Source organism: Macrotis lagotis, chromosome 2, assembly GCF_037893015.1.
Source record: "Macrotis lagotis isolate mMagLag1 chromosome 2, bilby.v1.9.chrom.fasta, whole genome shotgun sequence".
Taxonomy (NCBI): domain Eukaryota; kingdom Metazoa; phylum Chordata; class Mammalia; order Peramelemorphia; family Peramelidae; genus Macrotis; species Macrotis lagotis.
Genome location: NC_133659.1, coordinates 75,561,214 through 75,633,302, shown reverse-complemented (window position 1 = coordinate 75,633,302; position 72,089 = coordinate 75,561,214). Strand labels below are relative to the sequence as shown.

The following is a 72,089-nucleotide window of genomic DNA, read 5'->3' as shown; positions in this document are numbered from 1 at the left end:
CTGTCCTAATGTCATGAAAGCAGACAGCTTCAGTCCAATAAACATTATCACAACTCAGATTATTTCAGACTCTTCAGTGAATTTGTGGAGTAGTCCTTATGATCCTCGTGGATTTTTGGACTCCTTGGCCATAGCGGAAAGTTCCTGAACTAGGAGTTAGGAATACAAATATGAAAACAAAATAGCCCTCACTTTCCAGGAGCTTGTGATCTCAGGAAAATATAGCCTGGGCACAAATTATGAGACCATGGAGAAAGATCCAAAAAAAACTCCATGAGGAAAATGTGAGGGAGAAAGGATCATGTTCAGTTGATGGGAAGAAGACAGATCTAATGCATGATGGTTTTGTGACCTTGGACGAGTCACATAATGTTTTATAAATTGCTTCAAACAGGTGATAATGTGAATTGGTAGGAGTTCTCTTAGGAACTCTCTATAATGGTGAATTCATAATTCTAATAGCTTCTCTATATGAGTTCTACAAAGAAGCCTCTGAATTCAGTATTAATAATGGAAAATTTAGGGGAAAAAATGGCAAGTCACTCTTAGGGTCTTATAGTTTTATAGGCAAACTCTTGAACCCTAATGAAGTCTAGTGAATGGATATGTGTCATTATAAGACACAAGTTACCTTATCCTCAAAAGCTAATTTTCGGTGGTGTCAAGTTTTCTATTTCAATTTCTTGCCTGCTGGGATCAGATTTTTTTTATCTTTGACCATTTTGGTCAAGTCATTTTTTTGTCATTATGATGAATAAATCAGTCAATAATATATAATAAAATAAAAATTCCATCCATATTTCCAAGTAGAAAAAAAAAAGAATAGGGAAGACTCTAACTATAACCACTCTTGTGCCTCCAATCTCTGTTATCTACTATATGAATGCTTTCATGTATACTTCAATTTATTGTGATATTAGTGTTTGGTGTTTGTTTTATTGCTTGTCCTTTGGTCTTGAAGAGGATCATGACATCAAGGAAAGTGCTTCCATGACTTACAATGACTTGGATTTATGTGAGGGAGGGGCGTGCAAAGTAACCAGTCTCACTTCCTTCAACAGAACTATCTGGATCCAGTGGTCAAATATAGATCAGGACCACTAGAGATGGTCTGCTACATAGAGAGGTCTTGGTCTTTTTAAGATAAGGTCTTTCCCAGTTTCAGTCATTGATGAGTCATCAAAGTCCACTAGCAAGACAAAATTCAAGACAAGTGCAATGACCTTAGCTTGCATGGCTTAGTGTCTTCAACGTCTGCCTGTGGTCTAAGCCTCCCATATCTCCTACTTCAATCATCTTCAATCATCTTCATGGTCCTTGGAACATACTCAGTACCCTGAAGAAAGTCTTCACATGCTATAGATAGATATCTCCCTAACTCACCAACAGTATTTGTTGCACTGAAGGGATGAGCAAGTCCATCGAGGTTGATCATCACCCCCATGCTGCTGTTAGGGTGTACAGTGTTTTTCTGGTCTACTCATCTTACTCAGCATCAGTTCATGCAGATCCCTCCAGGCCTCCCTGAATTTCTATCTCTCCTAGTTTTTAATAGAATAGTGTTACATAACATACATATACTACAATTTGTTCAGCCACTCTCCAATTGATGGACATTCACTCGATTTCCAATTCTTTGCCACCACAAACAGGGCTGCTATAAATATTTTTGTAGGAGTGATGTTTTTAACCTTTTTTTCATGATCTCTTTAGGGTAGGGATCCAGTAGTGGTATTGCTGGATCAAAGGATATGCACATTTTTATTGCCCTTTTTCTCAGGCTCAGCTTCCTCATCTGCAAAATGGAAGTAATAATAGTGGTTGTGAGCATCAATTGAGATACAATGTACACAGAGTACTTTGAAAGCCTTAAAGAACTATAGAAATGCTTTTTGTAGTATAGTTACTATATAGTATACTATATATTAGTAGTTACTATTATAACATAGCTTTAATATTGTATCTAGTATTCAGACTGTCCATTTTCCAAGGACTAGACCAACTAATTGAATTAAAGATTAGAGAATAGGTTATAAAGTCCCCTATGCACTTTAGATTCCAGAACTGGCTTAGTTCCTGTTCTTCTTATACCCTATTACTTCTCCTTTCTCTATATCCTATGTCTAGAATGGTCTCCCTCTTCACTTTCTACCTCCTTTCCAGCCTTAATTCAAATGCCATCCCCTTTCTTTCCTGATTCCCTCGCATCTCCCATTCATTTCATATTTTTCTTGTATTAATCTGTGAGTATATAATTTCCTTGAAGTAGAATCTTTTTTAGAGCTGGGACTGTTTAATCTTGGTCTTTGTAGTTATATAACTAATGCAGTGTCTGACATATTGTTAGGTCCCCTGATCTAAGAGTTTAGTGACCTTGAAAGAAAAAGAATAAAGTTAGTTTGGCAGGCCCTTGTCAAGACACTAGGAGACACTCTATTTTCCAGAACTTAAGGCCCAGCAAGCAAACAGTAGCCTGAGCTTGGCATGACAACGATCCTTTGTACTCATCCCCTGGATGATCTCACCCTCTGGCAAAATCACATAATTATTGTATTGCTTTGACCAGCACCAGGTGTTCTCTGAACTCAGACAAGTTCTGGTTATGAAGATCTGCTATGAATCAAACTTGTAACATTATTGCTGTCACCCCTCATTGTCAGAGCTGCAGCTCATGGGGTACCTCTGAGACCTCCCACAATGCCTCGGGGTGCCCACTTAGGTCAGGGTTTCTGGCACATGTCCTCGTTTGAAAACCCATATCCTTCATTTTGAAATTAAATTTCTTTTGATTCCTGGCTCTCCTCTGTCTAGCCTGCTCTGATCTGCTCTGGTCACCCACAGGTTAGAGTCTGGTTCTGTCCAGTTGATACCCTCTACTTGATGGGGTTTTGCTGAATCTCTGTGATCAGCCACAGCTTCCAGGAATGCTCCACCTTTTCATCAGATCTCATCTGGAGTACTGTCTTCAGTTCTGGGTCTCATGGTTTAAAGACATTAATAAGCTGGAGGGTATTTAGAGGAGGGTAGAGAGTGAAAGACCATAAGTCTCTGGCAGATAAGAATCATTTGAAGGAATTAGACATGTTCAGTTTTGAGAAGGAAAGATCAAGGGGGACAGAATAGTTGTTTTTCATTGTATAGCCTAACAGCAATATGGGGGTGATGATCAACTTTGATGGACTTGCTTATTCTATCAGTGCAACAATCAGGGACAATTTGGGGCTATCTGCAATGGACAATACCATCTGTATCCAGAGAAAGAACTGTGGAGTTTGAACAAAGACCAAAGACTATTACTATTACCTTCAATTTCGGGGAAAAAACCCATTATCTTATTATGTAATTTTGCTATTTCTTATACTTTATTTTTCTTCCTTAAGGATATGATTTCTCTCTCATCACATTCAGCTTAGATCAATGTATACCATGGAAACAATGTAAAGACTAACAGACTACCTCCTGTGGGGGGTGGGGAAGGGAATCAAGAATAGGGGAAAAACTGTAAAACTCAAAATAAAATCTTTCTTAAAAAAAAGAATAGTTGTCTTCAAGTATTTGAAGTATTGTTGTAATGCTTGCCTCATTGGGTCATTTGTGTGGAATTCTCTTCATATAGGTAGAGATTGATTAGTTAGAGTGAGATGAGTAGAGTTCTTGAGATCCAGGAAAGAAGAGACATCTTTTCTGTTCTATCTTCCAAAGTCCTCAGAGAGGAGAGGAGATATAAAATTTCAACCTGTTTTCAGGTTGGAGAAGGAAGAAAGACTCTGGGAAGATGCTCACATATAAAACTTCAACCATGTCCCTATTCCAAGACTGTTATGCTAGAGGCTTTGGGGAATTTCCTCTGGTGAGAGATCTAGAACTCTCTCTTGGTTGAGCTGAATTATCTCACTCCCAATGGGAAAAGCCCTTTCACTCTGTATTGTTTGGTATATATTCTCCTATGCACACCTTCTCTGTTTTCCCAAATTGGGATATATGAATTTCTTGGCTATTTATCATTTATGCTGATGGTGCAACTTGTGACTGATGAAGAAGGTATCAAGCCTTGGATATTAGAGCTTGGAATATTCCATTCCTATTAAGGAATAGTGATCAGTTTGAACTCAAAACTACTTCCCCTAGACTAATAATTTTTTTTTAGTTTTTGCAAGGCAATGGGGTTAAGTGGCTTGCCCAAGGCCACACAGCTAGGTAATTATTAAGTGTCTGAGGCCAGATTTGAACTCAGGTACTCCTGACTCCAGGGCTGGTGCTCTATCCACTGTCCCACCTAGCCATCCCCAACTAATAATCTTTTAAATGTTAATTTTATTTTATTTTTTCAATTACATGCAAAGATAGTTTTCAACATTCATCATTTTGTAAATTTTTGAGTTATTTTTCCACCCCCTCCTTTCCCACCTCTCTCCCCATGACAATGAGTAATCTGATATAGATTATAGATGTTTAACATATTTCTAGACTCATAATATTTAAGCAAAAAGATAGATATGATTCTAGTCTAGTACTACCTTTCTCTCAGGAAAGCAGACTGGTCAGAATGTGGCCTCCAACCCCCTACTTCCTCTCCTGGAAGAAATCAAAGTCTTCATCAGAGAAGGGTGGAGGAAGAAGACACTCAAGAAATGTCTATTCTTGCCTACCTGTCAGCTCCATCTGGACAGACTCTTGTGGATATACATAATCTGCATGGGCAAAAGCATCAATCACCCAAACACCTCCTATATTTTTCTGTGGAGAAGCAGCAATTAGATATATATTGGATGTGTATCAGGAATGTGTTAAAAATGTTTAATAAGTGGATGGGGAAGATGTTACAGTTAATCTGCATTATTTACATTTTCCCCCATCATTTTCTTAAGTCAAGACAATCAACAAAACAATACATCAAGGCTTGATTTATAGCTTACTGATATCTGAGGTGTGAATGCTGAAATGAAATTTTAATGAAATGAAATGAAAATTTAACCACTGTGAACTGGTTCCAGCAGCCAATGGTTAATCCTGCCCCTAAGTTAATTTAGTGGATTCCTAGACTGATAGGATGGATGCTAACAACTTTTTGGAGTATAAAAGATAAGGGAATTTTGAGTTACCAGTTTAATACAGTGTAAAAATGTTCTACTGGAACATTTCAATACAGTTGCTCAAATTACTAAGTGGTAACTAAATCTCAAACAGGTTGGGAGCTGAGTGTGTATGTATGTATGTATGTATGTGTGTGTGTGTGTATGAAGGGAGATGTACGACATTTTTCTGAACTTCCACTTATTCCTGATGAACGACAGGTTACTCAAAAGCTATCAATATGGGTGTGGCTATAGGAAGAGTTCTGTATTCTTAGGTAGCAGGCTGCCCTTCCAAAGAAGTTTGCCTCAGGGTAATAGATATTGAAGAAGCTCCTACAATGTCTGTCCACATACAAGTTGGCAGAGAAGAAGGGAGAAGTATACCAAATGGCAATTGGCCTCTGATCTATAGGTCAATCCCCCAATCTGTCAAGATATTGAGATATGATAATAGGGAATGTTATTTATATAATTATATTTTTAATTTATGTAATCATCGAAAATAATAACAGAATTCAAAATTTGGTGGTAGTCTACAGGAAGTTTGGAGGGAGTACAGTTCACTTTAGTTCAACAAGAATTTAAGTTTTATTAAGATTCTACCATGTGCTGGGTACATTAGTGCTGAAAGTGTAAACACAAAAAGGAAAAGCTGATTAACAACAACATTGTGAGATGATCATCTATGAAGTATGCAGTTCATCTCAGCAGTTCAGTGATTAAGGAAAATTGGAAAAGACTTGTGATGGAAAATGCCATCCACATCCATAAAAAAAACTATGGAGTTTGAATACAAAGCAAAGCATACTATGTTTATTTTTCAAAACTTTTGTTTTTTTAATTCTCACGTTTTTTTTCTCCCTTTCTTATTCTTCTTTCACAACATGACTAATATGAAATATGTTAAACAGGCTTGTACATGTGCAACTTTTATCAGATTGTTTGTTGCCATTGGGAGGGTGGAAGGAAGGGAAGTTGGTAGAAAAAAAATGTGGAACTCAAAAGCTTGCAAAACAATGAGTGTTGAAAACTTTCATTGTGTGTAATGGAAAAAATAAAATAAAAAGACAAAAACGTTGGTACAAGGAATTTACATTCTACTAGTAGAAAACAACATTGACATAGATAAGCAAATACACAGCATACATCAATAATAGCTGTTTATGAGCACTTTACAAATATTATCCCATTTTATCCTCACAACTCTGGGAGGGAGATGCTATCATTATAGCCATTAGGTAATTGGTTAAAAGACTTGCCCAGGACCACACAGGTGTTAAGTGTTCGAGGCAGAATTTGAACTCAGATATTTTCTGATTCCAGGCCCAGTGCTCTACATACATATACCACCTAGCTGCCTATGCCACATTATTTTGAAAGGGATCACTAGGGGCTGAGGGGAGTCTGGAAAGGAATCTTCTAAGAGGTGGCATTTGAAGTGAGCCTTAAAACCAGGGGTTCTGAGAGAGAGAGATAGACTGCTGTATATGAGGACACCACTTAAGCTAGAATGCAGAATGTGTGAGGGGCAGTAATATATAATCATCCTGAAAAGAGAGGCAAAAACCAGATGGAAAAGACTATAAAGAACCACCAGGGGATAGAGCACCAGTCCTGGAGTCGGGAGGACCTGAGTTCAAATCTCACCCCAGACACTTAATATTGCCTAGTTGTGTGACCTTGGGCAAGTCACTTTTAACCCCATTGCCTTAAGTTTATTTTTTTAGGTTTTTGCAAGGCAAACGGGGTTAAGTGGCTTGCCCAAGGCCACACAGGTAATTATTAAGTGTCTGAGACCGGATTTGAACCCAGGTACTCCTGACTCCAGGGCCGGTGCTTTATCCACTATGCCACCTAGCTGCCCTTGCCTTAAGTTTAAAAAAGTTTTTTAAAGAACTACCAGGGGAGTTTGTAATTTATCCTAGAGTTAATAGGGATCCAGGGGCAGTCAAGGTGTAGAAGAGAGCACTGACCTTGGAGTCAGGAGGATGGGAGTTCAATCCAGTCTCAGACAACTGACACTTACTAATTCTGTGGTTGCCTCCCATCCAAGGCCATCTCCAGTTGTCCTGATTCATATCTGACCACTGGACCCAGATGACTCTAGAAATGAAAGTGAGGTTCATGTTTTAGCACAGCATCCCCTCACTTAAATCCAATTCATGTGCTTGATTTGGCATCACCTCCCTGATGTCTTCCTCAAGAACAAAAGACAAGCATCATCAATAGGGAGCCAGTGATTTTTTTTTTGTGAGCAAGGGAATGATGTAGGGATATCAGTTTGATTTCTGTGTAGAAGGCAGACTGAAAAAGAGACTAGATTTAGAGAGACACTGTAAGAAATTATTGCAGTGATCTTAGGGGTGATGAAGACCTAAGGAAGTAAAAAACAAAAATAGGAGGTTGTAATGTGAGAGGAGAAAAGGCAATGGCAGAATTGATAAAAGTTAAGGCAAGAAAATCTAATATTTAGGGGAGCTATGAATTTGCTATGGCATTCAGATTCATGTTTTAAGAATATTAATTTGGCACAAGGATAATGAATTGGAAAGAGGAAGAGAAGAAACTGGAAACAGAGAATCAATTAGGAGGCTATTGCAATGGTCTAGAGGAGAGATTGATGAATGTCTGAATAGGAAGAGTGACTATATGAGTGGAGAAAATGGCATGGGATTAGAAAAGCATTAATGAAAGTTTGACCACTAAGACTTAGTAATTTATTAGAAATGGGGAATGAAAGGAAGAAGGAAGAGTCAAGGATGTCTCTATGACACACCAAGGTTGTAGACCTGATTGAGAGTCTTCAGCAGTTTAGAAGACTATACTTGCAGTGAACACAATCGGAAGAGGTGTGTAACTTTCCAGACACTTTTCGGGAACATAAAAATTGGAAGAGAGAAAGGGAGTCCCCTAGAGTTATAATATGATGATAGATTAAGAGGACAAGGAATTTGAGGGTCATTGTTCTCATTTTTTCTCTTCAGTGTCTGTATTAACATGAAAATATGAAAGAGTTTAGAATTCCTAACCTGTGCTATGGGGAAAAAAAACTGGTTATAGAAAACTTGTTCAGTCAAAAATAAGTAAAGCAACACCATTCAACACCAAAATGATTTGTATTTTGACCTGAAGACAACCTGAGAAGCATTTGGGTAAAATTAACTGTTTCATGATATCTTTGGATATTTTTGGAGAAATGCTGTGTCCTATTTTTAATGAGATAGGATTAAGTTTAATCATATATGATAATTCTTTAGATCCCTTCCCTACTCTGGGTATTGGGGAAATCATATACCTACTTAGTTAAGTGGTGATGTAGGAACATGGATGAAACTCTACACTCTCATTTTCTCATACACTCAAAAATCTTCATGATTAGTTGAATTGACACTGGGAAAATAATAGGACTGATGAATAAGTCCAGCTGAAGTGCTCAGGTAAATGAATATCCAATTAGTGGGGTTGTCTATGGAAAAGAGACAGAAGATGCTGGACAAGGTCAATTAGTTAAGGGGACTGGACAGAAGATTGAGAAAAGGTGATTACAGATGAAACACTACAGATTTCTGAGCACAAGAAGCCAGTTCATCTTGGAGATAAGGAAATGATCAATAGGCAGGATAGCTCAAATTATTTTAGGAAAACTCTAAGGCCAAAGTCTCCTAACTGGTTCCAAAAGGAAACTCTCCTAACTTTGAAGCTAATATAGACTAGAGAAGTGTAAGTCTTAGGATGCAGAATCCTTTACAGGTTTCCCAAAGGTAGCAACATCATCAAATTGACCTTATTGCCACTTAAGAATAATTATTCCCTTGGAAATTGAGGGGATTCCCATCATTTGGGGAATGACTGAACAAGTTATGGTATATGAAAGTTACGGAGTACTATGGTAATATAAGAAACAATAAATTGTAGGACTCTAGAGAAGCATGGAAAGAATTACATGAACTGATGCTGAGAGAAGCGAGCAGAACCAAGAGAGTATTGTACACATGAACAACATTGTGAGTTAATCAACTTATGATAGATGCAGCTCCTCTCTGTAGTTCAGAGAGCTGGGATAACCCTGGGAGACCTGTTATGGACAACACCATCCACCTACAGATGAAAAAAAAGATAAAGAAAAGTAAAAGCCCCACATAATCTGAATGAATACTATGTTCACTTTTTAAAATTTTCTCTTATGCATTTCCTTCCTATCTCATGGTTTTCTTTCATTTCCCTCGGTCCTAATTCCTCATACACAAAATGATTAATATGAAAACATATTGAGCACAACTGTACATGTACAACATTCACTAGACTGCTCACTGCTGAGGGGAGAGGGGGAGAAAATTGTGCAACTGCTAGATACACAAGTGGAAGAATGTAGAAAAACTTTCATAACACGTAATTGGAAAAATAACAAAAATAATAATTATTCTTGAAAATTTTTTTCCAAAAAGCTATGATAATAGATGCTCTAATTCTAGTAGATTATAAATTACTTGGGGGTAGAATAGCATTTTTTTATCTTTATATCTCAGTGCCTAGCTTGAGGCTTTAATAAATACTTGTTGGATAAATGTTTATAGGTTTAGCAACTGTGAAAAGTAGTTACTGCATTCTGGCATAAATACCTGGTTGGCAAGTTCTAAGAATTCCTTTGAAGGGGTTAGTTTCTATGTTCCTCTTATTGAATTGAATTCTTTGCAAAGCTGTAAGCAATGAGAAAGACATCCACGGACTAGCTTCAGTATGTCCCACTCTTGCAATATTAAACTGCACAGCCATTCCCACAGGTCTCCTACTTGAATGGTCACAATTGATATGATCATTGGATTGTCCTAATGGTGGGCTTGTTCTGTGAAGATCAATCAAGCCCCCCAAATGCATGTTTATATTCTCTGCCCAAATTTCAGCAAGATGGAGCTCCAAGGAATAGAGTAATCCTGATCTGAAAATAGATCCCTTACAAAGACAGTAATTAATAAACCACTCTCTGATTTACTGACATTGTCTTTGACCTGCTCTTTTACACCCAGGTTAGATACTGCTCAGTAAAAACTCTCTACATTAAAACTCTACATTAATGTGCATGCTCATGCCAATATAATAAAAATGATAGTACTAAATTAACTTGCAACTTCAGTGATATATTGTTCAAACTACCAAAATATTTACTAGAAAAATAATGATTTTCATCTGAAGAAACAAAGGACCAAGAATTTCAAACTACATTGTAATGTAATCATGATACAAAAAGAAATGGTCATAGTCTGATAAACCCAAAGACCACAAATAAAGGACAAGGGCTCATTAACAGATAAAACTCCCAAGAAAACTGGAAAGCAGTCTGGCAGAAATTAAATCTAGACTGTCTCTAAAATTAGTCTTGGATTATTATCTTATTCTATATACCCTAATAAGCTCTGAATAAGTACATGACCTCAACATAAAAAGTCATACAATAAACAAAGTAGAGGAATAGAATTAGAGCTACTTTTCAAAACTATAGATGGGAAGGATTCTTTTTTATTGTTTTTTTTTATTAAAGATATTATTTGAGTTTTACAATCCCCCCCATCTTACTTCCCTCCCCCACCCCACCCCCATGGAAAGCAATCTGTCAGTCTTTATTTTGTTTCCCAGTTGTACATTGATCCAAATTGAGTGTGATGAGAGAGAAGTTCATATCCTTAAGGAAGAGACAAAAAGTCTAAGAGATGGCAAGATCAGACAATAAGATATCAGGTTTTTTCTAAATTAAAGGGAATAGTCCTTGAACTTTGTTCAAACTCCACAGCTCCTTATCTGGATACAGATGGCACCCTCCTTTTCAGACAGCCCAAAATTGTTCCTGATTGTTGCACTGATGGAATGAGCGAGTCCTTCAAGGTTGACCATCACTCCCATGTTACTGTTAGGGTGTATAGTGTTTTTCTGGTTCTGCTCATCTCACTCAGCATCAGTTCATGCAAATCCTTCCAGGCTTCCCTGAAATCCCATCCCTCCTGGTTTCTAATAGAACAATAATGTTCCATGGCATACATATACCACAGTTTGCTAAGCCATTCCCCAATTGAAGGACATTTACTTGATTTCCAATTCTTTGCCACCACAAACAGGGCTGCTATAAATATTTTTGTACAAGTGATGTTTGTACCCTTTTTCACCATCTCTTCAGGGTATAGACCCTGGGTCAAAGGGTATGCACTTTTTTTGCCCTTTAAGTGAAGTTCCAAATAGCTCTCCAGAAAGGTTGGATGAGTTCACAGCTCCACGGACAGTGTAATAGTGTCCCAGATTTCCATGGGAAGGATTCTTGACCAAACTAGGGATTAAGAAGACCACAGAATAGAAAATAGATAATTTTGATAACATAAAATTAAAAACTTTTGTGAAAACAAAATTAATTTGCTAAAATTAGAAGGGAAACAAGTTAACTAGGAAAAATATTTACAGCAAAAGTTTTTATGAAAAAAATTTCTAATCAAAGATACACAGAGTTTGTTTTTTCCCAATAGATGAATGGGCAAAGGAGGTGAAAGGATGGTTCACAAATGAAAAATTCAAGCTGTTGACAATCATATTTTTAAAATGCTTCAAATCAAAAATAATAAAATGCAGATTTAAAAATCCTCAGGGGATGGCTAGGTGGCACAGTGAATAGAGCACTAGCCCTGGAGTCAGGGGTACCTGAGTTCAAATCCTGCCTCAGACACTTAATAATTACCTAATTGTGTGGCCTTGGGCAAGTCATTTAACCCCATTACCTTGCAAAAAACCTAAAAAAATCCTCTAAACTTGTATTTTACATTCATAAGATTGACAAAGATGACAAAAAAACTCAACAAAAACTCAACAAAAGAAATGGCAGTTATTGGAAGGGATGTGGGAAGATAGTTATCTAATACTTTGATTTGTGGAATTCCAAAATTGATCCAGACATCATAGAAAGCAGTTGGGAGCTATGTCCCCAAAGATATGAAATTGTACTTACCCTTTGACTGTGGTACCATAGCTAAGATTATATTCTAAAGAGATCAAAAGGGGATAGAAAGGACAGACACATTCATATTCATAGTAGCAATTTCTTTTAAAACAAAGAACTAGAAACTAAAAGGTGCCCAACAATGGGGGAACAGTTGCCCTCCTGTTTCTTCCTTTTTCTACAATGCCCCAGAAACCTCATTTCACTACTGGAATTACCTTTTACCCCTTAGGGCTCTCTCTCAGATTTGCTAGTTTCTTCCAGAACTTCCATTTTCCCCATGTATAAAAAACACTATTTTTCAAAAAATTGGGGGTCTAAAAACTGGGAGTGTCTTATACAGTGATTGTAGATTTTTTTAACTTACTTTTCCCACTTGTTGTCTTTGCACTCATTGTTTCACATTTGTTACCAGTATATTAGGTTACATTTTGCCATGTTCTGCCCAGATATAGCTCAGAAAAGATTTTCATCCAGTGCTGATTTCAAGTTCAAAGTGATCCAGTTTGTAAAAGTGAATGGAAACCATGTTGCTGAATGTCAATTTGGTCTTCCTCCAACTGAGACAACAATCTGAGACCAGCTATGGGAAGAAGAAAGCCTACTGAAAAACACCCCAGCAGAAGAAGGCCATGAGAGGCAAGTCAGCCAAATGGCCAGCTTTAGAGAGGGAATTGAAGAGATGGATTGAAGAGCAAAGGGCCATTGGAATTCCTGTGTACATAAAGATGGTTCAGCAGGAGGCCAGAAGAATTGGTGATGAAAAAGAAGTGACTGATTTTCAAGGAAGACACAATTGGTGCTTCACAATGGACTAAGAATGGACTAAGCATGCCCCAGACTTGCCCAAAAGATGCTTGAAAGCTATGAGCAGAAGGTCCTTGAATTTCATGATAAATAAGATTTGAGTTCAATAACTTTATGTAATACATTTTTTTAAAATTTCAGGCCCCCAAATTAATGTGCATCTTATACATAGGGAAATACAGTAAGTATCTTGAGTGCAGGAAATACCAAGAGAAGTAAGCTAATACAACCTAAAAAAATAGAAAAACTACAAATTAGGGCTTAATATAGTGTTTTGTTGATTGTCCAGCTAAGAGGTGTCAAAAGGCAGCCACACCACTCCCTGATTTAACTATATTAAAATGTAATTGGGAAATATTTTTAAAATAAATTAAAATACAACAAAACATAGATAACATTACATTTTAAAGTTAAGTCAGTATTGGTCCCTTTGGGATCCTTATTACAGATAGTGGATCCTGTTTCTATTTGAGTTCCTATGGCCTAGAAGAAGCAGGACTACAAGGTTGTAAAGAAAAAACAACTTTTAAGATTTGAGAATACTGACCAATCAGGGCCCCCAGGGGTAAAGCATCCTTTCCTCTCACTGACACAAAGGGTGATAGATTCTGATGAGACAACAAGCATTTATTAAACAAATACTATATTCCAAGCATTGTGCAAATTACAGATGTAAGTGGAAAGGCTGTGTGTGTGTGTGTGTGTGTGGTGTGTGTGCATGGGCTCACCCACACTGAGAGGCTACAGAGCAAGGGTACTTTTAGGGTGTCATTCCAGAGTATTATTCCAGGACAAAGAAAACCCACAGTATCGTCAGCAAAGAAATGAGACTCCAGATGCACACTGAGACATTTCTCTCCAAGATGATTAATTTAGGAATTGATTTTGGCTTTATTTAAGTATTCTTTTTTTTTCTTTTGGCTTTAACTATATTTATTTGAAGGTTTGGGAGTTTTTCTTGAGAAATGGAGGGTGAAAGGGAAGAAGATTAATGACAGAAAAAGAAAAGGGAAAGAAGCATCCAAAAAGAATTTATGAAGAGGACAAAAGGTGATTACATTTGGAAAGAATAGGTTGACTTGGTCATTTATTTTTTTAAACTAAGTTTATTTATTTATTTTTCCAACTACATGCAAAGGTAGTTTGCAACAATCATTTTTTGTAAGGTTTTAAGGGCTCCCTCCCCTCTTTGACAGGCTATAACCTAATATAGTTAACACCCACTTTAATCAAATTGTTTTTAGATTTTTGCAAGGCAATGGGGTTTAAGTAGCTTGCCCAAGGCCACACAGCTAGGTAATTAAGTGTCTGAGGCTGGATTCGAACTCAGGTCCTCCTGACTCCAGGGCCGGTGCTCTATCCAAGGTGCCACCTAGCCGCCCCAATCATGATGTTAAAGAAGAATTAGAACCAAAAAAAAAGGAGAAAAATCTCGAGAGGGAAAGAAACATAAAATAAATTTAAAAATTGAAAATAGTGTGCTTTGGTCTATATACAGACCCCTTAGTTCCTTCTCTGGATGTGGATGGCATTTTCCATCACAGGCCAAGGTGTCTCTGATCACTGCACTGCTGAAAGGGGCTGAGTCCCGCTCGGTGACCTTTGATACAAAGTTGCTGATAAGGAATACAATGTATCCTTGGTCCTACTCCCCTCAGTATCCGCTCGTGGAGTCTTTCCAGGCTTTTCTGACGTCCCCGGTTCAATGTCATGTTCTATAACGGTAAACCAGCGTCCCACACAACCCCCCTTCTTGTACCTGGAAGTGGTCGTCCTTATAAAAAGCTTCAGGGGGCAGCTGGGTGAAGCCAGCCTCGGAACCAGGAAAATTCTTTTTCCTGAGTTCGAATCCTGTCTTAGATACTTGCTAGCTGTTTGACCCTGGGCAAGTCACGCCACCCTGTTTGCCTCAGGTTCCTCGTCTTTAAAATGAACTGGAGAAGGAAAAGGCAAACCTCTCTCCGGTATCTTTGCCAAGAAATCCCAAAGAGATCACAAAGAGTCAGAGGAGCCTGAGAAAGCGACTGAACAAAGAGAAAAATGATAAAAAAAAAAAAAATTAAACACGTTTTAGCTCAAAACACTTTTGTAAATCAGGACTAAAAAAAGTCCCTCCCCTTGAGGGAGGGTCTGAAAACGTCATTCTTGGGGACCAGTCCCTCCTCTTAAAACCGGCACGTGACGAGGGAAAAAAGCAGCTTCTTCACGGAGGCCTCTCCCTGGTCACGTGATCACGGACTCTCCCCGTCCATGGGAGGAGGGGGTCGGGCACTTCCCGCGTCACGTGAGAGGGGAGTGCGGAAGCTGTGCCTGGCAGGGGGTGCCGGGGATTGGTCGGAGCGGAGGGGGCGTGGCCACGGGGGCGGAGGCTACGGGGGGCGCCGGCCCGGGAGTCTCCGAGTCTCCCGCGGGGAAGCGGGGGCTGCTGAAGCCGGAGAGTCCGCCCGCGCCCCGGTGGCGTCGCTCCTCGCGGCCCCGGCCCCGGCGAGACTGTAGGCCGGGGGGTGCTGCGCGCGCCCCCTCTCCGGACCCCGGGGGCGTGCGGCGGGGCGGCCGCCGGGACGCCATGTCCATGGAGGACCCCTTCTTTGTGGTGAAAGGGTGAGTATGGCGGTCCGGGGCGCGAGGCCGGGCCCCGCGGCGCGCACTTGGCCGCGCTCCCTCGGGGCCGGGGCCGCGGGGCCCGGCCGGCCTGGGCCGGAGCGGCCGCGGGGCCGAGTCCCCGACACGGGGGTGGGGGAGGGCGGACGCGGTCGCGCGTGGGTCAGCCCTCGGCGCGCCACCTGTGGAGGCCGGGTCCGAGCCCAGGTGGCCTCCGGCCGGGCCAGCCCCCCGGGCCCGGGACGCCGCAGCCGGTGGGGGCGAGGCGCGGGGCGGGCGTGTCGGCGGCGGGGGGAGGGAAGCGCCCAAGGTGAAGTGTTGAGCAAGGCCGGGGAAGAGAAACAATGTTGCATCTTCTGCGGGATCTGGGGAAGGCAGAAGGCGGCGGCCGCGCCGGGCCGCGCAGCCCCGCTCCCACGCTCCTCGAGGAAAGGAGCTGTTTGTGAAACTCTGATCCGCTGTCTCAGGTGCTTCTCCCCCGCTTGCGTTCCCTGCCCTCCTGATCGTCACCTGGCTGCTTGCTTCTAAGTGCCTCGGATTTGTTTTCCCACGAATTGTCGTCTTCTCCGATTATCCAGTTGTTGCGTGCTTTGGGGTTCTTGTCTTGCTCGAAGGAGACAAAAATCATTTTCTAGAATTGGTTAAAGCCTCTAACAAATGGCAGAAGGAGAATAAGATTGAGATTTCTCACTAGCAGCTTCATTAGGAAGTGTGTGTTGGAGAGGGAGCTGAGAGCTGGTCTGGAGAAGGCCGGGAAGAACCTGATTGCCCCCCTTTTGACATAGAATGGCCACATAACCCCTAGGAAAGTCACTTGGTGCCTCAGTGCTCAGTGGGCTGAACTGCGGTGGTAGAAAGAGACTCAGTCATCAGGGAGGAAAAAAGTTAAAGAAATCACAGTTTTCGCATCTAAACCATGTTTTCTGGGAGAAAAGCATCAAAGACTTTGTACTACAACATCCACATATTTTACAGTTGGAAAAAGTGAAACACAAGTTGGATCGAGTGATTTGAAAGAGCAAGAATTTGAACTCAAATACTTTAATTGAACAAGAAAATCTGAGACCAAAAGACCCTCAAATTTCAAGACATAGCTAACTTTTTAATGTTGTTTTGCTTTCTTAGTTATTAGCAACTTCTTTTTGTAGTAGGTGCTAATATTTTTATCCTAAAGTATCATGCACATTTAATGTAATTCTTTTTTTTAAGGTTTTTGCAAGGCAGTGGGGTTAAGCAGCTTGCCCAAGGCCACACGGCTAGGTAATTATTAAGTGTCTGAGGTCGGATTTGAACTCAGGTACTCCTGACTCCAGGACAGGTGCTCTATTGAAAAGAACTTTCAAAGACACCATTTGGAAGAAGGGTAAGCTTATTCCACTATATTTTTCATAAGAATTACAATTATTGGGGTGGCTAGGTGGCGCAGTGAATAGAGCACTGGCCCTAGAGTCAGGAGTATCAGAGCTCAAATCCGACCTCAGACACTTACTAATTACCTAGCCGTGTGGCCTTAGGCAAGCTGCTTAACCCCACTGCCTTGCAAAAACTTAAAAAAAAAAAAAAACCCAAAGGCCTGAAAGTTCTTTTCCCTTTAATTTTGTTTCATAAAGGTGGAAAACCCCACTGACCTAAACTGTTGCTTTCTCCTATTCTTTATTTACCATTGAATTAAGAAATGTGCTTTATATATGCATATATACATATATATATGCACACACACATATATATATATATAAAATCTACTTTTATTAGGATTCAAAACTTGAAGTATAATATTTACTTCTCTAAATTAGGAAAATGTGAACTGTACAGAGATTTCTGGTATTTAGGAATTGGTTGTTTGAAGTCCTTCCCTCATTGATGCTTTGAGTTGTGTAGAAACTAGCAGTTATCTTCACCTGGGAAAAGTGTGTAATAATTGGATGAAATTTCAGAATGCTACAAAGTCCTTTGTTATCCTCACATTATATGTAGTCATCCAATAGAGGTATAGTGACAAATGTAGACTCCAACATTTTGATGTTGAGCTTTTCTTTTTGTTGTTTTGTTCATTTTTTTTCAGACTATGATGTTCAGGTCTTAGTAGGAAGGCACATAGAAATATCTTTTCTGCTATGGAAGAATGAAGGGAATGGATTTTGTCATTTCTTAGTTTTGTACATTTGCTTATTTGATAGTAGTTTGATTTCTTCCTATCATTCAACAAGTGTAAGTGGATTATTAGAGAGCTTTCCAGGTACATAGCATTATGGTAGGTGCTGAGTGGGAGAGATGAAATTGAAGTGTATTTCCTGCTCTCTGAGACCTTCTGTTGAGATCAGATGTACAATGTTCATACAGAATGTGTTAAGTCCAAATGAGTGGCATAGAAAAGAAGTTGGAACTCTGAGAGGAAAGAGAAGAAGGTTGGAGCAAAGAACCATCCTGGACCTTGATGTTAGAAGAAAGATGGAGGAGCTGAGGGAATATCTTCAGTACAAGCCTTTTTTTAGGATAAGGGGTAAAGAATAGAGATTTCCCAAGGAAAGAGAAGTTAGGTAGGATGAATAGATGGAAGACTGCGGAAATCTCCACATTAGAGTTTAGACAGAGAAAGGAGCTTTATAAAATGCCTTTTACGTTGTTTTTTTTTTTTTTGTGGGAGAGGGTCTGGATTTGTGTTTTCATTGGTGTAGGCAACTTCCTCTAAGAAAACTCTCTCCACAAAGGCAGATTTTCAGATTTTCTGCAATTTAGTGCCAGGGTTTCTTGGGGACTTTGAGAGGTTAATTAATTTGTCTAGGATCACACCGTGAAATCTGTATCTCTACCTGCTGCCTCATGCCTTGCCCTTAATAGTGATCTATGAATGTTTGTTGCATTCAATGAAATGAGTGTTTTAGGAAAGCTAAGGTGGTTTATAGGAGCAGGTTAGAGAGAGAGGCCAGCCTAGAGAAGTGAGGCTAGAGAAAGCCTTTCCTGGTCCCTCCCTGTGCTCTGAGTACCGGACTCCAGCTTCCCTCCACTGCAGGCTTTCCCCCTGGTTATCCTAGGACCTGAATGTTCTTTCTCCTCTCGTGCCCCCCTGGTTTCCCTCAAGTCCCTTCCTTCAAGTTTCCTTCAGCTGAAATCCCCCTCCTTCTACAGGGGTCTCCTTGTTCCCTTAAATAATAGTACTTTCTCTCTGTTACTTATTTCCAACTTATCCTGTGGAGAGCTTGAATATGTTGTCTTCTGCATTAGACTGAGCCCCCTGAGAGCAGGCACTACCTTTCACCTTTAATCTTTCTTTGTATCCCCAGTGCTTCACATTGCTGCCACATTTATTTTGTTGTAGTTGTTCAGTCTTTTCAGTCCTGTCTGAGACTTTGTTGACTCCATGGGGCTTTTCTTGGTAAAAATGCTAGTGTGGTTTCCATTTCCTATTCCTGCTCACTTCACAGGTAAGGAAACTCAGGGCAAACAGGGTTAAGTGACTTGCCCAGGGTCACACAAGGTGTGAGACCAGATTTGAATTTCATGGCACATAGTAGGTGATTAATTATTATAAATGAATGTTAAATGAGAGCGATAAAAGCAAAGAAGACAATCCTGCCCTCAAAGAGCTTAGAGTTCAATAGGGGGAAGAATAGCTGTGGAACAGAGGGGGGAAAGGCTGCCTAGATAGGGGCAAGGAGGTTGGTGTGAGGTGAATTCCAAAGAGTGGATCCAGGATGGCTGGGTCTCTTTTTGAATGGTAGTGTGTGCTAGGGAGTCATTAATCAGGAGAAAGGCTTTCAGTGTCCATTTCTCCAGGAAAGGAAGGTAGCTGATGAGGAAGAATGAGGTGATGTGGATGTTTGCCCATAGTATATTAAATGGCCCAGACTACTTTTAGTTTGAGGATCTACATTTTATGGTTTTCAGTCAGTATACCTGACTGGCATTTTTCTGAGTCTCTTCTAATTTGCTTTATATAATAGTGAAAATTAAACTGAAAAACCGGACAATCAAGATTGTTAGAATTATGTGTAAAGTAATTCAGTAATCTTCAAGTACAGGTCAGATCATATGAGTTTTGCCATGATATATGATATGTAGATCTGTTATATCTACATTGGCTGCCCAGTGGCGTTTTTTTATTCACTTCTTTTTTTGTTTTGTTTCTCTGATAATTGAGGTTCCCACTGAGGAGGTGTTGTACCCAGTCTTGAATTATTTTTTAAATGTGTTAGTGTTATATTTCTAACTAACCCTCAAGTTAATGTGGAAGAATAGACTTGTTGAAATCTCCCAGGTGAATAGGAAGTAAACATACTTTCCTTGACTCCTTTTTTTATATGATTTCAAGTTTGTCCCACCTGTTGTCTTATATCTGAATTCCTCTCTTCCCAGATTTGATGCAGAATAGAATACAGGTTTCCAACTTCTCCCCACCCAGTTTTCAGTGGAACTACAGCCCTTTGTGGTTTTTAGAAGATATTTTTAGGAAGTTGCAAGGAATCAGGAAGAGTTTTTAAATAAATAATGTAGAAATTGGGTTTAAAAAAGTCTTAAAGCCTATAATAGTAGTAGCTCTTACTAGTTTTTACCAAATTGTGGTTCCCATAGTTCTTAATTTGCTTTCATTGATCTGTCTTTTGGTTCTTGTCTTGGAAGGTAGTACTTTAACTTGAGTTAAAAAGCTAACTCAGGCCCTTTGAGCTCTTAGTCTAAGATAAATTTGAATTGATATGATTCTGAGGACCTATATCATCCTAACTTAGGATTTCATTTCCCATGTTCACCTTTCCTGGAGGTCTTTCTGATCCAGTGTTTGTTACCTTTGTTTGTTTTTCTCTTAAAGTTCCTATGGGACACTATAAGTATCTGAGAAAGCGTCCTAGTTTTCAGTTCACTAGTGTGATGTGGTGGAAAGAACACTGAATTTGGAATAAGTAGATCTGGCTGTATAATCTAACTCTGACATACTTAATTTAGTATAGTACTATTAGAAAAGTTGTTTTACCTCTTCAAATCTCAGTTTTCTCCCTTTGTAAAATTAAGATTAGAGTTCTTGCATGTTTACTTCATAGAATGGTTGAAAAGAAAGTGTTTTATAAATGATAAAGTACTATACCAACCACACCTTAACATGAATTGTCCTGTACATGTTAATTCAAATGTCTCTTCTTAGGTGTAGTTTGGTTCCAGGATCATAGATTTTGAGGTCTTTTAGTTCTATTCCTTTCTTTTACAGATAAGGAAACATTTCTTTGTACTGAAATATACCCACAGAGCTTGTAAAGCCAAAGATCTGTTACTGTGGAATTAGGTGCTCTTACCACTTCCCACCCATATGCCCTTCTCCTCTGGGAGGTAAAGTGGTTGGATTCCACATGACCTCTAATATCACAAGGAGGCATAGTTTAGTGGAAAGAGTTGTTGTTGAAGACCAGGACATCAAGGAGGTGATGCCATAATAAGCACATGATTGGATTTGAATGAGGGGAGTTGTGCTGAGTCACCAGCCTCACTTTCTCCTCCAGAATCATCTGGGTCTAATGGTCAGATATGAACCAATGTTATTGGAGATGGCCCTGGATGAGAGACAGTCAGGGTTAAGTGACTTGCCCAAGGTCACCCTGCTAGTATAGTGAGTGGCAAGTGTCTAAGACTGGATTTGAACTCGGGTCCTCTCTTTTCTAGAACCAATGCTCTGTCCACTGTGCCACCTAGCTTCCCAGAAAGAGTACTAGATTGAAGAGAAGGAACTGGATTCAAGCCCTGATTGTGCTATTTGCTACTTTTGTGACTTTGGGGAAGTCCTTAGTTTCCTCATTTGAAAATGAAAAGGTCAGACCTAAATCTAACTCTACAATCTTAAGATGTAGATGTATAAAGCCTTTCAAGACAGATGTAAATCATAGCATTTGATTAGGAAATAACCTTAAGTCACCTACTCCAGCCCATACACAAAAGAAATCCTATGGTAACATACCTGCCAAACAGTATGCTACCTCTGCATGGAAGGGGAATTTGTCCCCTTTGGGGGCTGCTCATTCCACATCTGGACAGTTCTAATTGTTAGGAAGTTTTTCCTGACATCAAGCCTAAATTTTTGTTTCCTTTTGGCTTTCACCCTTTGCCAGTGGTTCTGTCCTTTTAAGGCCAAACTGAACAAGTAGCGGCCTTTTCAGAAACTTGAAGGTAACCATCATGTTTCCCCTGACATTCTCCAGGATAATCATGCCCCTTTCTTTCAAACCTCATTTAATAGTAAAAATTGTGATAGCAATATTAGCTTATATTTACCATTACTACTCTTACTCTTTCACATCATTGTCATACACCTTTTAGTTCCTTTGATCTTTTTTTATAAAAACCCTGTGAGGACATTAACAGCAACATTGTGTGATGATCAACTATGATAAGCTTAGCTCTGCTCAGCAATACAGTGATCAAAGACAGCTCTAAAAGACCTAATGGAAAATATCATCCACATGCAGAGAAATAACTATGGAGTCTGAATACAGACCAAAGCAGACTATTTTTCAGTTCTAAACATTTATATTTTTTTCCTTTTCACAGTTTTTTTATGTGACTTAATATGAAAACATATGTAACATAGTGTTGCATATATAACCTATATTAGGTTATATATCAGACACTTGACACTGTGTGACCTTGAGCAGATCATTTCACCTGGACTGCCTGCCATCCAGGGCCATCTCCAGTCATCCTGATTCATTATCTAGTTACTACACCCAGATGATTCTAGAAGAGAAAGTAAGTCTGATGACTTAGCACAGCATCCCCTCACTCAAATCCAGTTCAGGTACATATCATGGCCTCACCTCCCTCATGTCATGTTGTTCTTCAAGAATGAAAGACAGACGACAACAACATCGTGGGGAAGGGGAAGAGAGGGAGAAAAATGTGGAACTCAAAATCTTATAAAAAATGCAAGTTGAAAACTATTTTTACACGTAATTGGAAAAATTAAAAAAGAATAATAAGGGGGAAAAAAGGAGGTATTTTTACTGATGAGAAAACTAAGACTTAGAAAGGTTAAGCCCAAGATGGCTTCAAATACATACTCATGAAGTTTCTTCTTTAATCCACCTCTCAAACTGGAAGTGATTTCTTCCATAAATTACCTCATAATACTTTATAATATTCTGATTTGGATCATGGTTTTACATGTTGTCATCTTCCCCATTAAACCACAAGCAGAGAAAAGAGTTGGATAAAGACTTAGACTTGATTCCAGCATAACTAATGACAAAAGAAAATCTTAGAGTTTAAAAGAAACAATTGTTGGAGGTTTTTGAATACTAATATATGGGTAGAACTTGGTCTAATAGATAGCTGTTTTAGGTTCTTAAGCAGGTCACATTAAAAAAAGACAGACTTGTTGAGATTAATTGGGAAGAATTATGCAGGATAAAGTACCGTCCTTAGACTCAGGAAGAACCAAGTTTGAATCCTTCCTTAAACAATACCTGTGGGACCATCAACAAATTACTTCACCTTAGTTTCAGTTACTCATCTGTAAAATAGAGATTAGCATTTGTAGGGTAATAGTATCCTATTTAAAGAGTTTTGCTTTGCAAAGCTTAAAGCATTATATAATTGTCTCCTATTATTGTTGTTGATGGATGTTTTTCAATTCTCATTAATTATGGCTTTGGGTGTGCTAGTTTGGACAGTATAGAGAAGAGATGCAACTGAGATATTGCAGAGAAAAACTTGAATCTCATGAGATCAGAAGAAGACTGAAGCAAATAGAATACTTTTTTATTCTAAAGTTAGTGACTGAACAGTGGTATTGTTGGTCAAAGTGGAAATTTGGAAAGAGAAGCTGAATTTTTTTTAAAGTTTTTTTTTTTTTTTGCGAGGCAATGGGGTTAAGTGGCTTGCCCAAGGCCAAACAGCTGGGTAATTATTAAGTGTCTGAGACCGGATTTGAACTCAGGTACTCCTGACTCCAGGGCCAGTGCTCTATCCACTGTGACACCTAGCCGCCCTGAGAAGCTGAACTTTTGTAAGTTAATTCATAGAATATTTACTGAATATCTATCTATATACATGTCATTGTGCTAGGCAATCTGGAAGATGATTTAAAAATTTTTTTTATTAAATTTATTTTTTTTCTAAATACATGCAAGAATAGTTTTCAACTTCATTTTTTGATAAGAGTTTGACTTCCATGTTTTTCTCCCTCCTTCCTTCTCTTCTCTCCCTCCTCCCCTTGACAGTAATCTGCTCTAGGCTATACATGTTAAATATATTAAGTATATTTCCATATACTTTAGTCTGCATCAGACTTCATGGTTCTTTCTCTGGATAGAGATAGTATTTTCCATCGTCCTGCTGAGAATAGCTAAGTCTATCCTAGTTGTTCATCACATAATGTTACTGTTAATGTGTACAATGTTCTTCTGGTTCTGCTCACTTTACTCTGCATCAATGCATGTCTTTCTAGACTTTTCTGAAGTCTGACCATTTATGATTTCTTATAGAACAATAGTACTCTATCACACTCATGTACCACAATTTGTTCAGCTATTTCCCCAGTTGATGGACATCCCCTCGATTTCCAGTTCTTTGTCACTACAGAAAGAGCTGCTATGAATATTTTAGTACATTTGAGTCTTTGTCCCTTTTTTATGATCTCTGTGGGATACAGATCTTGTAGGCAAATCCTGGATCAAGGCTAGGCACAGTTGCTCTCCAGCATGGTCGGATCAGTTCACAACTCCACTAACAGTGAGTGTATTTAGTGTTCTAGTTTCCCACATCCTCTCCAACATTGATTATCTTTGGAAAGTTATTTTAAGACAAACAATATTGTTCTGGAAACAAATAGAAATATTTAGGACTTGATCTTAAAAGGGAGGAATGAATAGTAAAGGTGGGCTGAAGGTGTACTTTGGGGAGGTATACATCAACTTAGAAGCAGAAGTTGAAAGTGAAACTGGATGAGTTCAAGGGAGCAACTTAGAACTCCTAAAGATTTAACTTTGGGAGATGACCAACAACAGTTAGCAAGTAAAAGGAAGATAAACCAGAGACATAGAGAATATAATATTATGTAGTATCCACAGAATGTTAAAGGAGATGTTTTAAGTTTGAAAGAAGAAATGAGCAACACTGCCAAATGCAATTAAGAAGAACTGGATAAAATCCAACCAATTTGACTAAAAAGATGTCTTTGATGTCCTTAGTAGTATTTGTGGAATTATAATGACAGAAACCAGACTGCAGAGTGTTAAGGATGAGAGTTATGAGAGACTGAAGGAATTGGGTAGGGAAGGTGATTTATTTGATGAGTTTTTGCGGGAGGGGGGAGAAATAGGGTGAGAATTATGTATAGATAGGTTAAGTGCAAGTCCCTCCCTCCCCCGTACCCTCTCCAGTAATCTGCATTTAAAAGACACTTAAGTTCATGTAGTATATCCTATTAGTAACAAAAGCATTTTCCTTCTGCCAAGTCACAGAAATTTCTCCCATGCCTAGAGTGACTGATCCCTCTCTTCCATATTTCGGAGTATTTACATTATCTAACAGGTCTGGTTTTCATTGTTGTTTGACCTTTGTTCTCAAAGAGGACCATGATATCAGGCAGGTGATGCCACAACATGGAAGTGAAGTCACCAGCCTCACTAACTTCTTTGGAGCCATCTGGGTCCAGTGGCAAAGATACAGAACAGGATGATTGAAGATGGCCCCTGGACCAGTGAATGCCAATAACTTATATGTGCAATATGACAATTTAGAAGTTTCTAAGACTTCTGTTTGAAAAAGGCAATTTGTATATCCCTATTGTAGATAATTAAGTGTCTTGTTAAAGAAGAAATATTACTAGTATTTGCTAGTTTTTGCTAATTTGTGATTAATTTGCATTGATTTAAATTTCTTTAAATCTACAGACATTTTAGATATGTCTTTTTAGCTAAAAATTTCCACTTCATCCTTTGATCAAAGATTCTAATAAGAATTAAAAATTAATGCAACTAAACTACCTCCTTTTTTTCTTTCTAGATAAAGATGCACATTAGTGTTAGTGTCCAGAAAGAGAACTAGCCCAAATAGAACAAAAGTCCCCAGTCATCTTTAAACTAGACAGTAACATATTGATTGATTTGCTGCTCAATGTTAAATCTTAAACACAATAAGGTTCTTTAAGCATTCAATCTATTCAGTGACGGTAATGTGGCCTAAACTTAAGAACACAAAGTTGATTTGTTTTTCTGCCATGGTTGGCTATACCTGTCATGTCCTTTTTATTTAATTTGAAAGATTAGCCAAGAGAAGTAAGCCTCCAAGTTTTGCCTGAATAGAAACCTTGATTTTATAAGAACAAATAGGATGTTCTTTATTGCTTGTAGCTGCTCAACTCTTTGGTTAAAAGCACATTGCTAATGAGGCCAAGGTTGTGTGTTTTAGCCCCAGCTGGATCACTTAACATTATTTGTTTTTACAGTCTCAAGAGTTCATCCTACTGAGCTGGTACTTTTTTTATTTAATTGTTGCTTATTGAAGAAATTATGAAGACAGTTGGCCTAGATCAGCATAAATCTGTACATGGCAAACTTCATGAATGAAGGATAGTTTTAAAAAAAATTTTAATTTTTTTAAATTTCTAATTCCAGTGTTTATCATGCTGGACCCAAATTAAATTTGGGCAGTCCAGTAGCTGCAAAAGCAGTAAATCCTTGTTGAACTAGACAGCCTATCTCTCTGGCTCAGTGTACAGTGGTACATATCTTGAGCTTTAACAGGACCAGTGGATGCCAGTAATTTATACATGAAATATGCCAACTTAGAGGTTTCTTAAGGCTTCTGTTTCAAAAGATTTGTATATCCTTTGCAGAATCAATAAGTATGCATATGTATAGATGTTTCTCTTTATATGTATAGAGAGATATATACATACACTTATATCAGGATTTTAGGGAGAAAACAGTTTTCCCTTATGCATCTTATAACATATCTGTAAGTTGGAAATCCTAAATTGTTGTTTGGACCAGAGAGTTTAAGAAACCAGAACATGATCACACAGCTAATATGTTTGTCTTAGAAGCAGGATTGAACCCAGGTCTTCATGACTCCATCACCAGCCCTCTATCTACTTGTTTCATTCTGTTTCTTTGAAGTAATTCATATATGAGTGTCAATAGTTTTAAAAGGACCCACATGCTACAAAGCAGGAAGAAAGAAAGCAGGAAGAAAAAAAGCCGAAAGAGAAATTGATACATATAGAGACCTCAACAGTCACCTTAGGCTTTTGAAAGACAGGAGAGAAAAGCAGGGACAGGTAGGAGAGGATGAATCGAAAAACATGGTACATGAAGTCCTAGAAGAACAGGGCTAGGATTTCCAAATGAGTTAGGCCCCAAAGAGAAGGAGGTCCTAGTATAATGGAGTAAATGCAGTTCCAAGAACTGTGATTTTTGGCAAGTCACTTAAGTCCCAGGATCCTCTTCTATAAAACAAACCTGCTCTATCTCCCTTTTGAGCTCTAAATCTGGACTTCAGATGGTTTAATGTTTAGCTAGGGTGAGGATAGGGTCAGAGGGAGGGAAGGAAGGAAAGGGCTGTAGTTTGGGATTGAGAAAAAACAGTTCTGCTTGTTTCTTTTTTTTTTTGCCTCTTTTTTATCTTCTAAGGAAAGAGCAATCTAGTCTTTTGGGATTAGAAAGGATAAAGCAAAGATAGCTGCTAGTATGTTGGTAACCAAAACTAGTAAGGAGAAATTCTGAAATGGCCCTTGATAATGTTCAGCCTTTCATGTGGCCCAGATGCTAGAGCAGCTGACCATTGAATGAGGACTTCTCGGGGTGAAAGTGAGGAAGAAATGTATTCTAAGCCTGGGGGACCTCTTGCACACAGAAGAGAAGCAGGTTGTAGTGTAAAGAATGGCAGAAGACCAGTTGGGATGGACAGTAGGGTAAGGGAAAAAGAAGAATGAAAGCCTAGGAATGGTGATCTGGTTGGGAGTGACCCTCCTGAGGTGTTAGTCATCTTTCCATTTTCATAAGCAGTGTAACATTGATTTGATTAACTTTTCTAGAGCAAGGGATAAAGGGAAGATAGGTGAGGGCTGTGCCTGGACACAGGCAGCTAGGAGGGATAGTTGTGGGATGTGGAAGTATCTGACTGGCCACTTAAGTTCAGTATTCCTGAGCGCAGTGATTCTGGAGCAAAGCTGAGTGAATTGTCATTCTGGATCTGGTCTCAGGAAAGAGGTGAGAAGGGAGCAGCAAGTAGGTGGGTTAGGCTGCTCAGTGGGATTTGAAACCTAAGGAGTAATGGAAAAATACCTAGATCTTAGCATGGATTTTCTAGAGAAAGCTAACATTAATTCATGCATGGCCTTAAGCTTTGGCTCTCATAACAACCCAGACTCAGTGCTATTATCTGTTGTAAGAGAAAGATGTTGAGGTTTTGTGAGATTAAATGATTTAGTCAGGATTATCCAGGTTTCTTAGGGTCATATTTGAAGTCCAGTGTCCTGTCTACCATACCAGTCAATCAGGAAGTCAGCAAACATGATTAATAAACATTAATAAGCATGTCTTCGATGTACAGACAACCATGTAGAGACAAGATATCTATGGAATAAATAGAGATAATCAACAGAAGAAAGGCACTGGCATTAAAAGGAAGCCAGAACTACTGGTAGAGGGTGGGATTTTAGCTAAGAGCTGAAGGAAGGCAGAGAAGTTAGCAGCCAGAGATGAGGAAGGAAAAAACTCTGAGCATAATGGACAAGTGAAAATGCCTGGAGTTGGAAGCTGGAATATCTAGTTAGAGCAACAGCAGGAAGGTCAGCGTCACTTGTAAAGGAGAAAGAAGTCTGCATAGGTGGAAAGGATCAAGGTTCTGGAAGTCTTTGAAAATCAGAGGATTCTACAGGTGATCCTGGAAGAAATAGGGAGCCATTGGGATTGATTAAATGGAGATGGGGTGGGTGAGGAAGGGAGACATCAGACTTGGAAGATCAGTTTGACAGCTGAGTCAAGGATAAACTGGAGTGGGAAGAGATTTTGAGGTAGAGAGACCAAGAAGAAGACTATTGAAATAGCCTAGATTTGATGTGATAAGGGCCTGCATAAGGCTGGTGGATGAGAGAAACTGTGAATGTAGAAGTGACAGAACTTGGCAACAGACTGGATATTGGAGGGAAGCTAGTAAGGGAGAGTGGGGAGTTAAGAATGATACTTAGGTTTTGAGCTTGAGTGACTGGGGAAGGATGACAATATTCTCTACAGTAAGAGGGAAGTTAAGATCAGAGGAAGGTTTTGGAGAAAAATTGATGAGTTGAATTTGGAAAATGCTTGAGTGTAGCATGTTATATGAGACATCCAGTTCACAATGTCCCACTGGAAGTCAGGACTGGACAGATACACCTGAGAATCATCTGCATAAAGAATAGTCAAACCATGGGAGCCAATTAGATCATGAAGTGGAATTGTATAGAGGGAAAAAGAGAAGATTGCTCAGAGCCTTGAGTGACTCAGAGTTAGCTGGAGTGACCTGAATGAGAACTGAGAAAAGACCATTAGATTTGACAGTTCGGTTTTGACTTAGTCATTCAACTGAAATGTCTGTTTCCAAAGTTGCCAATAGTCTCTTATTGCCAAATCATTGGCCTTTTCTCCGTTTTCATCATTCTTGTCTATAGGAATACCAGTTCTACTACTCTACTCTGTAATAGGGTCTGGCACCTAGTAAGCCCATAATAAATACTCCTTGCCCTCCTACACCATTTGACCTGCTGGTTGTCTTGTCTTCCTCAGTTCTCTCTTTTCTCTGGGTTTTGGTGGCCCCATATCTTGGTTTTCCTGTTGCCTAGGATTCACTCCTCAGACTCCTTTGCTGCCTCATTATCCATTTCACACTGAATACCCCAAGGCTCTGAGCTGGGTCCTCTCTTTTCTCTTCACGCTCTTTCACTAAGTGATCACATTTGCTTTCTTGGGCTTAATTATTATTGTTATTGTCCCAGATTTCTTTAGTAAGTCTGATTCTTTTTCCTGAATTCTGGTCCCTCATTTTTAACTGCCTTTTGGATATAGCAACTTGAATGTCCCTTGGGCATCTTTATTTTGTTTCCAGATTTTTACTCCTATAAAATTGCTTTTATAAATATGATGATATTTCTTTTATAATCAGCTCAACTCCATAGCTGAACTCTGTTCCATTGGATACCACCATGTGCTTTTGTGGCAAGATGCCATTGCTTGTGGTGAAGGGAGGAAGAAAGAGATCCTCTTTTCCTTTTACTATACTCCTTAAGTGGAAAAGAGAGAAGAAGAAACTTCTCCCTTTGCTCTAGACTTCTCCAATCAACTTCTCATTGAGTCTATCTCAGTTTCAGTGCAAATCTTTTCTCTGTCAATTTTACATTTAATTAATAATTTTTATCTTCTGGCAGCCTGGAAGAGTTTTTTTCCCTCTTTATCTTTATACTATACATAAGTTGTATTGTTCAAAGAATCATGACTGTAGAGTCACTATCCACTTCTACTTAGTACACCTCTGTAACTTCAGACTTATCCAAATTTAACTCCCTGGATCTCAGGTTCCTCATTTATAAAATAATAGATTTGAACGAAGTAACCACAAAGGTCCATTCTTTTCCTAAATCACTGCCTTGTTGTGATGGAGGAGCTCAATGAAATTATGAGCTAGGCCATTTAGGTATAACTTGAATAACATCCTTATGAATATGAAATGGGAGTGATAAAAGACTTAAGGGATCAGCTCTAATAGAAAGAGAGTGCCTGAAGAACTTTAGACAAAAGTTCACAATATTGGCCAGGAGGCAGCAACAAAAGCATCCCAAAGGAAAAGAGCAAGAAAGGAAAATGTGAAGTGTCTGATGACACTTTACAATTAGCTGAGAAAAGAAGGGAAAGGGAAAGGGAAGAAGGAGGAGAAGAGGAAAGATAACTCTGAATGCAGAATTCCAGTGAATTTCAAAGAGACAGTTTTTCTTAAATATCAGCAATGCAAAGAAATAGAAGAGAACAAGAGAATGGGAAAAACAAGGAATATTCTGGAAAATTGGAGATATTGAGGGAATGTTTCTTGTAAAACTGGGCATAATAAAGACAAAAATGATAGAGACTTTAACAGAAGTGGAAATTAAGAAGCAAGAATATTTGAAGAACTATATATAAGGAACTTATTTAAGAAAGATCCAAATGACAAACCTGATGACCATGAAGCTGTGGTAACTGACCTGAAGCCATACATCCGTCAAGAGCGAAGTCAGGTGGGCCTCTGGAAGTATTGCCAACAATGAGATTAATGGAGATGATGGAATTCCAACTGAACTATTTAAAATCCTAAAATGGTGATACTGTTAGTGTTGGAAATTCAGCATGCCAGCAAATTCAGAAAACTCAACAGTGGTCACTGGATTGGAAAAGATTAGTTTATTTCCCAATCCTAAAGAAGGGCAGACAGAGAATATTCAACAACCAAATATTTGCATTCATTTCACTTGCCAGCAAGGTTTTGATTAAGATTCTGCAAACTAGGTTTCAGCAATATGTGAATCAAGAATTACCAGAAGAGCAGGTTGGTTTTCAGAGGTTGATTGCTAAATTATGGAATTTATGGAAAAAGCAAGAGTTCCAGAAAAATCTCAGATATGCAGATGATACCACTTTGGTGGCAAAAAGTGAAGAAGAATTAGGAAGCCTCAAGAAGAATTAGGAAGCCTCTAAATGAGCCTCAGAGGAGAATGTAAAAACTGGCTTAAAGTTTAACATTAAAACAAAACAAAAACCCTAAGATCATTGCATCTGGTCCCATTACTCCCTGGCAAATAGAGAGAAAAGAAATGAAAGCAGTGTCAAATTTCATATTTTGAGGTTTAAAGACCACTGCAGATGGTAATTTAAGCTATGAAATTAAAAGATGCTGAAAACTAGAGTAAATCTGGATAGCAGACATTACCTTGATGTCAAAGAACTGTATAGTCACAACTATATTTTTTCCAGAAGTAATCTATGACTGCGAGTTGGATTGTAAAGAAAGCTGAGCACCACCACCATTCAGTGCTTTGGGATTTTGGGGCTGGAGAAGGCTTTTCAGAATTCCTTGGACAACAAGGATCTCATACATAAAGAAATCAATTCAAACTTCTTATTGGAAGGACTCAAGTTCAAGTTGAAATATTTTGGCCACAAAATAAGAAGCCAGAACTCATTGGAAAAGATTCTGATGCTGAGAAAGATTGAAGGCAAAAGGAGAAGGGAATGACAGAGAATTGAATAGATATTGTTGAGAAAACAATGAATATGAGCTTGGACAGGTTTCAGGAGATATTGAAGGATAGGAGTCTACTTGTCATGATGACTTGACAAACTGAAGAACAACAAAAGTCCTTTCTAGCTATAAATGTATGATCTTACATTGAAAATAGAACTCATTAGTTCCTCCTCCCAACCCTTCCCTCTTCCAAATGTCCTGATTAACCCAGAGTTACAACTTCACTGGCAGTTCTTAACTTCTTACTCATCTTATGAAAGCAGTCACCAGATGTTGATGCTTCTCCACATTGTCTTAAGTGTGTTTGCTTCTCTCCATTCACATAAGCTACCCCATCACTTCCCACCTAGAATATTGTAATAATGTCCTTACTGACCTCTTTTCCTTATTTTTTTCCCCACTCTAATGAATCTTTTACACTCCTAAAATAATTTTATTCAAGTGCCTGGCTGACCATTCTCTGTCAGCAATCTCCAATGAGTCCCTATTCTAAGAGAGCTCTAAGCTCTCTGTTTGAAATTTGAAGAAAACACTTTAGAAACTGGTCCCCTTCCCTTCTCCATTTCTAACCACAATACCCATTACTCCTTTTTATAGCTCTTCCAGACTAGATGAACTGGCCGGGTGTACTGTTCCTCATACATTTTATTTCTTTTCCCATTCTTATATTTTGTACAACTGTTCCCTACACCTTGAATTCACTCTGTCTTCACCTTTACCTCTTAAAATCCCTAATCTCTTACAAGTTCCCTTTCAAGTATAATCTTCTTAATCAGACCTTTCCTTCTTCTACTCCTTTTGACTAATTCCATTTTCTAGGTTTCAAAATCATGTTTTTGCACCTATCTCATCCTGGAACTCCCCTCAGCACCTGTGACCTCCTAGCCTTGGAACATCTAGCCATCCCTTTGATCTTCTCCCTCTGTATATGACTCAAATCCTTCTCCCCTTGGGTCTCCATTTTGTGGAGGGACTAAAGCTGGCCTTCATTTTCCTGTTCTTGTTCTTGAATTCTGGGCAGAAACTCCAGGCCTTAGTGCTAGCTGCCCATGCACCTCGAGGGCAGCCGTTTGTCTTTCTGCTTCTCTTTGTAGCCCAGGCACTTAATTATAGTTTGTTTTCTCTATCTGTGGGTATAGCGGATGACTGTGTCCTGGACCCTCATCTATTTTCTTTTTCTCAGGGCTTCATCTGACCCCTGTACGTGAATGATTCTCAGATCTGTCTGTGACCCTGGCCTTTTTCCTGAACCCCATTTTCCCTCACAGCTACCTGTTTAAATCATTGTTCTGCAAACTCAACATGTTCAAAATTGACTCAACCCCCCAAAAACTCTCCTCTTGCTAGCCTGTTGAGAACACCACTGTTCTTCAGGCAATAGTTTGTACTGCATCCCACTGTAACTTAGACCCTGCCCTCAAAGCACCCAGACAGGTGGTCCTGCCTCTAGTCCAGTCACTGCAGCCATCAGCTGGGGAGGCAACGGGAGCTCACCTGCTGTGGCTACTGCAGCCCAGCTTCCTCAGCTGCCACAGCGACCAGAGGCCTTGGCACTCAACAGTTCGATGTCAGAAACTGAAAAGATTATGTCCCGGGAAATGACATCAAAAAAGATGCATTATGATCTGTTTTGCAGCTGCATTGTGAGAACCATGAATTTGTAACTCAGACCTCTTGGGTGTTTTCTCCTCATTTAGAATATGAGGTCCTGGGAGCAGGGAGTGATGGCTTTTTTATTTGTATCCCCTGATCTTAGTGTACTGCTTTGTAAATAGTAAGCACTTAATAAAATCCATATTCATTCATCTGTCTTTTTTGGAACCAAGTCACTTCTCATTCATTTTGCCTACCCACATATCCTCTTTCTTTTCTCCACCCTTTTTATATGTTGTCTTTCACCATTAAAATGTAATCTTTTCAAGGTTAGGCACAGTCTTGCTTATTTATATATACCGGGATCCTCATTACTTAGCTTGTCATACTGAGAATGCTTAATGTTTTTTCATCCATTCATCCTTAACTCTTTTCCCTCCCCTACTTCTTAGATTTGTCAAATAGTTAATTTTTGTTTATTTTGTCCACATGCTCTCTTTTTAATGCATCCCTTGCCTTCCACACACGCACAACACCACTTGGATTATTACAGTAGTCTTTTTTTTTTTTAGGTTTTTGCAAAGCAATGGGGTTAAGTGGCTTGCCCAAGGCCACACAGCTAGGTAATTATTAAGTGTCTGAGAATGGATTTGAACCCAGGTACTCCTGACTCCAGGGCCGGTGCTTTATCCACTGCGCCACCTAGCCACCCCTTCCAGCCTACTCTTCTAACTTTACTGAATGTTACTCTCACATTTCTTTTTTTTTTAAATTTATTTTATTATTTTCCATTTACAAATAATGATAGTTTTCAACATTCATTTTTTGTATGGTTTTGAGGCCCACATTTTTCTCCCTCTCCCCATGACAAGTAATCTAATATAGGTTTTACACGTACGATCATATTAAACATATTTATTTCTATATTAGTCATGCTGTGGAAGAATCGGAACAAAAGGGGGAAAAACTGTGAGAAAGAAAGAACATACAACAATTTTACAAAGGGAAAATAGTATTCATTCAGACTCCATAGTTTTTTTCCTCTGGGTATGGCTGGTAAGTGTCCTTGATCGCTGCTGAGAAGGGCGCCGTTAAGGTGTACAATATTCTCTCCATTCTGCTCCCTTCACTCTTCATCAATTCATGTAAGTCTTTCTTCTGAAGTCTGCTTGCCTGCCTCACCTCACCTGTTAATTTTCTAGTCATGTTCCTATTTTCACTCTCTAAAAGGATACTTCATCTCCTAACTCTCTTTGCATAGACTGTCCCCCATTCTTGGGATGGGCCCCCTTCGATTTGCCACATGGAATCACTAGCTTCCTACAAAGCCCATCATGAGCGCCCCCTCCTACAGAGAGCTACTCGTTTCCACAGCTGCAGGGGCCTTCCCCCTCCAGAATAAGAATAAGAATAATGATAATAATAAGTGTTTCTATTGCTATTAAGATTTGTAATATGCTTCTCTGTAAGGTAGGTGCTATATTATCCCTGTATGCTTTTATTTTTCTCATTTTACAGCTGAAACTGAGGCTGAGAAAGTTTTAGTAACCTGCCCATAGTCATACAGCTAAGTATATGAGGCAAGATTTGAACTCAGGTCTGGGTCTCCTAGCTGACTATTTAATTTTTATATATATGATGTTTTCTTCTAATAGAATATAAGTTCTTTATACATAGAAACTATCTTATCTTTGCCTTTGTATCACCAAGGCCTCATGTGGTGATTAGGACATACCAGGCTCTTAACAAATGTTTTTTGAATTAAATAGAAATGTGAGAATGATCTCTGTGTATCTTATTAAATGAACAGTGTAGTATTTGGGGCTTGATATAGTTAACACAATGTCAACTTCACTTTGAAGATGGTAATTTGTATATGATAATTTTTTTAAAAAGCACCAAGGGATCAATCTTAGTAAAAGTGATTGAGAAATCCTTTCTAAGAGGCCTTAAAAAATATTTTGGGTATGAGGCTTACCAAGGGTTACCTTTTAAAATTTTTATCTCAGATTTTATTAGAAAAAGAGTGGTTGTTTTTCATATTTACAGTGTCTATTGTATTCCTTTATCTCCCCTTTCTCTCTCAATTATTTTTCCCCCTGCAGGGAAGTGCAGAAAGCAGTCAATACTGCTCAGGGGTTATTCCAGAGATGGTCAGAACTCCTCCAGGATCCTTCTGTAGCAACAAAAGAAGAAGTTGATTGGACCACCAATGAGCTCAGGAATAACTTGCGCAGCATAGAATGGGACCTAGAAGATCTGGATGAAACCATCAATATCCTTTAATATCTTTATTAACCATTTTCTTATATGTAATGCAGTTTCATTTCCTGTCCCGTTATTTACTGTTGTTTTGAATCCTAGGACAATCCAAAATTATTGACAAGTGAGTCAATTATTGACAAGAGTAGTTAATAGCAATTACATTCATTTACTATAAATGAAGAACTCTTATAATTAAACAATCCAAAAAAGAATTTATTTCCTCTATTTTCCTCTTCATTTTCCATCTATTACTATGAAAAAAGTCCACTAGGGCAAGAAATCCCATATTATTCTGTGACCACAAATATACGTAAGTAAAAAAAATAATATAGCATATGATTGACAATACAATGATTTAAAAATACAGATGTGACCACCTTAAATCTGATGCATTTAACCAATTATTTTTACAATAAATATTACCCATACATTCCCTATCAGTAGCAGTCCTAGCACATTAAACTTTGAGGGTTTTTGACCAGAAGAGTGGTGTGAACAGAACTGCCCTGTAAAAATATTTACCTTATTCTTTTATATTAGAAGCTGAAATAACTTTGGATGAAAAGAAATATCAGAATAATAGAGGTGAGAGGTAAAGATGGCAGAAACCACATGACCTAGGGTGCTGCTATTCAGAGGAGAAAGAAGACAAATGGAGAATGTCTGTTTCTTAAGAGTAGGGGAGGAAAAGATCCAGAAAAGAAACAGGATATGGTACCTGAGAAATAGGAGAAAAATCTATATAATAAAGCATCACACAAGTCAAAGGAGAAAAATCAAGAAGAGAATGATGGCATTGCCTAGAAAAGGATCATCTTTCATATACCACCTCCCTTTCTCTCAACACCTTACACCTGGACTGTTGGCAGTAGTCTGCTGATAGATGTCCCTGTCTCGAGTCCCTTCCTGCTTCATTTCATCCTCCACTTATCTGCCAAAGTGATCTTCCTAAAGAGCAAGGATGGGCATGTTACTCCTCTACTCACTAAACTCCAGGGGCCTCCTGTTAGCTCCAGGATCATCTTTTATTTGACTTCCAAAGCCTTTTACAACCTTCTCCCTTGCCACCTTTCCAGTTTTCTTAGATTTAACACTGGCCTTTTTGCTGTTCCTTAAGTGTTGTACTCCAACACTGGACTCTGTTTTTTCACTGGTTGTCCTTTCTGGGTCTAGAATGCTTTTCCTCTTCATCAGTTCATATACCACCTTCTGAAAGAGGACTTTCCTGGTTCCCATCACTATTAAGGCCTACTATATATATACTGTTTATATATGGGCAAAGGATGCAGGAATGCCAACATTGCTGCCCAGAGAGGCCTGGCTAGGCAGTGCTATCAAAAGCTGGGCTGAGTTGGAGAACAGGAAGAATCAAGTTAGTTCTGAACACTGACAAAGATGAAAATTAGATTTAGTTATCAAGAATGCATGAGGAAGGAAAGTGTATATCAATTTGAAGAAGGAATTGAAAGAAACTATGAAAAGTACCTTAATTTCTATCTTCTGCTTATTTAATATAGTAAATAGCTATTCAGCCAAATTACATAGTGTTAGAAGATGTCACAGTATATTTTTGATAGGTTATAATATTTTCACATTCTCATTTTTAAAATTTGACTCACAAATACTTCCCAGCAAATTCTCCTACAAAGTACATTCCTTTGCATAGTTGGTTTTGAAAGGTTTCACAGGAAGGAATGTGTCCTTTAATTTTGATATTGTGCCAATGTCTTACCAGAATTTTGTTGACTTTCAATGTTGATTTTATTTCCATTATTGTAGACAGTATGTATTGTTCCTTTGGTTCTTCTGTTCAGTCTGTGACTTCTCCCATGTCTTCTCATGTTTCTCAAAATTTTTTTTTGCAATCTAGATTCAATGTTTTATAAGCTCTTGGGATACCAAATAAAGATCTCAGAGATCCATCACTTTTAGCCAAATTCTGTACTCTTTCCTTTTAGTCATGAAGTCAGTTAATTTCTAAGTTCTCTCCTCTTTGCCCTTTTTTAAAAAAAGGGTTTAGGAATAAGATGTTGAGTTTGTCTGGAGTTTTGATGAATTAGTGCCAATTAAGTTACTTTATCTTGACTGCTGACCTACGCATAGTTGAGGCAAATCCTCGAAAATTCAATCTTGATGCAACTGAACTGGGTGTAAGAAAAGCCTTCATTACAAGTACACGGCAAGTTGTCAGGGTAAGGAACATGATCTTGTTCTTTTGTGTAGGAAATAGGTAATATCTTGAAAATCTTTCTCTCAGACAAAAGCTAATAGTCCTAGATCTGAATTCACCTTTCCTTTTGAACCAGATGACTAACAAATGCCAATTTTCCAAAAATGTTTCTTTCACAAAAGGCATCTGATTTAGTATAGTCAAATTTATTTCCTGAACTAGAGAAAAAAAAAAATGACAATCTGTCTGCTAGCTATGGAGAATCTTCTTTAAAGGAATCTTTCTCTTTCCTTTCTCCTTATGTTTCCTACTTTCCAGAACAATGGAAATGTGGATTGTGGAAACAATAGTTATTTTCTGGTTTTAGTGAAAAATCACATTAGTATTGTTGAAGACTAACAGGTGTTCTTTTTTAGTGGTAGCTTTTTTCCTCTCAGTTACTAAATTACTTTTGGAAATCCACATTAGTGGCACTTGTATGTACAACCACTGGTCATCATTTAGAGAACAGTTATTTTGGACCAATAGTAGGGAGACAAAACATTGAAGCAGTGGAACCATTTAGTCCATACTTAATAATGACTAACCCCCCCCCTCAATACTGAAGCATCTAATAGTAGTTATTATTTTTAAATGTCTAGTGGTTATTAGCCATATGCTTTAATATTTAAAATTAAACTATATAGTTAAGTATATTAATATATGCAGCCTTTTGGGGGGAAACTAATTAAAGTATGTTTTAGAAATTTTTCCCTTGAAAAACATTTAGGATCATTTTAGGGTTTCTGAATGTAACACAGTCATTTTGGCAAGTATCTGAAAGTTGACTTTTTCTGTGTAAGATTGTCTGAGCCACATGATTTAAATGATGTCTCCTTTTTCTGTCAACTTGCAGTGATTATTATTACTAAAATTTTAAATATTCAGAATACTGATTTAATTGATCTTACAATAGGTTGGTTTTTCATTTCTGAAATGAAATGAATCAAATTCATTTTCAAATGTTGTATAAGGGGGCATGTAGGTGGTGCAATGGATAGAACATTGGCCCTGGAGTCGGGAGGACCTGAGTTCAAATCCAGCCTCAGACACTTAATTCTTACTTAGCTGTGTGACCTTGGGCAAATCCCCTTTGCCTTAAAAAAAAACAAAAAACAAATGTAGTATAGTGGAAAGAAGATTGGACCTAAGTACAAGTCAAGAGGAATAGCTGAATCACTCCTTGGAGTCTAGGTAGCTTTAAAATGTGGAAAGGGCATATAAAATATAAAGATTTTTTTTCAACTCTAAAATTCTGTTTTATTTATTTAACATTTATTTATGTTTTTCAATAATGAAAATAATTCATAAAGCAGATAATCTCCATTTTTGTTATACACTTTGAATATTTATATATTACCTTGTCTTAAATGGCTTTAGTATTTCAGTGGTACATATCTGAGAAAAATCAATGGTTACACAAAGCTAATCTTAACTATGGTAGTTGAATAGACAAGTCAGAACTTGGCAAAATTCATTGTCAAAGGTCAATCTGGTCATAATTAGAAATAGAATTGAGTATTCATTTTCTGACTTCCTACCACCAGGAAAAAGCTCATCTTGACATTATTTCAAAGAAAAGAAATTAGTCTTTTTACTCAGATCAGAATTTCAAAATGAGTATCCTCATATGAACTGAGATCTAAATGTCACATGTCAAATCTAATATTAAATTGTGTTATTTTTGTAGTGAAAGTATTATTAACATTTTTGAAGCATCCCTCCAGTTAAAATTTGTGGTTCTCATTCATAAGGAGGCAGAGTGGTTTACAGCAGCAGCTTTGGAGACAAAAGTCCTAGCTTAAAATCCTTTTGACTTTAGGCAAGTCACTTTGCCTCTTTATTTCACTTTTTCTCATTTAAAGAATTGATGGGGGTGTCTAGGTGGCATAGTGGATAAAGCACCAGCCTTGGAGTCAGGAGTACCTGGGTTCAAATCTGGTCTCAGACACTTAATAATTACCTAGCTGCGTGGCCTTGGGCAAGCCACTTAACCCCATTTGCCTTGCAAAAAAACCTAAAAAAAAAATTGATAGAGTTAAGGTTAGATGGTCACTAAGGCTTTTTTCAACTTTCATATTTTTGTGATTGCCTAATTTCTCAAAGATTTGACATGGGAAATCATGCATATTTCTAATAGAAATATTACTTTTACCTTTATGTCAGTGGCTTTTGTTTAAGTTGATAAGGAAAGGTTTTGCATTGTGTATAATAAAAAGATGACAGGACTAAGAGTCAAGCAGCTTAGGTCTGACCCTGACTAGCTCTCTATGTTGCGAAAATCCTTGAAACCCTGAGTCTCATTGGTCTCATCTGTCTAATGAAGGGGACTATTTTTTTTTAGGTTTTTGCAAGGCAGTGGTGTTAAGTGGCTTGCCCAAGACCACGCAGCTAGGTAATTATTAAGTGTCTGAGGCCGGATTTGAGCTCAGGTACTCCTGACTCCAGGGCCGGTGCTCTATCCACTGTGCCACCTAGCTGCCCCTATTTGTTATTCTTTCAGACAAAGGAAACCATATTTTCTTTTGGATTTGTTAGTTGTAAACTTTGTAGTAAAAAAAGGAGATAATGATTGTGGATGAAAACTAAGATTTTTGCATTGATCCAAAAAAGACATGTTGGTTTTACAATATGTAGTGACATTGTCTTTAATTCCAACCTTCATATCTAGGTGAAACAAAGACTTGGTAGCTGAGCTTTAAAGGAAGGTAGGGACTCTTATGAGACAAAGGAAAGAAGGCTATGCATTCTAGACATGAATGTGTGGAAGTATGGAGACTGAAGGTAGAAAGTCAAGTCTGGATTGCAGCCTAGGTTGTATTTTCTTCAGCTCTTATCAGAGCTATCCTTAGCTTGTAACTCTGTGGTTCTGCTTCAAGGCATTGAAAAGAATAATATTATATATTTTTTGAAAGCTAAACTGTTGGTCCATGTAAATGGCGAATCAGGGCCTGAAAAAGAATAATATTCTGAAAAGGTATGGTGGAAGTCATATTGAAAAGATTTTGACTCCTTAGCTTAGGATTTCCTTTAACCTAGAGGTAGTAGGGAGCCACTGAAGAATTTTGAGATGGGGAATAAATATATTCAAAGAAAAACATTTTAATGTTTTAGATTGGTAGACTTTGCCTATCATTGAGAGGTGTATTAGTTTTGTTGCACACAAAATCGTCCTACGTCCCATTGTGGTGAGGGGAGATGTTATGTCTTTTGTAAAATTGCTCCAGGGTTAGATTACATAAAGGTAATTTAGCAGAGTAAAATGAATTATGCACACAGATTAGGCTATTCTTAGTGGCAAATGTCATACTTAACATGATTTTAGCTTATATTTTATTTGTGAAGATTGTCCAGAGAACAAGACGTTATCATTTTTAAAATTATTAACCAAATTCCCTCTTTTAAAGGAATTACTTTCTCCTTGTATTTATGAAACAATAGATTAAAAGCTAGGTATATTCATCTTTTTTGTTTTAAAAGGCAATGTAGGTTTCTTCTATTAGTGAAGAAAATTATGAATGACTTAACTATCAGATCATAATTTTCAATTTTGAGCTAATTTTTCTTTTTTTTTCCCTTTCTTTCTTATGTCCTTTTCACTTCACAGGAAATGAAGGATCAGATGTCAAGTTCATCAGTTCAAGCATTAACTGAAAGAAAAAATAGACAGGTAAGAAAAATATGATAAATCGTTTCCAAAAGTAATAGGTGAAGTTTAGGTATTCTAAAGTCAGTAAGCTACCAACATAATATGCTTTTTAATTTTCTGTAAGTGTGGATGCCTTTGTTGAAAGCTAACACTGCAGCAACTTATAGAATTCACTGAAAGTTTTACAATAAGATTTGTCCTATATATTTTGTTACTAAAACCTCTGTGAGGTTTTGACAGTCTTGTGTTGAAATCATCTTCCCCATTCACCACCTTTTAAAAATAGGTATTTTGAACTTCTCCTCCATAGAAAAGTAGGGGGAGAGAAGGAATGCAGGTGGTATTGGCTGCACAGATTCAGGCAATATGTTAGCTGAATTACTTCCAACATTTTGTTGCAACAAAACAACAAACACAGCTCCATTTTTTGTTGTAACATGGCAATACATATACATATACTTCCCATCCCACCTCCTAGGTAGGATGGGAGGTCTTTGGTGTGTGTGGTAGAGTGATAAATTCTTAAATGAAGGCAATGAAAAAACAAAAGATATTAGTACAAATGAAAAGTTAAACTTAAAGTGAGTATTTTAGTATATAGAATGCAAAACCGTTTTCTCACTCCATCAGGAATGTAATAATCTTTCATATGCTGTTGGTATGTGGTAGGTGTACTTTGGGATAAATTTTGGAGGTCAGGGTCATATTCTGTTATTTCCAACCCATTTATTATACTATGTTTATTTTGTAAATAAATTTTGTAAAAAACTATTAATGACAAGTTATCATTTGATTTAATTTATATAAATCTGACAAATGATTATTTCAAAGTAAAGTAGCACTTATGGCAGCTTCCTGATTCTCAAAAGGTTTATTTTAGTCAAATGAGGTTATTAGTTCAACATATTAGTTTCAACATATTTATTACAGAAATCAACAATTTATGTAATAGGCTAGGTATTAAATTCTTACAAAAATGTAACTTGGAGGATTTTGATACTGTAGCTCATAGGAACTTGTTGGATCCTTTAATTTTTGAAAAAAGCTAATACAACCTAATGAGATAGTTAACCTTTTCGGAACAGCCATTTAAAATTTTAATTTGATTTATTTTGCAGTCCAAAAATCTAATTTTCAAGATAATTATTATTTTTCATTTCTAACTTAATCTGTCTCAATTTTTCCCTTAAACTTTGGAGCAGTTCTTGAAGCTAGCCATAACCAGGCTATTTTTGGAGTTCCTCTTCATTTTGTTTTTCATTTCAGTCTCATTTTAGAGGAAGTTGAATTAACAATACCTGAAATAGTTGTGATGATGATGGGCCATCTAGATATCTTTGTAATTATAGTAAAATAGTTCATATATACTAAATAGTTCAGTAACTTATTTTTACAAGGACTGAGATTCATTGAAGGAGTCACTGTTGGGGAAAAATCTGAATCTTTACCATTATACCATTATACTGGGTTGTATTTTCTTCAACTCTTCATCAGAGCTGTCCTTAGCTTATGGCTCTGTGGTTCTGCTTCAAGGAATTGAAAAAGAATGACATATATTTTTCAAAAGATAAACTGTTGCTCCATGTTTTTAAGGCAGTTGCAGGATTGTATTTTACTTGATAATGTATATTGGTTATAAGTGATTTTATTTTTGTTTTTTCCAAAGGTGAGGGAAAGGAGGAGAGAAAATCAACTATTCTTAAAATAAGTTGTTAGTTAAATCATTGATAAATAAAATAAATTAGGAAAAAAATATTTTAAAAGATTAAACTGTCCCAAAAAACAAAAGTTAAATAAAATGGTGTGTTATGTTTCCTAGCATTCATTGACAATTTGTTAAGTCATCTGGTCTTTATTTTCTGTCAACTTTGAGAGATAAGTGTAGGGTCATGATTGGTTTTAAAAAGAATGGGAAGTACTTTTGGTCCTTGTCTTTCCCAAATGTGCTTTTGTCTGGCCTCTTCTCTCTTTTTTCCTTTTTTTGTCTTCACCCCTCGATGTCTATAACCATAGTTATAGTTCCTTGACTATTCCTAAATCCCTTTCCGGCCAGCCCTACTATGGATCTGTTTTTGTTTTGTTTTTTTTGTTGGGTTTTTTTTCATTTTCTTTCCTACAAAAACCTACCCTGTGCTGTCTCAGACATAGAATCTGATAAATTAATTCACACTAAAGAGTTAATTACCAATAATGAATAAATATCCAAGTTAAAAAAACAAAATGAATCTCAGAAGACTCTTATCATCATAGAGCATAAGTCCTCTACCCACCAGAAGCCCCAAAGTCCTCTCTACAATCCCTTGTCTCTTCTCCTTACTCCTACCCCCTTAACCATGTGGAAGCTGGCTCCAAAGCACTAAAAACATTCAGCTCCTTCCTATCAGACTTTTTATCTTAAAAGTTCCTTAACTTCCAGTAAAAGGAATTGTTTGGAAAGAAATGGACAGAGTTAAACTTAGGTTCAACTGTTGTTGTTTTTAAATGAGTTTCCTGTCTTTCAGTGAAGCCACATCTAGGCTTTAGATTGCCTGGTAGCCTTGCCATGCTCAGAGCCCTCTTAGGTTGTGGTTTTTCCTTCTGACCAGGAATCTGGAACAGGAGGCTCTGGACTCTGCCTAGTTTTCCCCTATCCTTACCTTTCTCTGAACTTGAGTTCCTCGAGACCAAAGCTTTCCCCAGGCTTCTGCCTGACCATTTGACTTAGACATTCCACTTTTCCAACCTGTACCTTACCAATGTCTTTTAGCCAGGCAACAGATATGGACTTGACTCCAAAATTCTCCTTGAGAATTTCATCATCTGTGCAAGAGAAATGAAGTTACTTGTTGTAGAGATTCAGGTTCTCTAAGTGAGCTTCACTCCTTTGATCCAAAATTGCAATCTCTTGGGGGAGTATATATAATCCAGGCCTGCTTTGGCAGTGCTTTGAGATTTTGCCCTTCTGTAGATTCATGAACTGCTGAGGTATCCCTGAGAAGTTCGGAAGAGACCTAGAAAAGGGGCTTAGCTTCAGAGTAAAGGTTTTCCCAGTGATTCGATCTAGACATGCTTTTTACAAAGACTGATAAAGGAGAATGTTAACTATTTGGGCCACTACTTGTATATTATGGAGTTAAGTCCCTGGTTGTTTTACTACTGGACTTCACTGATTTGGTCAATCCTTTTTCAATATCCTTCCAACTGATCAGAGGATTCAGTGGCTATGTCATCATAAAGGACTAATTGATTCCTTATTAGGAAATGAAATAGTACTCATAGAACAGTTCTAGGAAGACACAGAAGAGTCAATACAAAAAGAACAACTCTGGTTGAATTGGGCGGGCTTTTAATTCCTTTTTATCTCTATATCAAAGAGGTTATTGAATCCAGGAGTCAAAGCTAGGCTGTTCCAGTACCCCAGTGACTACAGTGCTACCCTCTTAGCCCATAATCAGGGTGTTTGCGTCCTTCAGGTACTGTAAAAGATACTTCAAGTTAACTCTGATGAGATATGTCTAGAGTCAACTCTCTTAAACTGTCCCAAAGCAGTATAATTTTATAATAACCAAATCCAGCTATAATTGAGTAAAAATCATGTCCCAATGTCATTGTTTATATAGTTGGTCATTTTTAACATTGCTCCTATGAAATCATTGCCCCTATCCTATAATATTTTCACTTAATGTCAAGTTTTTATGCAACTGATTCCTAGTGATAGGAAAGGAATTCCTATGCTATAGGAATTCTAATATGGTCACTTACCTAGAAAGGAATAGTGCATGATTGTCAAATTTTACTGTAAGTTTAGCCATTCGTACATATCTATATTTGTCCATTGGTTTATACCTTCCATAACTAGTCCTAATGGGCCTCTTATTATGGGATTATGCTTTTGTAGCTCAAAAAGAAATTCTGGTAATAAATGAAAAACAAACATTCTGGTGACTTCCTCTTATTATGGGATTATGCTTTTGTAGCTCTAAAAGAAATTCTGGTAATAAATAAAAAACAAACATTCTGGTGACTTCCCTTACTTGTCTGATCATAATTGAAACTATTGATAGCAGTTGTCCTCTGAACTGAAGAGGTATTTGCATTTTAACAGTGAACAATGACCAGATTCATAAAAATAATTTGAAAAGGGGGCAGGGCCAATATACCAGAATAGAAGGAAGTTGAGTTAGCTCCCATCCACAGCTCCTTCAGAACTATTAAATACCAGACTGAATATTGAGAGAGGAATCTAGAAAAAGTCACAGTGTGTCCTTTGCCCAGGTTAGCAGAGGGAGACAGACAAAGAAGTCGGTGGTCACTGGGGACAATCAAGGCATTGGGCCTGCCCTGAGGAACATCCTGCCATTTAGAGATCCTACCACCACAGGAGGTCCCCAGCTCATCCTAGGGCACCTCTGGGCCCAGAGTGGCACATTGTTATAGGGACAAAGACCAAGGGACAGTCCTGGATTGAATCATAAGGGCACCCATCAGAGCAGGAGCTTTCCCCAGTAGGAAGGCTCTAGGGTAGACAACATAACAAAAAAAGAAAGTCCATAAGTTGCCAGCAGCAGCGTTGTGGTTTGGGCTTCAGACTCAGAGCGAAGTCTCACCACCAGCATTTAGCCCAACGGGCAGAGAAATAGCTAGGACAGGAAACTCAGACCAAAGGGGAATCTACAATTCTTCCACTTTGAACCAAGAGAGCTTTCTGACTAACTAATCCAGAGCTTAGGCCAGTGGGGCAGTAATCAGACTTTGTCTTCAAACAAACCTCTTTGGAAGTACTGATGACTTGTAAGTCCAAGCCTGTCCCTGAGATCCTGGAACAGTCTAACACTTGGGTTATATAATATAATCCAAGAAAACAACAAATTGGCTAGAAGTGAATGTGGCGGAGCCCAGCACTAACATCAAGTCTATAGTCAAGAAGAATGGACAAACAAAAAGAACCCCACTATAATGAGCTAGTGGTGGTGGCTGAGATGCTTGAGACACAATTGATTCCAAAACATCTACAAGCAGTGCCTGGGCTGAGAGGTCTGAAATCTCCACCATTGCCAGGGGCCCAGGTGCCCCACAGACAGTTTGTAGATGGCTGGAGTCGGTTTGTTCCAGTGCAGCCCGGGCTGTGCTGTGAGCCCTTTCTAACACCAGTGCCATAGCCTCTTCCCTTGCAACTTCCAAGAATTTGGTTCGAGTCATAATTTAAAGGTATTGGGGGGGGGGCTAGGCTGCCCCCAATTAAAACAATTTTAAAAAAAATCCAGGGGTGGCTAGGTGGTGCAGTGGATAGAGCACCAGCCCTGGAGTCAGGAGTACCTGGGTTCAAATCTGGTCTCAGACACTTAATACCTACCTAGCCATGTGGCCTTGAGCAAGCCACTTAACCCCAATTTGCCTTGCAAAAACCTTAAAAAAAAAAAATCAGAAAAATTTCTTAGACTGCCTGTAGATCTGTCGAGGAAGAGAGCTGAACGTTATTCAGGATGTTTCTCGAACTCCATGATGCTTGACTGGCTTGGAGACCTTCTGTTTTGACCCCTCAATCTCGTTTGTCTAGGCGCTGCTGGGAGAAAGTGGCGGCCAGAGCTGGAGTGCTGGGGCAGAGAGGTACAGCCGTCTTGATCGCGAGCTACAGCGGGCTAATACGCACTTCATTGAGGAGCAGCAAGCCCAGCAGCAGGTATGTGGCCAGAGAGCCTCCCCCCCACCATGGAGAACACAAAGAAGGAAGGGTGACAACATCCCACAGCGCCTCCTCCGGTCAGTAGACACCACGCTTGCAGTCTCAGTGGCAAGTGAAGCTCTGACCCGGTCTTTCCTGAGGCTGAGGGTCTGTTCTCTTGCTGTATTATTGTAGTTAAGGTATGAGGCCTCCTTTAGTGGGCTGCTCTGTTTCAAGAGGCTTGGGGTTGCTTATAGCTCTTTTGAAAAGCAGGCCAGACATCCAGAAATAAGAGACAAGGCCATGCATTTAAAAAGAAAACCTCCTTCACAACCCCCACTCAGCTACTTGGTTGTTTGTTCATTTAGACAAAGACACTCTTAGAAAAATTGAGCTCTTGAAAAGCTATCCTTTGGTACCATTGTGTATTCAAATGATAGACCTTTTAAGGGGGTGGGGAGAGAGGGAAGAGATGAGGAATAGAAGGAAAGTGGGACTCACCATAATCATATTTTTGCTTTTGACAATATAGTTGCATACTTAGAAAAAATTTGGTCCTCTAAGCCTGTTTTAGATTCTTAATTTGTGTTTTATTCACATTTATTAGTTGATTGTCATGAGCTGGCTTAATCACTTTAGATAATTTACTATTGCAAGTCGTTAAACTAAGAAAAGACAGGTATGGAAAAGATTATGATAATAAAACGATAAAACAAATTAGACAAGTAGCTAGAAGAAGTCTCATTGCAACTTAGAGGCAGGTGGCATCTATCTTTTGTCCCTGAAGAAAAGGGGAAAAGCTTTGTTTGCAGCTACTAGAATCTTGCATTTACTCCGCACTACCCCTCTCCTTCTGAGGTTAAGAACCCTCTTCCACTAGGGGCCACCTCTTCCCCAAGGCCCCCGGGCTTCAGGGATCCTTCACTTTGTCCTCCTGGTTAATGTTTAACTCTGCAGCTAGACTCCTGATAGCTTCAGCCCACTGAGACCCTGCTATTTGTACCCTTGGGGTAAGCGGTTGAGGGCAAGAGCTTGGCAGTCCAACCTTTTAAGTCCTGCCGTCCTGGGGGAGAGCGATTGGTCCCCTGTCTGGTCTTTGCTTCTGAACTTCATCCATCTGAGGTTGGCAGAGCAGCTGGCAGCTGCCTGAGGGTCTGACTGGTTTAACTTTGTTTGGCCCTAGTTGATTGTGGAGCAGCAGGATGAGCAGTTGGAGCTGGTCTCTGGCAGCATTGGGGTGCTGAAGAACATGTCCCAGCGCATTGGTGGGGAGCTGGAGGAACAGGCAGTGTGAGTATTGAGAAATAATCCCATGTGGGAAAGGAGGTGGGTTGAGGAGAGGAGCCATTCTCCCATGAGATGGGGAAGCAGTGCCTGGCAGTTTCTTAGCGGATAATGTGAAAATACGTTTTGTTTACATTAAAGCTTTTGCTTAGGAACAACTGCTGCTAAAATGGAGCTTATGTAAAACTTAAAACATTCATCAGCCAATAAACATTCATCTGATTTCAGCATTTTAAAAAATACCATTAGAGAAAAGTGCATAGTTAGAGAATGGAAGGGACCTGCCAGATGATCAGGTTCAAGCCCTTCACAAGCTCCCACTGGGGGCTGGATGGCGTGTGCTAGGCACCAGAGACAGATAGGGAAGCAAGAAAGTCACAGCCCGGTCCTCAGAATCTGTATACCATGGAGAGAAGACAGCATGAACCATGAGACTAGATTCAGAGTCATTTCTGAAGGAGGAACGTGGGATGAGGAAGGCATCATTTGTAACTGAGGAGACCAGGAAAGACCTCCTATTGGAATTGATTACTTAAGCTGATCTTTGATCCAAGGGAGCGAGTCTTTAAATTGGAGATGAGGAGGGAGTGTCTATCAGTCGTGGGGACATTGGGTGCAAAGGTGTGTTGATGGGAGATGGAATATTGTATATGAGAAACATTGAGTAAATAAAAAGGAGCAAGCAGTGTGTAAGCGGGAGGAGAGAGCAGGGAGCTGTAGAGTGAAGAGCTTTCAATGTCAGGCTGCTCCCTTTCCTCCTCCTCTCTCTCCCCATCTTTGCAATAAACTCTTCCCTTCACTCACATAGCTACCACTTTAGGTCAGATCTTCCTCACTTCTCCTTTGAATCCTTGTTTTAGTCTGTTCTATCAGTCAGATACTCCCAAGCACCATTTGTTTAATTGATATATTTTCTTTGTACATCACCTAAATTTTTCCTCTGTTCTTCCAGAAAACATTCTATGTAACAGAATTTTTTTTAAGAGGGAGAAAAATGTGCAACTTTGATCATCTTGACAGCATAATAGATAAAAACAATTCTGAAAGACTTGTGATGAAAAATGCCAAAGGTGGAACTATGGAGTCAGAAAACTTAGTATTTTCAACTTTTAAAATTTGTTTTGTTTTATGGGGTTTTTCCCTTTTTGTTCTGATTCTTCTGTCACAATATGATTAATATAAAAATATATTTAACTTAGTTATACATATATAACCTATATTAGGTTACTCTCTGTCAGGAAGGAGAGCAGGATGGGAGGGGAAAATGTGAAACTCAAAACCTTACAAAAAATAATTGTTGAAAAACTATTTTTGCATGTTGGTGGAAAAATAAGCAATTTTATAAATTGATCAGCACATCAAAAACATTGAAAAATATTATCAAGTGTTCCAGCATCCAAGAATTTCCCCACATTTGCAGAGGAGTTGGGGAGAAGTATCTTTTTATATCTTTTCTTTGGGACTGTGGTTGTTTGTGATTCCATAATAGTCTCTTTCATTTGCATTATGATTATTGTTGGTTTCATTTAAATTGTTGTAGTCACGTGTACTTTGTTTTCTTAGCTTTGCATTGGTTCATGTAAGTCTCTCCATATTTCTGTGCTTCTCTGTATTCATAGTCACCATTTCTTAGAATATAGCAACATTCCATCTCTCTATATAAATATATATATATCGTAGTCTTTTCCCTAATTGACAGGCATCAGCTTTGTTTCCATTCTTTGGTACTACAGAAAATAGTGCTATAAATATTTTTACTATATATGGGAACTTTCTTCTTAGCAGGGACCACCACATAGGCCTAGCAGTGGATTGACTAGGACAAAGCGAATGAACTGGAACTGCCAGTGATCTCTTCATTGCCAAATGAATGGCTTTTTCTTAACCATCATTCTTCTTGACCTCTCCTGCAACCTTTGACATTGTTCATCACCCTCTTTCTCTCTAGGTTTTGACAACACTGTTCCGTCTTGGTTTTTTCCCAACCTGACTGACCATGCCTTCTGAGGCTCCTTTGCTCTTCATCCAAGTTTTGTCTCCTATTTTTGGATGTCCTCCAAGGCCCTGATCTAGTTCCTTCCTCCTCTTTTCCCTCTTTTGTTTCTAGTTCTTAGTATTTTATTTTTCCCTAATTACAGTTTTTAAAACAATTCTGGGGCAGCTAGTTGATGCAAGTGGATAGAGCACCAGCCCTGGAGTCAGGAAGACCTGAGTTCAAATGCAACTTTAGATACTCACTACTTAGCTGTGTGACCTTGGGCAAGTCACTTAATCTCATTGCTTTGTAAAAACCAAAAACAAAACAAAAGTTTTGAATTCCAAATTCTCTCCCTTTCTACCTTCCTACCTCCCTCATTGAGAAGATAGGCAATTTGATATGGGCTATATATGTGTAGCTATGTAAAACATTTCCATATTAATCATGTGAAAGAAAAACAGAACAAAAAAAACTCAAGAAAAATAAAGTTTAAAAAAAAATGTGTGCTCCACTCTGTATTCAGCCACTGGCAGATCTATGTCTAGGGATGGATAGCATTTTTCATCCCAAGTTCTTCAGAATTGCCTTTGATCACTATGTAACTGAAAATAGCTAAATCGTTAAAATATTTCTGTACTTTGTACACAATACATTTCACTTTGTTGTAGCTCATGTAAGACTTTGCAGGTTTTTCTGAGAGTATCCTGCTCATCATTTCTTATAGTACAGTAGTATTTCATTATAATCACATACCACAGTTTATTTAGCCATTTCCCCAATTCATGGGCATCCCCCCAATTTCCAACTCCCTGTCATTAAAAAGGAGCTACTAGCTCTTTTTGCAGTGGCAAAGAATTGAATATTGAAGGGATGCCCATCAATTGAGGAATGGCTAAATAAACTGTGGTATGTGTATACATTATTGCTCAATAAAAAATCATGAGAGTCAGGATTTCAGAGAAACCTGGAAAGACTTGCATGAACTGATGCTGAGTGAGATGAGCAGAACCAGAAGAACATTGTATACCATAACAAGGGGGTGATGATCAACCCTGATGGACTTGTTTGTTTTGTTTCAGCAGCACAATAAACAAAGACAATTTTAAGGGACTTGTAATGGAAAATATCATCCATAATCAGAGAAGGGACTATGGAATTTAAACGAAGACTAAAGCTTATTATCTTCAGTTTTTAAAAGTAGTCTTATGTTTGATGTCATTTTGTTCTCTCAGATGTTCACTTTCTTCTTTTTAGATCTGATTCTCTCACAAAATGTCCAATATCAATCTGTGCTTAGCATGGCTGTAAATATAGAGCTTATATCAGATTACCAGATCTGTCAGGGGGAATGGGGAGGGAAGGGAGGAGGGAGAAAAATTGTAAACTCAAAACCTTGAAAAAAAAGTTTGGTAAAAATTGCCATTGTATGTAGTTGGAAAAACAAAATATTTTCAAAAAAAGGAGCTACTGTAACTATTTCTGTACAAAGTGGTCCTTTCCCCCTTTGTTATTCATCTTTTTTTTTTTTTTTAATAAAGACCTAGTAGTGGTACTGTTAAGTCAAAGAATGTGCATCTATAAGCCCTAGAGGCATAGTTCCAAATTGCTCTAAGGAATGGTTGAATTAGTTCACAATTCCACCAACAGTGCATTAATGTCTCATTTTTTTTTTCCAAATCCCCTCCAACTTTTGTCATTCTCCTTTTCTGTCCTGTTAGCCAATCTAATAGGTTATGAGGCAGTACCTTAAAATTGTTTCAATTTGCATTCTTCCTATCAAGAGTGATTTAAAGCAACCTCATGATTATAGATAGCTTTGATTATTCATCTGAAAATTTCCTGTCTCTTGATCATTCAGCACTTAGGGAATGGCTCCTAGTTTTATAAATTTGACTCAATTCTCTTTAAGTTTGAAAAATGAGGCCTTTATCAGAGAAACTTGCTTCAAAATATTGTCACAGCTACAATTGCTAAATGTATTTCTCTCCATACTAATTCCCCACCCCAGGTTATTTTATTCAGTCTCTCCTTTCACTCTGCCTCTTCTCAAAAGTATTTTGCTTTTTACTATCATCCCCAATCTGCCCTCCCTTCTATCACTGCCCATCCCTCACTTTCCCTTACTCCTTTCCCTTCCTACTTTCCTATAGGGTAACATAGATTTCTTTCTTTTATTTTTTGGAAAGACTATGGTTTCTTATAGAACAAGGATAGATAATTTTTTTTAAGAAAGATTTTATTTATTTTGAGTTTTACAATCCCCCCCCCCCCCCCCCCCCCCCCCGCCCATTCTTCCTTCCCTCCTCCCACCCCCCACAGAAGGCAGTCTGTTAATCTTACATTGCTTCCATGGTATGCATTGATTTCAGTTGAATGTGATGACAGAGAAATCATATGATAGGTGATTTTTGATTGTAATCCTAATTCTTTTGCCTTCTGGAATATCATATTCCAAGCCTTCTGATTCTTTAATATATAAACTGCTAAATCTTGGGTTACCCCATCTGTGGCTTTCATGATACTTGAATTGTTTCTTTCCAGCTGCTTGCAATATTCTCTCCTTGACCTGAAATTTGACCGTAATATTCCAGGGAGTTTTTATTTTGGAATCTCTTGCAGGAGGTGATCAGTGGATTCTTTCAACTTTTACTTTGCCCTCTGGTTCTATGATAACAGGGCAATTTTCTTTAATAATTTATTTATTTATTTATTTTTTAGGGTTTGTTTGGGTTTTTTGCAAGGCAATGGGGTTAAGTGGCTTGCCCAAGTCCACACAGCTAGGTAATTATAAAGTGTCTGAGGCCAGATTTGAACCCAGGTACTCCTGACTCCAAGGCCAGTGCTCTATCCACTGTGCCACCTAGCAGCCCTTTAATAATTTCTTGAGAGATGATGTCTAATTTTTTGGTTGTTTGCTTTTCTATCTTGACTTTCAAGTAGTCCAATAATGTGTAAATTATTTCATCTGGATGTATTTTCCAGATCAGTTGTTTCCAATGAGGTATTTCACATTGTCTTCTATTTTTTCATTCTTTTGGTTTTGTTTTACTGTTGCTTGATTTCTGTTTGCTCGGTTCTAATTTTTAAGTAATATTTGTCAGTGAGCTTTTTACTTTTCCATTTGGCCTACTCTACTTTTTAAGGATTTTTTTTCTTAAGTGGATTTTTGCACTTTTTTTTCTTTTGACCAGTTCTATTTTTCAATGCCTCATTGGCTTTTATTAACTCTTTATTGTTTGACCTGTTCTTTGAGATGCAATTTTCTTCAGTATTTTTTGTGTCTTTTACCAAGTCATTGACTTTTTTTCCCACAGTTTTCTTGCATTTCTCTTCTCACTTTTTCTTCTACCTCTCTCACTTAATTTCCAAAATCCTTTTTGAGCTCCTCCATTGGCCTGACACCATATCATATTTTTCTTGGAGGCTTTGGAGGTTTGACTTTGTTAATCTTCTTCTTAGTAAATATTTTGATCTACCTTGTCACCATAGTAACTTTCTGTGGTCAGAATTTTTTTCCGTTGTATGCTCATTTTTTCCAGGCTATTTCTTAACTTTTAATTCTTTGTTAAAGTGGGTTCTGCTTCCAGGGTGGAAGGTACATTATGCCAAGTTTCAGGGATTTTACACATGAATTTTGTGGGTTTTCAGAGATTCTTCTAGGGACTTGGAAGTTTTCAGTTCTTCCAAGATGGTATAATCTAAGGTGAATTGTTTTTATGCCTCATACTCCGGTCCCTGCTGCACTGGGACTGAAAGTTCTGGTGTGCTGGCGATCCTCCTCATCCCTGGGACTGGGACCCAGAGCTGAGTATGGGCAAAGCAGTGGGGTCCTGCCCTCTGCCAGTGAGGAGGCTCTGAGATCTCCTTATGATCTGGGAGCTCCACAGGAAGCTGCTGCAGCTGCTTCAGGGGACTCCCAAGGCCTCTCCTGGTTTGGGGCCCGGTCAGGGCTGACAAGGCCAGTGATGGACCGGGTCCACTTTGCCCAGTTACAAGAGACCTTTCCGTCTAACAAAGTTATGTTTAACTGGGAAACTATATCCCTCTGTCCTTTTGATGGCCTTATTTTAAAGGTATTTGCAGGGGTTTGGGGGAGAGCCCAGAAGAGTCACTGCCTTTTCTCCCTATCTTGGCTGTTTCCTCCTCTGTTCCCTCCATTTCATTTGATGAGCTCATCAGGTTCTATGAATTTAATTGATTTGCAAACCTGTTTATCTATCCCTTATCTCTCTTCTGACCCTTAGGCTTGAATCTCCCATTTTAGAACCCTCAAACTGAGTGTCACAAAGATAACCCAAATTCAACATTGTTTTTAATTTATTTTTTTTCCAACTACATGCAGAGATAGTTTTCATCATTTTTTGGGTAAGATTTTGAATTACACATTTTTCTCCCTCTTCTTTTCCTCCCCGCTTCCCTTGACAGCAAGTAATCTGATATAAGTAATGTATATATATGTTAAACATATTTCCATATTAGTCATATTGTAAAAGAAAAATCAGAACAAAAGGGAAAAAATAAACCATGAGAGGGGGAAAAAACAAAACAAATTTTAAAAAGTGAAAATAGTATGCTTTGGTCTGCATTCAGACTCTATAGTTCTTCCTCTGGAAGTGGATATAAACTCATAAACTCAATATGTTCAGTATTGAAATCATCTTTTCTCTCTCTCCCCTCTTCCCAGTCCCTCTGTGTCCTCTCAACTTGCTCATTACTGTTGTGGGTAACGGGCAGCTAGGTGGTATAGTGGATAGAGCACTGGCCCTGGAAGCAAGAGGACTCAAGTTGGAATCCCACCTCAGACTTGTGACTCTTACTAGCTGTGTGACCTTGGACAAGTCCCTTAACCCTGCCTGCCTCACATCCAGGGCCATCTCCAGTTGTCCTGATCCATATCTGACCACTGGACCCAAAGGCTACGGAAGAGAGTGAGGCTGGTGACTCAGTACAGCCCCTCAAATCTAATTCATGTGTTTGTTGTGACATCATCTCCCTTAATGTCGTGGTCTTCTTTGTGAATGAAAGACAAAGCATCATCCTCAGCACGTGGGTACCACCAGGCTCAATTCCTCCCTTCTTCTCACCACCCTCCTATCCAGTCTGTGGCCGTGGCCTTTTGATTTTGCTTTTGTAACATCTCTCTTCTGTGACATCACTCCGGTACAGGTTCTCATTACCTCACAGTAGACTATTGAAATAGTCTGGTCTCCTTGCCTCAAGTCTCTCCTTACTCCAGTGCATCATCCATTCTGCTATCAAATTGAGCTTCCTGAAACAAAGGTCTGACCACCACGTCTCTTCTTTTCCCCTCCCCCCATCTTATTCAACCAACTTAAGTGATTCTCTCTTCTTAGATCAAATATTTTGTTTTTGAAAACCCTTTATAACCTGGCCCCTTCCTACCTTTCCAGCTTTCTTCTGTTTGACACACTTTCATATACCCTTTTTTAAAATATATATTTATTTAATATATTTTCCCCAATTATATGTAAAAGCAATTTTCAACATTTAGGGTTTTTTTTTAAAGTTTTGTTCCAAATTCTCTCCCTCCCTCCTCCTTGAGAAGGCAGGCAATTTGACATAGGTCATACATATACAGTCATGTAAAACCTTAGTCTTGTTGTGAAAGAAAACATACCAAAAACTACAAGAAAATTAAAATTCAAAAAGGAACTGCATTCAGCCTCTCAGTTCTCTTTCAGAGAGAGAGAGATAATCTTCATCTTTAATCCTTCAGAATCATCTTGAATCAATAACTAAGTCATTTGCAGTTGATAGGGGTTCTCCTTTTCTCACATCCCTCTCCATTGATTCATCCTTGCCCTGTCCCAGGCTTTCTGAGAGCCTCCTGCTCACCTCCATCTACCCTCTGGAGATCAGGGACACAGGCCTTTTGGCAGTAGTCCTCCCAGGACACTCCAGGTTCAACTCCATGCATTCGGACTGACTGTCACCTCCTGTCTATCTCTGCCCCTTGTGTGAGAAACCTCTCTGTTTCTGGAAATGCCAGGGATTTGTACATGTTGTTGACAGGTGATCTCTCTCAGAAGAGGAAGATCTCGAGGATGGGGCTTGTTTTTGTGCCCTCTGTGTCCTCATCCTCTTGTATAGAAAGTGATTAATGTCTGTCGACTAACTAGATAGAGGTCAGGAGAGAGGTTAGGTAGGATAAATGGAGCTGAAAATCATTTCCATAGCAATAATTGAATGCATGGGAGCTGTGGAGGTCATCAAGTGAAATAGTTTGGTGGGAAAAGAAAAGAGGGCTGGGACAGGACCTTGGGGGGGACAACCACAGATGAGGAGCTTAACCTGGGTGAAGATCCAGCAAAGGGGATTCAGAAGGAATGGTCAGACAGGTTGGAGGAGAATCAGAAGAGAGTCAGGTCACAAAAACCTAGAGAAGTATCCAGAGGAGAGAGTGACCAACAATTTCAAAGGATGTAGCGAGCCCAAGAAGGACAAAGCTTGAGAAAAGGATTTATAGATCTATTGCCCAGCATTATCCCTTGCCCTCAAAAGGATTATTGAATTGAATTTTAAATGATCACCTTCTGTCACTTATAATTAGAAGTGAGACACCTAAGACTGTGTGTTCTGGACATGGCATACATGCTAAACCTGTGACCTAGAAAGTACATTTTAACTTTCTGCAAATTATTTATAGAACCCTTACTCAGCATCTCATTTTCTAAAATTAATTATGACCTAAAGGTACAACAAAATATATGAGAGGATATTCTCTTTTACTCTAGTAGTATCATAAATGAATTATTTAATCAAATTTAATTTGATCAAAGTACAAGTTGAACAATTGCTAATTAAAAAGATTCCATCTCTATCATGCATATTTGAGCTGTGTAAAATGAGTGTTTTCTCTCTTAAATTTAATTCACTATGAACTGTAATAAGAAAATAGCGAGTCTGCCTTCTCTCAACCCCCTTTCATTTTGCTGCTCTCTCCTCAGCCATCATGGAAAACATAATATTAGAGTAGACCACATACTCCTAGGGATATTCTTATCTTTAATGGCCTAGGCTAGCAGGAGACGAAGGTCTAAGAACTGAACACTGTGATACTTTTCCTTCAATGTGGTAGGCATTTTGTTCAGAGATGGAGAGGTAGGGTGAGAGAGAGAGAGAGAGAGACAGAGACAGACATACATGCACACACTGTCTCCCCCCTCCCCTTCTACACACACACACACACACACACCCTCTCCAATAAAGATTTAGCTATTTTTACATTAGACTGGAGCCAGTAACCACATTTTACATGATGTAACATTGAATCGAGCAGACTCTCAAAGATGTGTGACCCCTTCAGAATTACATCTTCCCACTGTTTAATAGGTGATTTTGACCTTAAAGGTTTGTAAAGCAGAGTGCTAATCCTCATTCTACGAGGAGTTGATTTTGTTCCTCTCATTTTACAGATAAATTAAGGTTCAAAGTGATTGAGACCACTGGTTACCATCTGTTAAGTAACAGCTTTTTTTACCCCCTTTTTAAAAAAATTTTTTTTGTAGTGATGATATTTATAAAGAGTTTTACAGTTTATGAAGTATTTTTCCAAATTTTATTTCATTTGGTTCTTACAACAACACTGGGAGGTGACTATTCATTACAAAAAACAACTCAAACATTAAAATACACAAAGAACAGAAACTGAACTTCTGATACTTAAGTTTGTTTTATATTAAATTTATATTAAATTTAGCAAATTAGTAATAAAACTGTCTGATTTATGTGCCATAATGAATTTTGGTTCTGAATTTTTAGTGCTAATTTGATGTTTTTTTTCCTCTTTTAAAAAAAAATCACTTTTGGGGTGGCTAGAGCACCGGCCCTGGAGTCAGGAGTACCTGAGTTCAAATCTGGCCTCAGACACTTAATAATTACCTAGCTGTGTGGCCTTGGGCAAGCCACTTAACCCCATTGCCTTGCAAAAAAAAATCACTTTCCAATAAGTCATGTCTCTATCTTGTAACAAATAAACATAATTAGCCAAAACAAGTCTACCCATTTATTAACCAGGTCAGAAAAAAATGTACATTTCATTCTGCCATAAAGTCTATCAGCTCTTTCTCCTGAGAAGCCAGGAGAAATTTCATCATTAGTCCTCTGAAGTCATGTTTGATCTGCATTGATCAAGATGTTTGAGAATTGTTTTACTTTATTGTAATAATCACATAAATTGTTCTGGTCCAACTTATTTCATACTTCATCCAAGTCTTCCTGAGTATCTGAGTTCTTACATATTTCATTAAGAGTACAGTAAAGTTCCATTCCATCCATATGCTGCCATTTGTTTAGCCATTCTCCAGTCAATGGGCGCCCCATTCTTTTTCCTGCCCATGTCTCTTTCCACTCTAACATGCTGCCTCTGTTCTAGAAGATTCTGATATGATAGTAAATTTATAAGGCCTATTGTGTTGGGCTGTGGGTAATAACATAAGCAGTCAACTTTTAAATCTGTGGTGTGAAACTCAAATAGCAATAAAGGCTTAGAAAACCTCAAATTAACATTACTTATTTTTATTGTATTTTTATTTATTTTGTGAAACATTTCAAAGTTAATTTTACTCTTGTTCAGGCCCACTCTTTGCAGCCTACAGGTCAGAAATTTGACACCTCATTTATAGATGACTCTTAGATGGATTTCATGTGTTTTGATCATTATGGATAAACTCTCCACATCAGAGATTGACTAGCTGAGTGCTCCTCTCTACCCCAAATCCACTTATATGGCTAGCTATTTGGCCATGAGCCTCTTCAAACTGAGTTGGCACCCAAGTGACTGGTTCACAGTCCATTGCTAGACCTGGCTTCAAAGACATTGGAGCTGTCCTAGAATTTGCTTGGAATCCTCTTTGAGAATTTATACAATCACCTCCACATCATTGACGAAGCATCAGAATAAGCCTAGTTGAGAAGCTGTCAAATTGTACTAAGAGCTCACACTGATAATAATGTTTTATGGCTTACTCAATGCTTTCTTTTACACTTTGATTTCGTTTCTGTTTTTTTAATTGATATTTTATTTTTCCAATTGCATGTCATGAAAGTTTTTCAACATTCATTCACATGCATATTTATAAGTTTCACAATTTTCTTCCACCCTCCCCTCAACAGTAAACAGTTTTGTGAACATAGGTGTTTAATATGTTTACATATTAGTCATTTTCTATATGAGGAATTAGGACTAAGGGAAAAGAAAGAAATAAGTGGGATAGAAAGGAAAAAATGTAAAAGAAATTTTAAGAATGTGAACATAATGTTCATTCAATTTCTGTAGTTTGGAGTTTTGGGGTTTTGTTTTTTCATTTGGATGTGGATAGTGTTGTCCATAATAGGTCTCCCAAGGGTTGTCCTAGCTCTCTGAACTGCTGAGAATTGCTGCATCCATCATAGTCAATCAACTCATAATAATGTTGATGTGCACATTGATCTCTTGGTTCTGATCCCTTCGCTCAGTCTCAGTTTGTGCAATTCTTTCCAGGCTTCTCTAGAGTCCAACCATTCATGGTTTCTTAGAGAACAGTAGTACCCCATAACATCCATGTACCATAAATTGTTCAGTCATTCCTCAATTGATGGACATCCCCTCAATTTCCAATTCTAGGCAGCTACAAAAAGAGCTCTTCTGAATATTTTGGAACATGTGGGACTTTCTCATTTTTTAATGATTTCTTCTGGTTATAGGCCTAGAATTGGAATTGCTGGGTCAGAGGGTATGATCAGTTTTATTGCTCTTGAAGCATACTTCCGTATTGCTTTCCAGAATGATTGGTTTAGTTCACAACTCCACCAGCAAAGTACCAATGTCCCAAACCTCTCTCATCCTTTCCAACATCGATCATCTTCCCTTTTTGTCATCCTAGCCAATCTGATAGGTGTGAGGTGGTACCTTATAGCTGTTTTAATTTGCATTTCTCTAATCAGTAAGTTTTCATCTGATTATATATGTTTTTAATTTCTTCATTTGAAACCTGCCTATTCATATCCTTCCATCATTTATCAATAGGGAAATGACTTCTTTTGTACTTCATAATAGCCTCATGAAGTGGTGAGTCGCTCAGAGTCGAATAGCCAGCTAGTGGTCAAACTGGATCTCAAGTCTAGCTCTTCTAAGGCTGTGTCTAGTGTTTGGTTTGGGGGGGGGGGTTGTTTATTTTTCAAGATATCACTGGTTCTAATTCAAAGGCCATTCAGTGCTGCACCTCATACATTATTTGTCTGACAAAAAGGGTGGGACGCTTTAGGGAAACTGATAAAACACCCACTGTATACTGTGCTTTATTTTTCCCCATCTATAGTGCAGCTAGAAAAATGGAGGCTCATCTGTGTGAATCAGTTATCTTTTGTTTTGGGGAGGTTGTTTTTGTTTTTTGGGGGGGGATAGGGTTAAGGGACCTACCTAGGTTCAAACAACTAAGTAAATATTAAGTGTCTGAGGTCTGATTTGAACTCGGGTCCTCCTGACTCCAAGACCTGTACTTTATCTACTGAGCCACCTAGTTTGTCCCTTCAGTTCTTTTATTAAAGTGTGTCTTTTTATTTTTTTCAATGAGAAAGGAACTCATTTTGAGAGTTTAGTCCCTTGTAACACTTTATGTCTTAAAGTACACAAAACTGTTTCAGACCCTGTTGGTTTTCTGATTTGGGGACTTTACATGTGATTGTGGGGCCCCTGAGTATAAAGGAGGGTGTTTCTTTATATTTATTTGCCATGTGCTTTCTCTATCCAGAATGTTAGACGACTTCTCTCATGAGTTGGACAGCACACAGTCTCGGCTGGACAACGTGATGAAGAAACTTGCAAAAGTGTCCCATATGACCAGCGGTAGGTCCTGCTCTGAGAGAGTAAACGTGGGAGGGCAGGTTGTTCTTTACAGTCTTTGAAACTCTGGGTGCCACAGACATCTTGATTTTCAATTTGCTGTCCCACACTGTTCAGTATTTTATATATGTATTATTGATAGGGTGAGGGAATGAGAACTTTCTACTTTTTTTTATTAAAGATTTTGTTTATTTTGAGTTTTACAATTTTTCCCCCCATCTTACTTCCCTCCCCCACCCCCACCCCCCCACTGAAAGCAATGTCAGTCTTTACTTTGTTTCCATGTTGTACATTGATCCAAATTGGGTGTGATGAGAGAGAAATCATATCCCCAAGGAAGAAACAAAAAGTATAAGAGATAACAAGATCAGACACAATAAGATACCAGGGTTTTTTTTCTAAATTAAAAGGACTAGTCCTTGAACTTTGTTCAAACTCCACAGTTCTTTCTCTGGATACAGATGGTATTCTCCATGCAGACAGCCCCAAATTGTCCACTGATGGAATGAGTAGATCCATTAAGATTGATCATCACCCCCATGTTGCTGTTAAGGTGTATACTGTTTTTCTGGTTCTGCTCATCTCTCTCAGCATCAGTTCATGCAAATCCCTTCAGGATTCCCTGAATTGCTGTCCCTCCTGGTTTCTAATAGAACAGTAGTGGAGAACTTTCTATTTTTAATGTGGAAATCTTGTGACATGATCATGGCAAAAAGAAAATCATTTTCCTTCTTCCCTTTTTATTATTTTTTTGCACAGAGGCAGTTTTTAAGCAACGATAACAAAAACCTTTCCCTCTCTTTCCATCTCCCTTTGCTAGAATAGAGGACTCATTTAAAACAAATGATAGAGAAAAGTTTCTTTTAACATTTATCATATGCCTAAAGGTCAAAGACCCGTCCTTTAATCTTCCAAAGGATTGATTAATTTTATTTAAAGTCGTAATTAAAACTAATTTCAAATATTTAAACAAATTGTTTCAATTTATTTGTAGGACTAAGTTTTTTTAAGTGGTAGGTAAATGGATGAAAAAACTAGTTTGATTTCCAACCTTTTTTAACATTATATTACTCATCTTTTGTCTACATTTCCCTTGCCCAGAGTTGCTGTAGAGACTGTATTGTTCAGGTTAATGGGATTTTTTTTTTTTTTTTTTTTTTTTTTTTTTAGTTTTTGCTAGGCAATGGGGTTAAGTGGCTTGCCCAAGGCCACACAACTAGGTAATTATTAAATGTCTGAGGCTGGATTTGAACTCAGGTACTCCTGACTCCAGGGCTGGTGCTCTATCCACTGCACCACCTAGCCGCCCCTGTGATTTTTTTTTTTAACTTAAATTTTGTCTTGAAGAACCCTCAATGTAACATTGGTTTCGAACTGGGATGTCACAAGACTCCAGTGGGCAATCTTTAACCTAATCCCTTCAGTCCTTGGGTGGCTTTTTTCTCTTTGATTGAATTTATGAAAAATGACAGCTCAGTTTTTTTTTCAAATAGGACCCAAATACATATTACCCATGATTTTGTAGAAGTTGATTTCTCTTAAAAGATATTAATACTCTTGTAATTATTTGTAGAGTGGCACACAGGAGGTGCTCAGTAAATGTTCATTCTTCTTATCCCTGGAGTCTAACCTAAAGGAGAGGAGAGATCAGACTGTAGTGATTGGAGGTAGTCAAGATTAGTTAGGGGGTTTTGAGGATGGAACAGATTTCTGGACATAGATAGGGGGAGATTGAAGTTTAGAGAATGAGATTTTAGCCATTTCTCAGTCCTCCATACTTTGGTTTCTGCATTACACTGGCCTCTTAATTGCCCATCTAATGGCCTTTTCTGAGTTATCATTCTCCTTTATCTCTCCACACTGTTATTCATCTTGGATCCTCTTTCCTTTTTATGTTTTTGTGGCAACTGTTCTCTTTCTAGTTCTTTTACCTTGTCTCACTCCTGACTTGGGGTATCTTCTGGGTTTTGCTAGCACCCTCTTATCACTTGATAATTTCATCATTTGCCCCACAATCCCAGTTGATTTTCAGATCTCTGTATCTCTCTCATGAGCCACAGTCTCACATTACCACAGGCCTAGTGAATATCTCCAATTAAATATCCTATAGGCATCTAACTCTTCATGTCCAAAACAGAACTAATTTCCTCCTACTCCCTTTCAAACTTTTCCCTTCATATTTTCCTATTATTCTTAAAGGCACCAACCTCTTTCCAGGTATCCTAATTTCAGTACCTTGATGTCAGCCAAGCCTTGGTTGAGCCTTAACTCAACTCCTTACTTTCTTTCAACATATCCATCCACTGCCAAGTTACATAATTCCTACCTTCTCTTGAATACCTCCCCTTCTCTCCAGGGAGAGGCACAAAGTTGTCTTTTCTCTGCTTTATTTCTTCCCCTATATATTGCACACTCAGAATCCTCATTCCCGGTGGCTACATAGGAAGAAAAAGAAACCCCAAAAATTTGCCTTAAAATATTACAGTAAAATAACATCAACTAATCTATTTCAGAGTATATTGGAAAATAATGACTCTGAAGAGGATAAAACTTTCTTAGAAAAAATAAGCTCACTTTATTTTATTTATATTGAGTGATTTCTTCCATCAGTCCAAAATGCACTTGGTTCAGCTTTCCCTTTGAAAAAAAAAACATACCTGGAGAAAAGTCTCCCCTTTTTGTCTTTCTTCCTCTTCCCTCAGTGGTTGTGTCAGTCGTGTTAGCTTATTTGTACAGATGGTTAAGACCGTTCACCCAGGATCAGAAAGGATCGTGTGGATATTGCTCCATCTGTCCACGGTAACATCCGCGTGGGGTTCCTCCCCGGGCCAGGTCGTAGTGGCCGTTTACAGCTTCAAAGGAAAATCACTTTTCAAGAGAACATTCTTTGCCCCTTTTAGTTGGGGCAGAGCACATTTTTTTCTTCATTAAAAAGTCCCAACTGTTAGAGAGAGAGAGAGAGAGAAGTAGTTGATAAATAAGAAAAGACCCCTGGAAAAGCACCAGATGAAAACCTATATGGTCTTGGAATCGTATGGCCCCCGAGAATAGCAGGATGTCAACGCACATAAAAAACAGGAAGTGGCTTATGGGCTTCCTTTCGCTGTTTTGTGCAGGAAGTATATCCACTGTGTATCTTGAGAAACGGGGTGAAACTTTAGAAATAAATAGCCAAGATCCATTTTCAAATAATTCTGAAAAACTGACTTATACATTTAAATATGTGAACAAATTTTAAGAAAGCTGTTACTTGCCCCAGAGCAGTCCTGTTCACTGTTGATTATTTTGAAGTGCTCCTCCTAATAGAGATGAATATATCTATAGCTATCTGTCTTATCTATCTATCTATACATTTTGAGCATTTGGTTTAAGTCCTTTGTATAATGAGAATTATTGTTCTTTTGCCTCTTCAGAGGAGCATGATTTTTGTCTTCCTGTCCTGGGTTAGACCTCTCTAAACAACTCACTTTAATCAAGTAAAGTGATAATGAAATTTTTTTTGACATTTTAAATCTAATGTAAATCTTTCTGGAAGGATTTTTTTTAAGTTTTTTTTTCCTCCTGTAGTCTGAAGATCTGGATCTTTTTGATTTTTAATTTGAAAAATAATGCTCTGTATTTTTGAGTAGTATATTCCACCCAAGGGATTGGATTTGTGCTCCCAATCTAGTCCAGCTCTTCTTTAGCCAAAGGCACACCACATACTTTAGAAACATTGTGGAAATACATAAAATTGGGATTGTGTGTCCTCCCTTGCCTTGCCATTTAGGATTCTCTTTGATTTTTAACACCTTTCATATATTCAGCTGCTCCTCTGCAGATCTCAAAACTCTTTTCTCTGAAAGTCAAGAGTAACCCTAAAAAAAAAAAAGAGTAACCCTTAGGTGTTTCCTCCCTCCAATTAAAGTACTCTGAGTTTATGAACCAGTTCTAGACACCATGTGCATGTAAGGAAATCTTCAGCTGTTAATTTAGTGCTAAAATTCCTTAATTGATCCTCTGTATAATCAATTTACTTTTCCTTCCTCTGCCTCCATTACTGGTTCTAAGGCAGAGAACTTAAAAAGAGATTCTAGGCATGAACAGATGTATTTATTATCATTACTACTACTATTATTATTTAACTCCTAGTCATCAAAAATTCAAAAGGTACTGGATAGAATTAAAGATATATGGTCTGTTTTTAGAAAAGTTGATGCTCTACACATTCATTCTCTCCATCCCAAACCAATTTTATCTTCCTTCCATAAGCATCCAAAAAAGAAATTCTGTCACAAGTTTGCTAATTTGATTTTTGGTGAATAATTAAAAACACATGGTCTTTTCACTTGCAGTGCTAATATTAGCAAACTTCTGCCCCTTCCTTTTTTTTTTTAAATAGGTTTTTTCTTTTTTTGCAAGGCAAATGGGGTTAAGTGGCCAAGGCCACACAGCTAGGTTAATTATTAAGTGTCTGAGGACGGATTTGAACTCAGGTACTCCTGACTCCAGGGCCAGTACTTTATCCACTGTGCCACCTAGCCGCCCCTCCCCCCACCTTTTTTAAAGCAATACAGTAACCAAGCAACAGGAAGCTAAGATTGGGGTTTTTTTTAAATTTTTTTTTTTTAGATTTTTGCAAGGTAAATGGGGTTAAGTGGCTTGCCCAAGGTCACACAGCTAGGTAATTATTAAGTGTCTGAGACCAGATTTGAACCCAGGTACTCCTGACTCCAAGGCCAGTGCTTTATCCACTATGCCACCTAGCCGCCCCAGAGATTGGGTTTTAATTAGAGCAAATAAATGGTGGTTTCGTGGTATGACCTTTTTTTTATTTTTTATTTTTATTAAAGATATTATTTGAGTTTTACAATTTTCCCCGCAATCTTACTTCCCTCCCCCACCCCACCCCCCATGGAAAGCACTCTGTCAGTCTTTACTTTGTTTCCTTGTTGTACATTGATCCAAATTGAGTGTGATGAGAGAGAAATCATATCCTTTAGGAAGAGACAAAAAGTCTAAGAGATAACAAGATCCGACAATAAGATAACTGGGTTTTTTTTCCTAAATTAAAGGGAATGGTCCTTGAACTTTGTTCAAACTCCATGGCTCTTTATCTGGATACAGATGGCACTCTCCTTTGCAGACAGCCCAAAATTGTTCCCGATTGTTGCACTGATGGGATGAGCAAGTCCATCAAGGTTGATCATCACCCCCGTGTTGCTGTTAGGGTGTACAGTGTTTTTCTGGTTCTGGTCCTCTCACTCAGCATCAGTTCATGCAAATCCCTCCAGGCTTCCCTGGAATCCCATCCCTCCTGATTTCTAATAGAACAATAGTATTTTATGACATACATATACCACAGTTTGCTAAGCCATTTCCCAATTGAAGGACATTTACTTGATTTCCAATTCTTTGCCACCACAAACAGGGCTGCTATAAATATTTTTGTACAAGTGATGTTTTTACCCTTTTTCATCATCTCTTCAGGGTATAGACCCAGTAGTGGTATTGCTGGGTCAAAGGGTATGCTCATTTTTGTTGCCCTTTGGGCTTGGTTCCAAATTTCTCTACAGAAAGGTTGGATGAGTTCACAGCTCCACCAACAATGTAATAGTGTCCCAGATTTCCCACAACCCTTCCAACAGTAATCATTGTCCTTTGGTCATATTGGCCAGTCTGAGAGGTGTGAGGTGGTACCTCAGAGAAGCTTTAATTTGCATTTCTCTAATAATTAATGATTTAGAGCAATTTTTCATGTGGCTGTGGATTGCTTTGATCTCCTCATCTGTAAATTGCCTTTGCATAACCTTTGACCATTTGTCAATTGGGGAATGGCTTTTTGTTTTAAAAATATGACTCAGTTCTCTGTATATTTTAGAAATGAGTTCATGGTATGACTTTTCTGGAGACCAGCAGAACTTGCACTTTAGGCCAGAAACAATGCACATTTAAAGAGCATTGACATGGTCCAGGTTAGAGGGTGCATTGCAGAATTGGAAGGCGCCTCAGGTCTCCAAATCCCATCCCTTCCCAGAGTGCCCACATCCAGCCTCTGCTTGTGTAACAGAAAGAGTTATGTGCTGCACAGACTCTGTCCCACAATGACATGTGTACTCTGTCTTAAGTCTTTAAATTAGAATTAAATGATTAATATAATATCATAATCCAAGATTATACATAATTACATGTATGACTTAGAACCCAAGATTAATATACTTATAATCCAAAAGATATACAATTATGTATATAACTATTTGAAGGAAAAACATTAGCATAGATAAAGGAAAGGAAAGGTAAGAGATAAGAGAAAGAATCAGTTACCTACCAAGGAGATGCCAACAAACCTGGAAATCCACATGGGGAATTCCTTAGATGTCCTGCCACATCCTCTGAGGTCTCAATTGGGACCTTTGGCAGAACATCCTCTCTGAAGGGGGTGACTTCCAAAGCCCACTTCCCCAAGCAAGACCTTTATAAGTGCTCACACAAACGTGGCACAGTCCAAGGCTTTACAGGGCTGACCTCAGTAATTTGACGAGCTTCAGCCAAAACACCCTCAGATCCTGAGTACAACCTCTTTCGCCAGGTGTCTTGAGGCAAACACCCAAGTCCTCAGGAGTGGACCTAAAGCATGTTTCCTAGGAACACTCCAGCACTCCCTGCCCCAGTCCACGCCTTGATCAATCATACCCTGGTTTGGTATGCTCGGGAAGTTTCTTCTCCTTGGACCATGAGGCTGATGGGGAAGATCTTACTTAACCCTTCAGCCTGACAGCCGTGGTTGTCAGGAGCCGATCACCTTGCTTCTCACTAGGGAAAGTTAATTCATATCTCTTTGCTTTCCAGATCGTCGACAGTGGTGTGCGATCATTGTTCTCTTTGGGATCTTACTGGTAGTGCTTATTCTCTTTCTGGTGCTGTGATGCCGAGGCTTCTTTGGATGCTGCTTATTCCCCATCAAGAGAATGTGAGGGGAGAAAGGAAAAGTCAGCACACTTAATGTGGCCATCTTTTTGATTTTGCCCTAAGAACTCCTAGCCCTAGACTTTGATTTTCTCTGTAAACCAACACTGGTGGCAGCTGCTGCTGCATTGTCTGCCTTACAAAGTCCTTGGAGGTAAAGTGGATGCTGGACACTCCTCCACCCCCTACCCCGCCCCCCATCCCAGGTGTGGTGACCCCACAGTGGGGCATCACTCAGCCCACTGTGCTCACCACGAGCTGCTGTTTCTTCTTCTTCCCTCAGAAGAGCGGGCAGTGAATCAGCAAACAGTGGTGAGGCAGCTCTTTGTGAAGTCTTTCTACCTTTTTCTTGGGGGATCTTTTCTCCCTCCTAAGCTCTTTTCCTTTTATCAAATGCCACTTTCTCATCTAAAACAAACTGTTTGGAAAGCCAGGCTGCTGGGGGCCACTTCATTTCCACCTTTGCTGGTCATCAAGGAGGGTAGAAAACTCAGGACCTGTAGCCAATCATGGTAAATATGGGGATTCCTGGGCCAGACCCCCAATAGAGGGATAAGTGCTAGGACCAGACTCCCTGCCCCGTTTCAGTTCTGTTTCATTCAGTGGAAATGGTGTCACTGACCATGGAGAAACCAGTGGAGGGAACAGCTCGGCGTGGGATCTGAGCACCCCTCGCTGGCTTCCTGCCCCGGACAAACCTCGGCCTTCACTTGGAGTTGAGCACTCCAAGCTTGGGAGGGGTCCCAGGCCGACGCTGCGCAGCACCTCATGGACTGCTGGAAAGGGTTGTACAGACTGCCTACTTAGGAGCTGCCTCGTTTCCTTTCTCTACTGTGGGGTTTTGTTTAGGTTATTTGGGGGGGGTGGGGGGGATTGCCCTTGTTTTATTCATTCCAAGGCTGAAAATCAGCAAGCTAAAACTCTGCCCTGGACCAGACTTTTCTTACGTGTTTATAATAACTAGGGTGACTGGGTGATTTTGGTTATTGGTTTGCTTAGGGAAGCAGTTGGTTTTATTACTCTTTTCCATTTGAATAACTGAGCCAATTCCAAGGGAAATTGACAAGCGCTTTGTCAGCTTGGTTTAAGGTGATTTTCATGGGAACCAGACACCAACCGACCAAGCTCCAGCTCCTTGATTATTCTTCAAATGCCTCGATACATGCACATGTAAATAGGATATTTTTATAACCGCCCCTAATGAATAAACTCTTATTAAAGTAGCAGTTTGTGACCCTGGAGTCTTACAGGCTATACCAGGAGAGCATAATAAACCTAGTTCAGTTAGGATGGGTCCCTTACCTGAGGTTGGCCTTGACCACAGCAACTCTTGAAGCTATGCAGTTATGGTCAGTCATGTCCTCTGCTTGGGGAATGGAAGGGCCAGGCCATCCAAGGAAAGGAACAGTCACCCTAAAGGCCTGGCCTGGACTGCAAAAGCTGGTTGAGGTCAGCATTGAGATGGGATTTCAACCTTATGTTGATTGTCCTTGTCCTTGTCCTTTTGGGCCACCACTCAATATTCACCAGTTTCATCAGTCATACTTGTGTTTTGACCCATTCTAATTTTGAATTGTGATTTTAAATACTGGCTATGTAGAATGCTATTCCAAAAAAATATAAAGGAGAGTATCCTTTTTATTTTTGATTTTTTTGGATCATGGTAGGTGAGGAAATATGACTTTGGATGCTAAAAAATGAATTTATAAAAAAAGGTATGGTTGACATCTACATTTACTGCATACTCCTTACTCAGGTGACTTGGATATATTATAATTGACTGCTCTTTGTTTTTTAAATTCACAAAAAATAATTTTGATTATCATGAATTAGTTTCACTCATAATCTCTATTTTATAAGGTTCTAAGAAAATCAGTTCTGTGGTTGTCTTGGTATATATACCTTTGAGATAAGGAAAACCCTCAACTCACTAGGTACATTTGGCTAAAATATCTCCAAAACAAGTAACTGATATATTAGAGGAATGTTAACCACTAACACTAACCTTATAAGAGGCAACATTGTCTTAAAGTGAGCCTGTGGTCATTTCAGAAGCTTGCTTTTGTCTTACTACTGGCTCTGCTGCTAGCAGTGATGTTCAGATCACTGGAGTCACCCATCAATAGTGCCTCTATTCTATTCATTGCTGAGTAATTCAAGAAAACAAAAAAAAAAAAGATGAAGTTTTTTTCTGTTCTGAAGACTCTCCAAGAGTCCAAGTTTACATATGTTGTTCTCTCATTCCCTGGATCTGTTTTCCCTTGTTCTGTTTTTGATCATTTTTTTTCAATCACAGAGGGTTAAGAAACAATTTCCCATTAAGGCAGCAAGAAAAAGTAGTTTGAAAAGTATTGAAATTGGATGAAAACTGTTTCTGTTACTCTGAGGGATTTTCTGAAATAAAATAAGCCAACTTCAGGTTCTCTTGCCACTCTTAGGACCTAGAGCTACATGGAAAGAAAGAACTAGGCTCGTGGACCTTGTTGTTTGTAGAAGAAAGTACAGTGAAACTTAGGACAAAAATTCCAACAGACATTGTAAGAACCAAAATCATTTGAATACCAAATTAAAACTCATTGAATAAACCTTTCTTAATGACCAAAGTCTCTCTTAAAGCCCTACTCGAGGTCAAGCGTGACCTCAGCCCCACCACACAGTCTGTCAAAATCGACCTAAGACCTGGCAAGGGTTGAGGGACTGAGCAGCATTAACTAGCCTGGCCTGGAGTCCCTCAGAGCCTTCCTCCTTCTGCCTCTTAAGGAGCTGGGCTTTATTAGTCAGCATCTTTAAAGTAAATAGGTAAATGAATGAAAGGGCCAAGCTAAACAGAGCCAGAGTTTGAGCATGTTGTTTGCTGTTCTGCTGTCATCCGCCCCACGAGACTGGTAGGAACTTGCAGAGCCTCGGAAAACCTTCCACTGGGGTAGGGGAAGAACCAGGGCCTGAAAGCCCTCGGGGTTTGGAGTGGCAGAGATTTCTTTGTTAGTTCACTGGAGTTAATGAGGACTTGATGGAAATGGGGTTGGTTCCCTCAGATTTCTCTTTCACCTCATTGCCTGTGGAATAAGTAAGAACACAGAGGTGCAACAAGTTAGCTACATCTGACCTGAGAGGTGCATGTGGCAGTAGAATTGTGCTTTTGGTGGTCTGCCACCCCCAGGCCCAGAGTCATTTTTAAGGAACTCATAGAATTAAATTGTGTACATGAGTCAAAAGGTTGGTAAAAAGAAATGTTTCTTGGAAAAGGCATTGCTGGTGACATATGAGAGAGTCCTGGGAGGAGCGGCCCACTGACCCAGAATGATGCCATGGTGTGAACCCAGGCTCAGAACTAAGACGGAGGGCCACCCCGGCCCCTGTGTTGTGGCTATGCCTTTGTGTGGACCGAGATGTCATTGCACTGAGCATTCTGTACTGTAATACAGCGAGATGTTACTTGGGGTTTTGGTGTGTGTTTTTATGGGTCTTGGACAATCTTAGAATTCCTGCCAGAGCAGGGGAGGAGAGGAAACTTGGCAGCCCTCCCGAGCTCTGTTTTTCCCCAGAACTGAACAGACTGATGAGTCTGGTAGCCAACAACTTGGCAACTTTTACTCCATTTTACCTCAGGAGGTTTTAAGGGGCTGTGAAAAGAATATAGTTGACAACTGTAACTGAAATCTGTCTGGGTTAAGTATTTTACCTTCTGCAAGTCAAGGAGTGATTGCCAAATTTTTTTTTTCTTGGGTGATCTTTCTGGCTAGAAAGTGATCCTTTCCATTAATGAGACATCTGTAAGCATCCATGTTATTTATTCTCTCTTAAAAAGAGTTCACTTCATTGGAGTTTCTGTGAATTGCATGTTAAATGCAAGTGTGTACTTTAAATGTTTTAAATATGTATACTCTAGTACCTTCAAATCTCGTGCAGCAGCAGGAACCTTACGAATTTTGGCAGCTGAGAAGGCACTACCTCTAATCTTTGTTGTGACTTTTCTTTAAAACAACACTTTTTAAA

The 72,089-nt window shown here is 38.7% G+C and overlaps 1 protein-coding gene and 1 long non-coding RNA gene across 2 annotated transcripts; one reads left to right on the top strand and one right to left on the bottom strand.

Annotated features, from left to right (window-relative positions):
* Positions 1-15,247: 15,247 nt before the first annotated feature.
* On the top strand, positions 15,248-70,288 carry STX6 (syntaxin 6). The gene is made up of 8 exons (XM_074222179.1): positions 15,248-15,456; positions 35,385-35,554; positions 37,642-37,736; positions 41,361-41,423; positions 46,939-47,061; positions 48,227-48,333; positions 61,057-61,151; positions 67,977-70,288. The coding sequence occupies exons 1-8, from the start codon at positions 15,422-15,424 to the stop codon at positions 68,051-68,053; spliced, it is 765 nt and encodes a 254-aa protein (XP_074078280.1). The 5' UTR covers positions 15,248-15,421; the 3' UTR covers positions 68,054-70,288.
* LOC141512857 (uncharacterized) lies at positions 61,400-64,209 on the bottom strand. The gene is made up of 3 exons (XR_012475619.1): positions 63,806-64,209; positions 63,475-63,583; positions 61,400-62,778 (listed from the first exon to the last, which is right to left on the bottom strand). It is a non-coding gene; the product is annotated as an uncharacterized LOC141512857 (long non-coding RNA).
* Positions 70,289-72,089: the final 1,801 nt, after the last annotated feature.

Bases quoted from the DNA above. Each gene is read 5' to 3' on its own strand.
- STX6 (XM_074222179.1), top strand. From the start codon at position 15,422: ATGTCCATGGAGGACCCCTTCTTTGTGGTGAAAGG. The intron at 35,555-37,641 runs ATATCCTTTAAT...CTGCTGACCTAC, and splicing joins AGATCTGGATGAAACCATCA to GCATAGTTGAGGCAAATCCT. The intron at 48,334-61,056 runs GTGAGTATTGAG...TTCTCTATCCAG, and splicing joins GAGCTGGAGGAACAGGCAGT to AATGTTAGACGACTTCTCTC.